This window comes from Dermacentor andersoni, chromosome 9, assembly GCF_023375885.2.
Source record: "Dermacentor andersoni chromosome 9, qqDerAnde1_hic_scaffold, whole genome shotgun sequence".
NCBI classification, from domain to species: Eukaryota; Metazoa; Arthropoda; class Arachnida; order Ixodida; family Ixodidae; genus Dermacentor; species Dermacentor andersoni.
Window position 1 is genome coordinate 111,195,992 of NC_092822.1, and position 72,089 is coordinate 111,268,080.

Here is a 72,089-nt window from a genome sequence, read left to right on the forward strand (position 1 = left end):
TATACTTTCGTCGAACCAAGTCCGTTGCTTTGTTTTCTTTCTTTTTCCCATTGGCCTTCTGCTTAGTTTTTCGTTTGACGTTTAAAAAAAACTTTCCACATGATGACACGAAAACCAGCCAGTTCCTTGATACCGTGCCGTTCTTGTGTGATAGAAATAGTTAAAAGGTCGGGCCCTGCGATTTAAATGAATGCAAAGAAAGAAATAGTTTTTCGTTCGTTTATGCGCTGCGACAAATCTGATTAGTTCGTTGCAATGATCAAAAAAAGTTAATATATGTCAAGTGCGACAAGTTTTTTTTTTTTTATATATGACACTGTTGAAAAGTTGTTGAAAAATTGTTGCAAAGAGTCCACTTGAAAAAAAAAAAAGAAAGACTAAAGGGACATGCACAAAAGTGTGCTAGGTATTTAAAAAAGCCGTATAACAGTCCTGTTAACTTCGCCATTTGTCACTCATAAGCCGAATTCATGTGCTACCCAGTGTTCTGAAGTAAACCACCGATTTGGGGGCAGAACATTTGGAAAGCGTTCGTAAATATTGTAGCAGCTTCCCGTAATCTCTAAACTAATACTTATCTACTTCGCATGCTCTTTATGAAGCCGTTAACAGAACCCCGAGTTCCTTTTGATACACAGTTACGGCAGGACTTTTGAATGTCTTTTTTCAACTTGGTTGAAGCTTTTGCATTTTCGACAATTTGTATAGAAACCAAGTGGCCAGATATAGATGTTCTGCGTCTTATAACAGGACGAATCCCCCGGCTTCCTTTAATGCAACGTTCATGATCCAAATGCGTTGAGCAGTTGTATTGAAATGGAAAATCGGACTTGGCCTGGAGTAGCAGTATGCATTTAAATTTGACGACGCACTTAAGCAACCTTTGGGATAAAAAAAAATATAAAAATTCAATGTATGTAGCGAAATATATCAATGAAATGCCCTAAATTCGCTGGAGTTGTCATGATTTACCGATTTGTTTTTCTATTGACTCAAAACGAACATCAACAAAAAAAAGAAGGAATAACTGGAACTAGAAATGCCTGTAAACCATTCTAGCTTGAAAAAACCTTTTTAATATAAAAATTCCGAGTACACCTGAGCATTTTTACGAGTTGTGAATGCGGTAGCATTAATGTCCACTTGAAAGGCGCTGAGCGGTTCGTCGTTATGTGGACTCCTCGCGGGCAAGCGATCGCGTTGAGAAACTTGGCCGACGCTTCCTGTACTCCGCTGCATTCATAGCTGTCAACGCTGTGGAAGCATCGCAAGAAGTTCGGTCATGAAATGTTATTCCTTTGCGCGTTCCATCCATGATTCGCTGCGCGCCAACAGCGTTTGCACGCGTGAGCATGCTCGTGAGGCTCCTCTCAACGCGTTGCAAATAAAAAAGCCGAAAACAATAACAAGTATAAAAAAGATATAAAACAGCGATGTAGCATTCGCATACCACAGTGTGTTTGCTTCTAAGGATTTCAACTTGTTTCGTTCACTACAGAGCCTACATGCAGAACAGTGGAGAACAATTGCGGTAAAAAAACAAGAAACATCGACCTATACCCAAGAGCGAACGAAAGCACTGCAAGAAGCCTCTCTAGCCTCCTCAGCGTTGACTGCTATGCGTGGGACAGAGTATAGATAGCCCAAGGTGGGATGCATACTAGCCGGCTATCTTGGAGGCGCTGGTTTAGCCCAGTGAGTAAGACACACGTCCTCTGAGTGTGGGGTAATAGGTTAGAAATTTACTTGCAACGACGCTTTTTCATTTGGTATTGTTCTGTTTCATTATGCATTAATTTCCTACCGAGGCGCGAAGTTAGAACGCAGGCGAAAGCGTGCACCAACAGGGAAAGCACGGATAGCTGATGCTTCCGAGAGGGAGAGAGAGAAGTTCTTCACGAAGGAGGGAGAGGTTAGCGCTGTCCTATGCAGCCCTGGAGGGAGCACAGTCCAGCGCCTGACGTGCCGTTCTCGGAGATGCCCTCTGGCCTCACGAAACACTTGGTGCGCTAGTGCGGCAGGGGGCGTGCCCTTTCACCCGCTATGCTCCGTCGTGGTGCGCACGTGACGCGGTGTCGCAGCCAATGGGAATTAAGGTGCTGTTTCACTGCTACAGGCGCTGGCTTTTTACTTTGCAGCTTTCGCATAAAAGAACTAAAAAAATAAAGCTTTTTCTACAGTACAGGATCAAGGTGCTGTAGATACGTGGCCTCATTTAAGCAACGGTGCTAATTGTTTTATTGAACGATACGGACTTCTAGCTGTCCTATGAAAAACAAAACAAAACAAAAACGGAACGGCAATATTTATTTATTTATTTGTGCAGTGGGACCTCTCTGGACCCATACAGGAATACATCCGTAGGAAAGTAAAAAGAAATCACGCAGAAACTCCTCTAGAAGTTGTCTAAGTATGCGTAAGCATTGTGCCACTTGCTCACCTCCACGCAGCCGCCCGGTGTCGTTACCAATGTTATGGAGCTTGTTCCTACCAGTAGAAACGACAGCACCGAGGCGATGGGAGCCAACGTGAGCCAACGCGAGTCAACGTGAGCGTAGCGTGAACTGATGAGGCAAGCAAACTACTACATGTGGCGGCGCCGGGTGCGCTGATGACGTTCGGATCTTTATAAACCGCTATCGCTCTATAACGCCTTGTCCGAGAGCGCCGAACAATTATCGACCGTGATAAACTGCACTTCGGCTGCGTCTCCCTCGGCCGCGAAGTCCCTATCTTGAAAGTGACCTGCGTGGTTGGCAGAGCGCTGCGAGTGCTGATAGCTTCGTGAGAGCTGTGTTCTCGCCGCGTATCTCGCGTTGAAGCGAGAGGCGGCACGAACGTGTGTCCAGCCACCGTGGCCGAGGTCATCTTGAAAGTGATCTTACGGGACAGACGGACAGTTTTATTGTTGCGTAAGCATACAAATGCTTACGCGTTCGAGAAACGAAAGACACACTTTAGACTGCGTACGTGTGGGTATGCAAAAAATTTACTCCAGTTGCCGCGAGACTGGCCGTTCGAGGCACTTTGCATGTATTCGCGGGCTCCTTTTTCGCTCGGAAAAAGATTAGTATTGTCACGTGGTGGTGACGTTGAAGAACACAGTAGCAATACTGTGAAGGACAAAACTAACTTTTAGTAGGCGAACCTGTGCCCACAAACACAGGCTACACTTATAGCACAATGATAGCGGCGAACACAGTCGGCCATCCTCGAAAATCAGATCAGCGGGTCCAGCGCGTCGGCTTTTATACAGTAGTCATCGAACGTTGCAGACTAATCGTTGGGACCCGCGTGCCTTCCACAAAGTTCTACACCATTCGCGTCACGCGATGAAATCAGATAACAAAAGGTTCGGCGACAACAGACAGCGGATAGAAGCATCGATTACTTTCCAGAAACTTCGGATACATGCAGGCGCGCCGCGCTCTGCGATGAGATTTGTTAGGCGGCGAAACGTGGTAGCCCGATAAATATAAGTACACGTGTCAGTATGTAGCGCGTATTGACAAACAAAAAGCGGTATCTGGAATTTGTCGTAGTCTACAATTTTCTCTTTCACAATTTTCGTGGAATTAGCGTGATTGAGGAGTTGATTGAATAATTAGAGCTAATAATATATTTACACAGAATTCAGAAAAATAATCCTAGCATCTCCCAAGTGACGGTAAACAAAATTACCTCGGTTCATTCCATCTACGTGGATTCCGAATATTTTGAAAGTTTGGCTCAAATTAAGTGAAACACGCTGCCATTGATAGCTCGTGCTAACACAAATGTTCAAGTCGACGCGCTGTGTGCTATACATTGATACTTGGACGAAGAAAGAACACTAACCCAATCACAAATAAACAAACCGTCCGTTGCATTGTCTGTCGGCTTAATGTGATTATTTGCGATTTGTTTCATACGAAACAGTGTTCGTAATTGGCGGTATTCTTCAGTTATTTTTGCACTTCAATATGTCACTGTCTCAGTCTAAACTCATCAATTTCTTCACTCAGTGGGGAGAAGCAGACCGAAATCTCGCTATTGCTACCACCTTTTCCGCGTTTCTGCTCATTAGGTATTCTTTTGTCTCTCTCTTTCCCTCTTGCGTGGTGCTCGAACAGTGAATGGCCTAATGAACAAACAATTATGAAATTAATAATGAATAAGTGATAATTTATTAGTAATCAACCGATATTATTATTAAATTTTGAATACTTAATCAGTCAATATGCGTAAATCCCCTGATGGTATCAGCCGTCACCTAGAATAGCGAACGTACGGGTGACGACTCAAGTAATTGAACGGCACCGACATGTTGATCACTTGCTTTGATAGCCAAACGGAAATTTAATCTGGTTAACCCCTGAGCCTTTCACTTCTTATTTTCCCTCCTCCTCCCCTTTTTATGAATGCATGCATAGGGCGGACGGGCTCAATATGCAGTGAGAGAATTTCCAATCAAAGTAATATTTATTGATATAAAAGCTAGGCAAGTTTGACGCGAAAAGAACAGCGAGACATGCGGCAGCACAAGAGAAGAGGCGCGCCTGCCCTTCGAGTAATTAACTAATTGGCTATTAACGCCCCTGCACTGCGGCGCAGCATCCCCTGAATGTAACATTATGCTACGGTATGTTTTCACGAAAACGCGGGGTTCACAATGCTTACTTTTGCTTCGGTAGATTTTCGTGAGATGCTTGCGGCTAGTGAAGTGTGCGACTTTGGAAACAAGAAACGCACGAACTGGTGTTATACTCCCACGAACACCGCAAACGCAACCTATGGTTCGTACGCTTAATTAACGTTTTCTGACGAGAAATTGCAACCCGTCTGCTCCGTTCTACGGATTCCCTTTCCTTCGCTTTCTCGCTGGATTATACAAGCTGGCTCACTACAGTTCGGTGAATCTCTGCGGGACTGCTGGCCCCTAAAGCGAAGCCGTTTGCTGTGTTTCGTTTAGGGTTGAAGCTAAGCGAGAGCTTTTGTTGGCATTGTCTTGTGCGCGGCGCTCTGGGCTATGCACCGTGTGTCCCTAGGGTGCGTTCACTGTGGTACTGAAAAAAAAAGGGGGGCGCGTTTAGGGGAAGATCCTTCATGTCTGGCACTTAAAGTGCAATCCATAATCAAGGTTCACTCGTTCTCTCATTTTCTTTTCCATAGCCTTAGTTTATTTTCCCTCACATTCTTCCTATACGCGGTAACCACCGCTTCACTCGTACATCATTAGTCGGTATGTGAGTCACTCAGCCCAACTCTATTAACCCTATGAATCGATCAAATCATCAGACAATAAGTTGACTGTTTCAGTCGTTGTAGTATAAGTCGATGGATGAACTGGCGATTAACTTTCGCCTTGTCCCGTGCCTAGTTGTTCATATCCGGTTTCGTTTTCGTGTGCTCCGTACATAAGGGACGCTATGTCATTGTTAAAGTCCAGACACGTTGAAAAAAACCCTAAGTGGCTGCAACCTCTGCACAGTGGCCGTCTTCCATGCCCTTCCTTAAGCGAAGCAGAAGTTTCCATATTCTGATAGAAGGGAACGAAGATACCGATTTTAATTCTCGATGTATCAGTTGTTGTTGAATATTTGATTACGGTGAAGCTGAATATGCAGGACCAAAGGAAAGCGAAATATTGACAGTCGGGTCACGACCCGCTTCCTCAAAAAATCATGAGTCATTCTACCCTGTGAAGGTGGTTGACCAGCGAAGGTGCTTCCCACACGAGACGGTGGTGACTCATGATTTTGAACAAAGGTACTAACTCCATTTTTGTCTTGATGGGTGGCCATCCTGATGAAACGAACGCCCACTTATTTATTGTATTCATCGGCGGTCATCGTTTCATTCTTAACGGAAATCACGTTCTTTGATAATATAAAAAAAATTATGGTGTTTTACGTGCCAAAACCACTTTCCGATTATGAGGCACGCCGTAGTGGAGGACTCCGGAAATTTCGACCACCTGGGGTTCTTTAACGTGCACCTAAATCTAAGTACATGGCTGTTTTCGCATTTCACCCCCATCGATATGCTGCCGCCGTGGCCGGGATTCAATCCCGCGACCTCGTGCTCAGCAGCCTAACACCATAGCCTCTGAGCAACCACGCGGGTTTGATAATATCAAATCGATGCACGTACACCGTTGGGGGGTCGGTTAGGGCCGATTGGTGGGGCTTCGCAAGGGATATCTCAGCAACGCTGAACGCGTAACCCGTCCCCTTTTCGGTACCGACACATGCACATTGAAATAACCGACAACGACAGCAGGGGTAGTGTGATGGGAGCGAATTCAGGCGAAGTCAGTAGCTGTGAACCTTACGGGACTATGAATCATTGCATTTTTTTTGCTTGCTTACGGGGGCACGAGCTATTGCTAACGGAGGTAAGACGGTCTCCATAAATGCGGTTTGAAAGCTCAGAAGTGCTGGAACTCGCCACTGCCATGGAGAAGTGACAAAGTAACGGCGCCCAATAGAGGTCGAGGGTCTTCACCGACGTCTGCTCTTCTCTTCTCCTTATTTAAGTCTTTCGTCACTCTGGTCGCAAGGTAAGGAAAGCGATAGTCTAAAAGAAAATGTTGGCCAAAGCCTAAAGGAAAACATATTAAGTGAAGAACGAAGAAATTAGAAAAACAACGTTTAGCCCCGAATAAAGAAAACTTAAAAGTTACAACCTTTGAACACATACAAACACTTATAGTGGCTGCGTTCGCAGTGGTCAAATAAAATCTATGCGCCGCATACGAAGTCCTTTCTCATACTTTGCTACATATAAATGTTGCGCAACCTCTTATTGTTATATAAATAAAATATAAGGTGTAATACCAGAAAAAACTAGGCGGAGTCCGTATGATGAGAGCTATGGAGCTGTTTGAAGAATCTGGCTCCATTGAGGGTACTGGTGTAGGCGCTTGGTGGCCATGAATTCGTTAAATTATTCTTGAGGAAAGAACCACGTTTGCTATCAAAAAGAGCGTTTCGTATGCTTTGAGAGGAGATTTGTGGCACTATGTTGCACTGTGCGTTGTGGGTGGCGCGTACGCGGGAGCCAAGTCGTACTTGGAGCACCACTTCCTCAATGGCCAGTTCGTAGCCACCCAGGAATTCATTTGCTAGAACCAAGTTTTGCAAGACCTGAAACATTCAAACGCGGTTTTATCACGCCGAACGTTTCCGAGTGCTTCTTTCAGTTACTGTTGTACTCCAATATATAGAAGAGCCTTTCATTAAAAAGTATGTGTAACCACCGTGTGTTATTGCGGCCAGCATGAGGACGCATGTCGCCGGACCGGAGCAATTCTGGAAATTCGTTCAATGTCGACGCGCCTTGCAAACTCGCCGGCTATAATTGGAAAATTGCCATACATACCGTAGGATAATTAAATACCAAATTAATTTGTGTTTTTCTTTAAGTTGTTGACTATGTCTTTCAATTTCTTTTCCAAGTAATGTACGCCTCTATTATTAACGCACCTCCAAGATTAAAATTTGGTTATCTGCAAGTAGGAAGTTTTAGAAAAATTCTGTAAAACTTTAAAATTATAACCCCTTCTAGGATGTCCTTACTAACGTTAGCCAAGCTATTCAACGAAAGAAAATTATTAAACAAGCACGGTGCAAAATATGATCTGAAGGCACGTCATTCGGGATTCAGATCTCTGACGACCGAGCAACGTACTGTGTATGATTGTGTCTTGCAGCGTGTTTTATAAATCTGTTCTTTTTCCTTGAACAGCTTCGCTAACATTAGCCGGTACTCACGGTATATGTCCAGAGGCTGTCGTGTTTCATATTGTATTCACCACTTATCCTATATATGCTCGTCAAAACGACGTTCAGGAATGTCGGGAGTTGGGCAAGTTGGTGACAAGTTCATTGTGGCAGCGGTTGTCCTGTGTGGTCTTCCCGCATTTTTGTGTCGTGTCTTTATGTTGTGCTTCATGCGTCAAGAAGAAAACGACACTGTCGAATGTGCAGAGCCATAGCAGTACCATTGCTAGACTGAGTTTAAATTTTTCTATCGGTATATGTCACTTCTGACGCAGCCTATCTATATTATTTTTAGACTCTTTCAACATAACAGTTACACTGGCACACGCTCCCCAGCACAACCACAAACACCAAAAAACAAAAAAAGAATATTTTCCGGAAATGAAAGCCACTTCCTTGGTGATATATATGCCTAAAGATTGAACTCTGTAGGCTTGTTATGTTTACTGAAATGTTTGCTGCACAGTGACAAGAGGACAAGCCTAGAAAGAACAAGGACGAGTGCTAACTCACAACTGATGCTTATGCCAAACACATGCACACATAGTATGTATTTCAACCAACTAGCAGAGCAGTTGGTTGGCTCTCCTAAGTTCCTTATGCAGTTCAAAAATGTTTACTAAATATCTCTTTTCCACCTTCTTTTACGTGTTATACAATTAATCTGGTAAGTTTTCCAAGTTCCCTCGGTAAACTATGCGAGGCACTGTGTTTACATTTCGTTGAAGTAGGAATCGTGTTTTGAGCCAGAAGCGATAAATGTTTAATCTAAGTGGATTCATTGCAGCCTTTGTGGAATGTTACTTATTCAAGCATTCCAAGGTGTTATATTGCCGTTATTCCAAATGTTTAGCAGACTCCTAAAAGACTGCACAAGGCACAAACTTCTTATTCCGTGAGAATATGGATAATTTTAGTAGAATTGCGCTGCGATAGTTTCTAGTACTTGCCTTAATCGTACCACTGTTAATGAGAAATGAGCCCTTCTTTACCGCCTGTAATTTTTGTCATTTGAAGCTCACAGTTTGTTTCTCCGCTGTCCTCGCTGAACAGAAGAAGGTACCTTGTTGATATATTGGGAACGTTAGGGTCAAGGTATTTGTAATGTGTAGGCAACGTTCGAAGTAGGTGGGTTAGATGTACCTTTTTAAAACGTATTACGTGTCCAAGTGGACCGGAGTGTTATTAGTGTGTTTTACGACCCCTGTAAAATTTATTCAGTGACCCTGGAATAATCACAAATAAAACCTGAGTCAAAGTTTGCGAAAAAATTGGAAACGCTGCGCCAAATTTGTGCTCTATGTTAAGGCGTGTTGAAAAAACACAGCTGTTCGACAAAAAAAAAAAAGAAAAATCAAGCATTAAAAGAAATCTTAAGCAAGGATTCGAAAGTGTCCCGCTGCCCTTACCAGCTCTGTTTCGCATATTTTCAAGAGAACTCTGTATTTCACAAGCTTTTTGTTAAGAAGGAAGGAGCGCAGCTGAAGTGGAATGTGTTGCGAATTTCTAAAGTTTCAAGTTTACTTGAGGAGTTAGGAATAACTATCGAACGTTCTTTTTTGGAGGCTTGCTTAAGGCATGATACGTACACCCGTGAGCCAAAGTATACGGAACAGGCATTGCGCGAAAAAATTCATTTTCTGCTTTGTCAGTTAATGGAACTTGAAAAAAAGACTGCAGTCCAAACTTGGCACTAAGAATTTTCGAGTGCACTCATCAGATTCCGTTTAAGCATGGTAATTACGAAGAACTTCTGTATTTTTGGGGACCCATTGGTCCGTATACTTTTTCTCACGGGTGTACGAATATTGTGTTGTCCTGGTGTCTTCAGTGAACTAACCGAGGCATCTTCTTGATGTTTGGTGACAGTAAGGACGAGGCAATGGTTGATGTGTGGGCAAAGTTCAAAGTGGAAGGAGTGGGTTATGTGACGCTATGATAATCAATTACGTATGTTCGTGCTTTAGAGCGTCATGAGTGTGTCTAACGAAGGGGGCAGAATTTAAACCGTAGCTCTGGCACAACTACAAGTGCCACCAATTACAGAATGCTTGTCTTTTCCCTATTTTCACGCTTCATAAGACACTGGAAGTTGCTTTCTGGGAAGTCCCCGGTGAACTGATCAAGGTACTTTGGTTATATTTGGCGAAAATGAGGGGCACGTTATGCGTAACGTATAGGCTATGTTAATGTAAGCGGACAAATGACGACGTTTACAACGCATGGAAGCGTTATGAGCTGTATCGATGTGTTTGCGAACAAAGCAGAATTTATTTCGCTGCTCTGGAACAACTGGGAACGAAAGCGAGTTCAAGTCCAGCAAAAATACGGGTTGATGCTTGGTTGATGTGCTGCGGGAGTTCTTAAAAAGAATGTTCATGAATTACTGGTTTTAAAAGATTCCCAACATTCAGTGCTCAAAAGCGTTGTCAGAGAGTAATTCATCTGTTGGGCAGTAATTGCCTATCGTATGTCTAGACATTATGTGTCTAGACGATACATAATAATTTCGAGGAATGTATTTGAATATTTTTTTGCTACTGCATGATTCACCATGTGTGATTCATAATCGCTATCTAGAGTGGTAATTTTCAAATTAACGGACATACGCGTTTGCAGGCTCCCTCTCGTAATGCAATAGTAGTCGTAATTAGCAACGCACACGCACACACACGCACACGTACACAAATATATATATATATATATATATATATATATATGAGACTGCTCTGCGCAGTCTCTAAGTGAGGTGAAAGATTGGTCCCGTTGGTTTTGCATCAATTTCATAGCAACGCGAAGTAAAACATATACACAAGGACAAGTCCACTTGTCGAAACCTTGGCTCCTGCTTTCACCTTGTTCTCGTTTTGCTCATCGAGACAAAGAGGCGCACGGGGACAAGTGGTAACTTCCATCTATTTGGCTTTTCTTTATTGGCTGGATTTATATGCACAGTGGAAAAGTCGGGTCTTGACAAGCAACAATAAGGCGAAAAAATCCGTCTGCCATGTTTTTCCTTAAGCGGCGTGCCAACTGAAATTTTTTGATACAAGGGGAACGAAGATAATGATTTTGGAAGAGTAGAATTTTCGGACAACTTGTAATGCATATTCGGTTACGGTGTAGCCCAGTAGACGGAACTGAAGGAAGGCGAGGTATTGACTGTGAGGTGCCCACCCGCCTTTTTGTTGACTACTTCGTCATTTTTTGGAGGCTGTCTTAGTCAAATGCGGTTTATTGACGGCAGCAAGTGGTGGAATTCGCCACTACCAATTGAGAAGTGAGTAAGTAGCGGTGCGAAATAGACGTCCAGGTTGTTTGCCCACGTTTACTGCATTCTTCTCCTTGTTTAAGTCGTTCGTTACTCTGGTATGCTTCTTGTGATGACGAATTGTAGAATCAAAGAGTGTCGGAGAAGCCAACGTTTTGTCTAGGGTACTCGTCTTTATCAGCGCAGCAACTGCGTTCCATTGCAACGCGTTTATGTACGCGTGGTTCCCTCTCCTTCACCTTCAATGAGGGTGGAGAAGGAGAATGTGCCGGTGCGCAGATGATGATGATGAAGCAACATCTACTGGGCCCGAAATAAATCGGTGGTGTACGCAGGCACCAGACGGGGTGGTTCCCTATTTACGGGACCCGTATGTTCCCAGCAGCTCCTGGCCCCTGTCCGTCAGTGCGAGCTGAATCGGTAGGACGGGGCTGGATAACAAGGTCTCCCATCGCTGAAGGGGTTGGGGATTGGGGAGGTTGGTGGGAAGGGGAGGAGGGGGGGTCTTGAGTTCTGTGGCCGGTGAAATCTCGAAAAAAGAAAGGATGGGTGAGGCAGAAATAAAAAAGTACATATGAAGTAAGGAATGAAGGAAATGCACTACTGTAAAAAAACGTCTAATCCAAAAACCCACTTACAAATTATACCTTACAACCTTTAAACATAAAGGTAACGTTACAGTGACTGCGTTGAAGAGAATAAAAAAGAAGGCGTATGCCTTCTACGGAGTTCCTCAGCATAGTTTCCTACGCATCATGTTTGCCGACGTCTTATTAATATAACAATGAAATTCTTGGGGCAACACCTGGAAAGGTAGGCGGAATGTGTATAATGACCACTATGAATTTCGTCGAAGCATATGACTCCGTGGACTGCACTGTGGAATACGTACCCACATTAGACGTTACATTATATATGACACAAACTTTGGTTCCTCCTTGCCAAGAATTCGTCAATTTGTGAAAAAGCAACCTCGCTTGTTATCCAACAAAGTGTTTTCTAAGCTTCGAGAGGCGACTTGGGGCACTATGGTGCGGGTGCCGCAACCTTTACCACCTAGCTTACGCGGGTTCCAACGGGTACTTCGAGCGCCACTTCCTCAAGAAGCAGATCGTAAGCCCGTGCAGTTTCCGCGACCGCCTGTGGTCACCAGCGTTGCAGTGTCTTATTATTAAGGTGCTTTAGAATAGCGTTCGCTATGCCAAACGCAAACGCAACTCGTACGTAAAGAACTCACGTTGTTTTCTATGCACGTTCTCCTTACGTTATGGGATTTCCTTGGTTTTCGAGCACTGTGCCAACATATGCTATTTGGCCAGCTTACCGTACGTAACCTTTACGTGCGCCAAAACATAGCGTTTTCAGATGTGGCGCCTCCCATGGCCCTTGCTTCAGCGTGAATTCTCGTGATGGCTACGCAAACTGCTCCTATACAGTACATGGCCGATGCATTTCGTACCCGCCGTACGAAATGCATCCGTACGAAATGCATCCCTCGTACGGCGTGTCGGGGTCCGAGTTGCTGCGTACGACGATTTGGGGCACGTGGCAAGAACGAACGCTTTAAAACTAGGCCAGAACTGAGCACCGGTAACTATGCGACAAAATGCTTATAATGTGACTATGGTGACATCTCGACAAGTGCGCGCACGGACGTCACTGGTGACGTTGCGCACCCAGAATTATCGAAGTGACGCTTTTATACCTCGTATCTCTTACAAATTTGCGATTTCTGTCACTCAGTTGCGTACGCCCAGCGCTATATCTATTACGCAATTAAATACGTAACACAAGTAAAACGTACGAAATTTATTATCACCAGCCTGATGTATCAGACTACATCGAACATTGCCTACACATCAATCATTACTTAATGTATGCGTGACTGCAAGGGCTTTGAGACCCGGCGTTATAGTGCGGTGTCTTCAAGAAGGGCCCACATTAACGCGAATGCATCATATGACCCATTAGGCAGCATAGCCAGCGTTGTCCGTAAAGGATAGTAACAAAAATTATCATGGAGCAACTTGTAAGTTAGAACAAGTCAGAGTAAGGTGAGGTAAGTTGGTCTGTAAAGGATTAGGGTGAATAAGGGGAATCAAAGTGGATTTAGGTGTATTACGGTAGATTAAGGTTGGCAGAAATTAGGGAAAGGACGATTAGGGTCGATTAAGTTAGATACAAATTAGGAGCGAGGTGAATTACGATGAATTAAAACGGATTAAGGTGGATTAGCGTTTGTATAAACTACATCAAGGGGAATTAAGATGCACAACAGTATAAATTCGAAGGACACATAGCAATTTATGACGTTGCATACCATGGTCGTGACAAATTATGTAAAGAAGTCATAATGCTTTGCCATTCGAATCAAGTAAGCATACTCAAGCGATCGTCAATGCTTTTCTCGCCCACCGCAGTAGCGTAGCAGAACTATGGCGCAGCCGTGCTGCGGTTCATATCGCTGGTTTAATTCAGGCCACGGCGGTCGCATTTCGATGCGATGGCAGCGAAACTTCAAAAAGCTCGTGCAGTTAGATTTAGGTGCACGGTAAAGAACACCTGCAGGCCAAAATTAATTCGGAGTCTGGTACTGCAGCGAAGGAGGAAGAAGAAGAGCACGGAGCAGACACGTCTCTCACATCGGCTCCGTCTTTTTCGATGTTCCGCTGGCCAATTTGTCGAGGTACGACGATTTCAAGCACATCATCAGATTCGTGAAGTTGCCCAGACTCGACTGATACGAAGTTTCGAGGTGGGAACCAATTTTTGACAATTTTCTTGGACTTTCTCTGTTCATCCCACTACGTGCGGAGCTAACCCTAGCGAGGAGCAGGGCCCATTAGGCCTTGCCGGCCTACGTGCCAGGGGGACATGGCAGAATCCCGTATGGAAGAGGAAGCGGACAACAACGAGGAAGATTTCGGTTGGCAAGTGGCTACCGGACGACGATCCCGTGCTGGAAAGAAGAGCAGCAACGCGGCGAACGCGACGCCAAGTACCTCGCAAGCGTCCGGCGGAGACGCCGCTACCGGCGGCAGCAAGGGACCCGTCACCGACACCGGCTCTATCAAGTATCGTATAGTCAAGGCCTCAAGGATGCCCCAACTGCCCGAGGAGCATCGGAAAATTATAATCAGGCCACGAGGAGGACTACATTTGAGCAAAGTAAGTACCACCGCTATTGGAACTGCAGTGCTCGAGGCTTCAGGCCTAACGGCAGAGCAAGCAAGTGAAGACATGGTGTGCCCCAACTTCACACAATATATCGTGGTGGTGAGCACGCCTGAACCAGACCATGCGGCAAGGTACGTGAGAATCAAGTCCTTCAAAATCGTGGAAACGGAGTAAGAGGTCAATGCGTACCAGACGGCCCCGCACGCCACGTGCAAAGGGGTTATTAGACAAGTCGACATCAGGGACTCCCAGTCTACTATCACAAGGAATATCGTGCATGAGCGCAACCCGCTCGCTTTGGCCGCCAAGCGCATCAAGACGTCGGGCTCAGTCATCGTCCTCTTTGATGGACTGAGAGTGCCAAACTTTGTGCGCTACGGGCCGACCTTGTTGAGATGTTATCTCTACAGGAAACAATTTGATGTGTGCTTTACTTGTGGTAGGGTAGGACACCGCTCGGACGTGTGCCCCACGCCGGACTCTGTTCAGTGTAGAGGGTGTGGAGCCCCCAACCCACGAGCGGACAACGTTTGCAAGCCCAAGTGCAAGTTCTGTGGAGGAGACCATCCCACCGGAGACAAGGCGTGCAAGCAGAGATTTCAAACACCCTATGTGGTACGAGCTCGCCGAAGGGAACGCGCCCGGTCACGATCGGCCACGAGGGAGAGAAGCCGCTCCAAGTCGGGAGGAGCGCAGGTGCAAAGGGAACGCGCCCGGTCGCGATCGGCCGCGAGGGAGAGAAGCCGCTCCAAGTCGGGAGGAGCGCAGGCGCGCTTAGAAGATGGCACACCTGGTGCCAAGCCGACAGTTGGGACCGCCTGGGCGGATAAAGTCAAAGGTACGGTGAGAATCGTTGGTGGCGCCACTACTCCGGCGGTGACTGAAAGCAGTGATGCCAGAATAGAACAGTTGATTAGGGAGGTAAACTCTTTGCGTAAAGCTAATGAAGAGCTGACCAAACAGGTAGCAGAACTGAAAAAGAAGGGACAGCCGAGCCCTGCCAACGTAGCAGTAGCCAGACCAGTAGGTCAAAGCAACGAACCAAGCGAGGGAGATAACTCCCCCGCCCCTATAATAAGAGCAGTAAGCCCCGAAACTGATTCGGTTTTCTCAGTCCTCAGCGAGCTGAAAGAGGTAATCAAAGAAATTAGAGAGACAGAAAGGACTAACTTTAAAGTGGATAAACTATGGAAAGGGAGGTTAACGGCCGAACAGCGATTCAAGAAACTCGAAACGAAATGCGACGACGACGAATTCTTGCCGTCAGAATCAGAAAGCGTAAAATCGCTCTCCGGAACGTCAGGGGGCGCTCCAAAGAGATCGATCGCGGGTAACAGCAAAATTAACCCATTCAATAATCATGGATAGCGCCCACAGTTTTAGTGTGTGGCAGTGGAATTGTCGCGGATTTCACAACAAAAAGGCATCGCTGCGCCAATTAATTAGATCGATGGGGGTCAAACCAAAAGTAATTATGCTGCAGGAAACTTTAGCGGACGAAGTAAAGCTAACCGGGTACAAATCAGTATGTAGAGAAAAAGATTCCGGGAGGGGATTGGCCACCCTCGTTGACAAAAAGCTACCCTTTATCGAACACGATATCCATCTCGGATTGAGTAAAATCGAGTATATCCTAGTAGAAGTCGTACTCAAAAGGCACAAGGGCAGGGCGCAGAGTATCTTCTGCCTAAACATTTATAGCAGTCCCACCTACAAGAAACAAAGCTTTAGGGCACTTTTCAACAAGGCACTCGCAGTCGCAAAGAGCTCCCCGCTCATCATCGGAGGGGACTTTAATGCCCCCTACCAAGCGTGGGGATACGCTTGGAATACAAAGAAAGGTGAGGGGCTATGGAACCTTGCCACGGACCTGGGACTGTGCCTGATCACCGATCCGGCTTTCCCCACCCGCTGTGGCACGTCCACGTGCAGGGACTCTACGCCCGACCTAACTTTTGTCAACAACTCGAAACAAGCTAGTTGGGAAAACTCGGGCACCGATCTAGGCAGCGACCACTATATCATACACATAGGTATAGGTATGCCGAAACAAGAGACTAGAACCTTTCGGTGCACGGACTGGGACCTTTTTAGGAAAGTTAGAGCGAAGAGACTAGAATCGGAACCGATAGAAGCGGGCAGACAGTCCTTCCAGACCTGGATCAACCAGCTCGAAGAGGACCTCAGAGAGGCCACTAAAGAAATTAAGACCGAAGAAAACATAGAGAGCATAGACAGTAGGCTCGCGCATCTGATCGAGGCCAAACAATCCATTCTGCAAAGATGGAAAACGCAAAGACTGAACCGAAAGCTCAGGAAAAAGATAGCGTTGCTAAACAGACAGATCGAGGAGCATTCGAGAACGCTCGTGAAACAGCAGTGGGACGAAGTTTGCCACTTGGCAGACGGCAGAATTAAACGTGGAGGCAGTTGGAACATCCTCAAACATCTATTGAACGAGAGCGACACTAAGTCAAACAAGAGAACGGCAATTACAAAACTGGTACATCAAGTCAGCCAGTACACGACTCAGGAGGTAGTCATGCGACAGCTCGCGGACAAATATCTCCCGCTCAAACAACCGGGCGATGGCGACGAACGCGTGGAGTACATGGGAGGACCGTGCGAGGAAATGGACCGCGATTTCACCGAGGGTGAGGTACGGGCCGCCCTCCATGGTCTCTCTAGTAGATCGGCAGCCGGACCCGACGGTATTACCAATAAACTCTTATTGAATCTAGACGATGAGTCGATCACTTTCCTGACGGATCATTTCACCGAGTTGTGGAGAAAGGGAGACTATCCGGAGGAATGGAAGATAGCTAACACCATCCTCATACCAAAACCGGGCAAACCACTCCATCTGGATAACCTACGTCCAATCTCGCTTACATCGTGCATAGGTAAAGCTATGGAACATGTTATTCTTAACAGACTCACTAGATACGTCGAGCAAAATGACATCCTCCCGTATAACGTGATCGGTTTCCGCCCCGGACTATCGACTCAGGACGCCATGCTCCTGATCAAACACCAGCTAATACACGTTAGCCCGGTGCACGCGAGAGCGATTCTGGGACTAGACGTCGAAAAACTTTTGATCGAATAGAGCACAAGGCCATCCTCGAGGTCCTGTCCGAGCTGGGGTTGGGCGAGAGGCTATACAGTGTAGTCAAGGCGTTTCTGGGCGGTAGGCAAGCGAGCCTCACGCTAGGAGAACTAAAATCGAAGGTGATGAACCTGGGAAACAGGGGCACCCCGCAAGGGGCCGTACTTTCGCCCATGCTATTTAATCTAGCAATGACCAGAGTCGCGAGAAAACTCGAGAGTATAGAAGGTGTACACTTTACAATATACGCCGATGACATAACCATATGGAGCGCCAACGGTAACGTAGGCCAAACGGAGACCAGACTGCAGGAGAGCATACACGCCGTGGAAAGCGCACTAGGCGAGATGGGACTCAACTGTTCGGCGGCAAAGTCGGAGCTTTTGGTCCTAAAACATCGGCGCAGGGGTCGAAGACCCAGGGGCTACGTCCCCGGGGAGGAACCCAAGATTATGTTACGCTGTCACGACGGATCCGCGATCAAGCAGGTGGAAAAGATTAAAGTTTTAGGCTTCCACATAGCAGCGGGAGGTACCAACCAGAATGCCATTCAACACATTTCAAACAAAACGGACCAAGTCATCAGGTTACTAAGGAGAATCAGCAACAGACACAGAGGCCTTGGTGAGGACAGCGCTCTAAGGCTAGTGCATGCCTTCGCTCTCTGTCACTTCACCTACGTGGCAGGTCTATTTAAATGGTCGCCGGCCGAGCTGAACAAGCTAAACACTATGATCAGAAAGTTAGTGAAGGCTACCCTAGGTATACCCATCAGCACCTCGAACGTGAAGCTCATGAACCTAGGCGTGCACAATACGATAGAAGAGATGGCGGAAGCGCAACAGATGGCGCAGCAGGAAAGACTGACGAAAACGCGAGCGGGCAGGCTTATACTCAAAGCGATAGGGACAGACCCAAATAGATCGATGAACCCGAAGGAATCCGAGGTAGAATTGAGCGCGAAACTTAGAGACGCGATCAGAACCACCCCTCTTCCGAGAAATATGCACCCGGAACACAATGTTAGCAGGAGAAAAGCGAGAGCGAAAGCTTTGTTGAAAGAAATTGAACAGCTAGGACAACAGGCGGCCCTTGTAGACGCTGCTTGGGTCAAAGGCAAAGAGGCCTACACCGCTGTGGTGGTCGACAGCCGGGGCGTGGTACGGGACGCCGTCACCATCTTCACTAAGGATTCCACGGTGGCGGAGCAAGCCGCAATTGCTCTAGCCATCAGGAACCGTAAATGGTCTTTCATCTATAGCGATTCCAAAGCAGCAATTAAGAGCTTTGACAAAGGTTATGTAGCTGGGACTGCGGCTAAAATTATCGACAAGGTCGAAACTATCAAAACTAAAATCCGATGGTTTCCTGCACATATGGGACAAGTGGACGAGACTCGGCCCAACCTCAACGAGGTGACGAACGACCTGGCACGAGGACTTGCTTGCCGTGCCGGTCAGAGCCGAACCGACGCCCACTACCATCCTGGGGAGCATAAAGATCACTTATTAACTTACAACGACATCACTAAATATTACTACTTGGGCCGTAGGCAATTCCCTCTGCCACACGTAAAATTGAACAGGGCTCAGGCAGTCACGCTACGTTTACTGCAAACCGGGACGTACCCCACTCCGTATTTCATAAATAAAATTCACCCCGAAAGAGAAATTAGGAAAGAATGTAACGTGTGCGATGGCATCATTGACATCAGACACATGCTGGCGGGCTGCCCCGCGACTCTCGCCGACCCCGAAGAAAAATGGCTTTACTGGCACAAGTTGTTAACAAGCTCTTCATATAAAGATCAGCTACGGGCTGTCCAGAGGGTCCACGGTGACGCCATAAGGCTCGGCCTGGCGGTGCCGACGTGGACGCGGCCCGCCTCGGTCTGAAAAGACCGGGCTTCAGGACTCTAATAAAGTTTTGTGAATGAATGAATGGTACTGCAGCGTGCACATCTTATCATCGGATCGTGTTTTCAGACTTACAGGCGAAGAATTTATTTCCTAATGCAATGTTTTTCGACAGACAGGTGTCTACAAATTGGGTGAGGCTCGCTTACAAGGCTGTCGCGCTTTTGCACTACCCCCTCTCCCTATATTCCACAAACCAAGGGGAGGGGGGGATTGGTTCAGCTTTAAAAGTCACAATATCCAGCCCCTAAACTAGGCTTGTATGACTTCACAGTGAGAAGCCCATTATCATAGAGCTAAAGAATTGCGTTTGCTATATCAGATGTAAACATAACATGTGACAGCATACGGCACGCGAGACAGCTGCTGTGGCGCAGCGGGTATTGTCTGTCCTCTGGTATAATCTAGGCACGTATAGAGGAAGGCTTGAGCAGTAAGGTAGTGTGGCAACCGGCGTCTCGCGATATAAGAAGAGACGGACAGAAAAAAATATTCGCTGAGGTTTAACTCTTGTAAGCCTAGTTATCACAAGCTATAGATCTGTTTTACATGCTTTTGCAAAGAGTATGCACAGAGCATTTCATTACACTCTCTCACACACGTTGCACACGCTGCCCAACGGGTTATCCGTGGAGTAGCGATGAAAGCTGGCCGTCGCAGTCGAGTTTCCCGTCAGCCGAAGGGTGTGGTTCGTCAAACGTTCGTTGTGGGTGCCGTCGCTTGCGTCCACGGCTTCGTCTCTTTCTCATTGTTGTTGTTGTTGGTGTTGCTGAACGACGGCGACGGTTGCAGCAGCTTCGATCTTGGCACGCTTTCGCGCTTGGCAAGCTTCTATATAGCGCGCTAATCTGACCTCCCTTTCCTGCGGTGTTTCGCCAAGCAACTTTGCTTTTGCTTGAGATTTCGCCTCTTGCCGTCTAACTTTATCTACTCGATGAGTGGATTCAGGCTGTCGCTTGTGGTTTGCCGCACGCACAGACGGTCCAGCCCGCGCGCCATCCATTGCGAGACGGAGCGACCAAGAGCTAGCGAAGCAACCGTTATAAAGGCGCGTTTGTAGTCCGACGTTATCGGCACGCGGACGAGCCTCGCTCGATGCCGGGCGCGTCGTGGCGCCCTGGCAGCGTCCGGTTATTTTGGCTGCGCCAGTGCGTGGAATGATCGGTTGAACTATAATTTCTTTCTCTATGCTATAGACGCTGTTGTTCTGGCCAACGTGACGTAACGTGTGCGCGCGCTCATGCTACGTCGGACTATGCTTAGCTCTTCAATTCTCGCCTAGTCACGAGGTACCGCAGTGGTGAGGCTCCGAGAGACCGCTGCTGCGAAACCTCTCCGCGGCGGATCACGGGGTGTGACGTCACATCTTCTGCAATTACGCTCCGCAGGTTGAAGGTAATTGCGACGCGATGAATAACCTTGAGAAACATGGCGTAGTAGAGGTTTCACGCTAAAACTATCCGCGATTGTCGGCGCCTATTGGAAAGGTTAGACAGGTTTAGCTTGACGCTAGCGGTTCGAGACGATATCGTGCACCAAGGTGTGGTGTGCGCACAGCTGCCCGTCAGTAACGCTAACGGTAGGTTCGCCCGCCATGGGCGCATCTGCCGGGGGGAGGGAGCGCAACGTACATAGAGTTTCCTACAATAATTACTAGAGGGAGCTCTGGCGCTGCAGTCGTTGTACCACCATGGGAATGATGGCAAGCGCATGGATTTGTCTGATATTTGTGCTTGTGGATTGAGACGTTCTTCTGGCTTTGTATACTACGCTATATAAATCTTATTGGCGTACGTTTCAGCGCAATCTGTACTCTTCGAAGTGCAAAAGACGCCGCGAACACGCAGAATTGCTACTAATTGCAACGATTGAGCTTGTCCACGTGGCCAAATCGAAACGCGCCAAGCGTCTGAGCACACTGGCATGCCCCGAAAAATTCATCAGAGCGTTTCATTCGCTTGTCGATACATGCGTCCTTGGCTTTATGGTTTCAATATCGGGCTTCTGTGCTAGAGTTTCTGTGTTCGAATCCTGCCGCCGGGCAATTTTAATGAAGTTCGTTTAATCATTTACTACGCAGTACATTGTTGAAAATGACGAGTTCACAAAGTCTCAAAGCCATTTGAAGCCATAAGGACGAAGTTTAGGCAAATCCATGTACTTCCCATGACGGTACCACCGCCAACATTGCAGCTCCCGTAGACGCTAGCGCCAGAGTTCCCTCTAGTAATTATTGTATGAAACTCTATGGCAACGGAGCGCTTGCCAATCCCTTCGCCCCACTGTCAGAAGTGTTGGGGCAAAGTGTGCCATTTGCCGCCCTCCCGCCAAGTTTTGAAAGAGGGCAGCTTTTTTCTGCCCGCAGGAAAATCCGGCAAGACGACAGCTGCGACCAAACTTTCTTTGTGAATGCAATAGCCACGTAAGTAATGCTTTTGGTTATTACGCACCCATTTCTTGGACAGTGAGGACTGTGTTTTGTACCTGGCCGTGAAGATGGGCAGCAGATGACGTACGGGGTGCGCCATACACGTTGGCGCTGTGAAGAAAGCTGGCAGTTCCCGCCACAACTGATTTCACGTTCTGCGTCGTGCCCAGTTTCTGGGGATCGCAAAATTATATTTTAAAGCAGATAGTTAGCTTGCTATATGCAACCTAATGGGGAGGGATATAAAAGAATTATAATCATCCACCCGCAGTTAAGCCGCGGCTTACGGCATTTGTTCGATGGATTAGCAAATACCCGTACTATTTAATATGCACATGGGGGGATGATTTTTCAATTTTACGGAATTTAAAGAAAAGATCACCTGTGCCAGATGGCACAAGGCTTTTGCTTTGGATGGACCATTCAAAGAGTTTGGCATTGCCAGGACGAGAATTCGAAAGACATATCTAATTAATTAGCGCAAAGAATTCAACAACCAAACACATCAAGGAGAGCATAGGGGATATTTCTTGCACTTATTAACTGAAATAAAAAATTATTATTTAGTGGAAAATGACAATGGGCAAAAAGAACAGCTGGCCGCAAGTTGGGCACGAGTCACGTCTTCTCATTACGCGTGCGATGCTCTTACCAATAAAGCAACCTGGGGTGCGATCTTGTACGCGTTCCAAAATAGGACGGAGGCGGTCCGTTCCACCGAGCCGCACACGGTTGGTCAGTTTGAACGGTGACGAACGCCATGACGTCAATTGTGAAGTGATACCTGCTGTCAATCATTCAGTGTCGTCTGCTATCAGGCGAACGCAACGGAACGGACCGCCAATTTCGCGACGGAAAGAACGGACCGCCTCCGTTCGATTTTGGAACGCGTACAAGATCGCACCCCTGGGGTGCGATCTTGTACGCGTTCCAAAATAGAACGGAGGTGGTTCGTTCCACCGAGCCAAATACGATTCGTCAATTTGAACCGTGCCGAACGCCATGACGTCAATTGTGACGCGATATCTGCTCTCAATCATTCCGTTGTCGTCTGCTTTTGGACGAACGGAATGGAACATACCGCCTATTTCGTGACGTAAAGAACGAACCGCCTCCGTTCTATATTGGAACGCGTACAAGATCGCACCCCTGGTTACCGTTTTCCTACGCACTTTCTTTTTATGTTTATGTTTACCTACTGGAACTAAACCTGGAAATGTTAGCCAGCGCCACACATCACGGCCTTGACAGCGTAGGTGGAAAATTTTTTTGTCGCAAGCGTCACGTCTACCTGATCTTTTGGGTGAAGGCAATTGGTTAATAAACACACAGCTGCTACCTGAAGGCATCAATGCTGCTGGATTCGAGGCTTCGCTATGTATTGAACGAGAAGACAGGAAACCCAGGCCCTGATTTTCATTAGTCATATCATAAGAAGCGGAACTTCCGAGCAGATGATACCCGACATCTAGGAAGTCTACCACCGCGATCAGGAAACAGGGCACAATACAATCTTTCACTGGATTACTGCGCACTGCGGCACCGTGGGCAACGACTTTGCTTTCAAGGCTGCCCGGTCTCCCGAAGAAGACACCCGGACGCGTCTAATACCTTTCGCGGGGACGGACACTGCCAGGGAACTTCGCCTGCTTGCATGCAAAAAGTCACAAGTTTTGTGTAGTTCAAGTGTCTTCAACTGCCGATGGCATAAGCATGGCCCCTTGCTACGGCCACAGATGCCATCTCGCCTTTCCCGCGGCGAAACAACCTCGCTTTGCTACTTGTGGCTGGGAGTGGCGTTCACGAACGCTTACTCCTATCTTATGGGAATGTCCGAGAGCGCCATGTACGACTTCTGTAAGCACGAGGAAACCATCGAGAACCTATTGTGCACCTTTCCTCGCTACGAAGTACAACGCCTCTCTCTCAGGATGACGCTAAACCGACTGGACGTGACACGGTTCTCTGAGTGAAAGACACTGAGCGGAACACCCATCACAATTATAATCAGCCAACATAGACACCAAGGAAAACATGGGGGAAATTACTTGTACTTGCTAATTGAAAAAAAGAAATAATAAATAAACGGAAATGAAGTGGATGAAAAAACAACTAGCCGGACGTGAGACATAAACGAACTCACATCATCGCATTATGCGTGCGCTGCTTTTACCAAGTCAGCTACGCCGGCGCTCATTCCCATCCACCTTCTCGGGTACTTAAGTTTTTACTACTATACCTCTTATATATATATACTGGTATATATATATATATAACACCAGGCAATAATGGCTGGTGTGCCACCGTCGGCGACTTGGACCACAGGCGACGGGGCAGGAGTAAGGACTTTCTTGAGACGATTCCGAAGCTGAGCATTCATCACAGATACGTGCGCGCCAGTGTCAATCAGGGCCGTAACAGGTACACCGTCCACGTTCATTTTAATGAGGTTCCGATGTGTGGGCAAGGTCAGAAGAGGATTTGTGCGTCGGGTCGGTTTGGCAGCATCACCTCCAGGTGCTGCACCCGTTAGTTTTCCGGAAGGGTGCGCCGGAAGGAGCTAGGGGACGGTGATCGGCGAGATGGGGGTGATCGGGAGAAGCGGCGACGTGGCGAATGAGAGCGGCTAGAGCGGGTAGGTAGAGAAGTGTCGCCAGAATGTACTGGCTGCGTTTGCAGGGGGAACCGAGGAGCAGCATGAGTGCCGTGGGATGGGAGGTAGGGCCAGGGGGTCGAAATCCACAAAGACCGGCAGTGACGTGAAATATGGCCGATAGGGCCACAAGTGCAGATACCATTGAGTCAGTTCAGAATAGGTCGGCACGTTTCATCCTTTCTAATTATTCCTGCACATCTAGCGTTTCTTTACTGAAGTCAAACCTTGGCCTTATTAATTTGCACATTCGAAGAAAAATTTCCCGTCTCTGCCTTTTTCAAAAGATCTTTTACCAATGCAGCTCGCTTAAACAAGACTTAATTTCAGACCCTTCGTACATGTCGTCGCGTCTTGATCATCGGTTTAAAGTGTTCATTCCTTTCTGTCGCACAAATGTTTTCTCTGACTCATTTCTGCCGAAAACCAGTGCCGAGTGGAACCGCCTTCCCCCCTCCATCGCCTGCATCGAGGAGGCATCATCTTTCAAGACTGCAATAACTGATTATATTTTGAATTTATCACCTTAATACTAATAATTGTTTGAGAATGTATTTATTATTGTTATTATTGGACCCACCCCCTCGGTAACGCCCTTCTGGGCCCTGAGGGTACTGTAAATAAATAAATAAATAAAAGTGAAGCATATAGGCTTGTCGTTTGGAGTGCGCCATTCGGCCGGATTGCGATACCGCGTTGGGGCATTCAGGCTGCGGGTGCGTATGACAGTGCTGGACGGAGTACAGTCAGGTCGATTAACTGAGCAGACGTTGGTCAAGACAATGTTGGCCAATTCCTGGCGCACGACGGACTGTATCAGTGAGGCGGTCGGTCGCCTGGCAATTGTCGGGACCATGGGTTGGGGTTGTGACAGGAGATGCGGCGTCTATTTCACGTCGGATGATATGTAGGACGTCATGAGAGCGATCGGGCGTGGGCGGACTGCGGAGGTCTTCGCAGGTGGACGTAGCAGCCGTGTTGGGAAGGCGGGGAAATGGCTGGGCAATGCGGCGACTCTTGGCTTCTTCAAACCGCCGCCATTCGGTAATAATGGCTTGCACAGTGGAAGAATTCTTGAAAACAAGGAAGTGGAAGGCATCATCTGCTATGCCCTTAATGACGTGCGCAACTTTATCAGGTTCGGACATTTTCGGATCCACTTTGCGGCACAGAGCGAGCACGTCCTGGACATACGTGAGCTAGGATTCAGTGCACGTCTGGACACGCGAAGCGAGGTCTTTTTGGGCGGCACGCTGACGTCCAACAGGCTTGCCAAACAAATCTTTCAGCTTCTGTTTACAAATGTCCCAGCTGGTAAGTTCCTCCTCGTGGGTCTGAAACCAGACGCGTGCCGTGCCCGCGAGGTAAAATATCAAATCAGCGAGCATGATGGTCTGGTCCCAGTGGTTGCTGGCGCTCACCCGCTCATACAGTTGAAGCCAGTCTTCAACATCAGTGCCGTCGGTGCCTGAAAAGGTTCCTGGGTCGCGGGGTTGTGCTAGAATGACGGCGGGCGTGGGTGCCGACGGACCCGAAGCATCGTCGTCTTGTGCGGGCATTGTAGATGCAGCGAAGGAGCGGCCCCTGCGTAAATCCGTCTTGATAATGATCCCGCAACCTCCAGAAAAATGTTACAGGGTTAAAAACAGTGAGACGTATATTTACAGGATATTTACAATAATCGTAGCGGCTGACAAGATGGTAGACAGCGCGCGAAGTCCACAGCGTCGTCTTTTTCCGAACAAGCTGACATCACCTACTTCGTGAGCGTGTCACAATATATATATATATATATATATGTATATATATATATATATATATATATATATATATATATATATATATATATATATATATATATTTATATAGGGAGAGAGAAAGACATAGCGATGTTCAGTTTGTAGTGCGCTCCGCACTCAAGAATTAGTTAGTGCGCAACTGGCCAAATGTAATATCTTGTCCAGAAACCGCTAGCTCTTATTTTTCATTTAGCCTACCGTTTTCAATAACTGACCAAGATGAAGTGGACTGTGAGCGGATTTCCAGCTCGCTTTCCGAGCAGAAGCGTAGGCCAACATTTTCTTGACCTGTGGTGGTAAGAAAATGCCAGCAGCTGCCACTCGAGGCCTCAAGTGAGAGCTCTTGTGGCATTGTCTCGTGCGCGATGCAGTGGGCTCTCCGCAGTCTCTTATCAAGGCGATAGATTGGGCCAGTTGGTTTTGCATCAAGGACAGCGCGAACAGAAACAAATCTACAAAGACGCAGATGTGTACAATCGCTAACTTCTATCTATGGGCTTTAGTTTATTGGCTGGATTTATATACAGCGTGGAAAAGTCTTGACGTGACACACAAGAAGAAAAACAAAACAAGAAGACAAACCCAGCAGATTTAGAAAAGGTTATGTAAAAAAAACAAAACACGAAACCATCTTTGTGCGAATGCCGGTGCTTTGCCTTGATCTTTCTTTATTAATTTATTTTTGCACGTCACGACTTCACGTCTGTGTCTGTAAATCCAGCTAATAAAGAAAATTAGATAGTTGGAAGTTAGCGCTTGTCCCTGTATGTGTCTTTCTTTGTTGACATGTTTTCGCTCGCGCTGCTATGACCTCGTCCGCACGGCGGGCCCAGTATCGTAGTCTCGCTATCGCACTCGACAAAAACTCGTTTAGCGGAACATCCTTCATAGCCCGGATTTCAACTTCAATCAATAAAGGTTCTCCTGCATGCTCTGTCGCCTTCTTTTCTACAGAAATAAATTCTGTTTCCACTCAAGCTAACCAACCAATAACGAATGAATGAAGTCGTGGTAAGTGGTGGTTACCGTCGCTTCACTCATTCATGTTTAGTTGGCCAGTCAGTCACGCAGTCGATATCTATTCAATCTACTAATCGATGAACTCATCAGACCATTAAAAAGTCGACTGTTCCGGTCGTTGTAGAAAGCCGTCCGATGAACAGGCAATGAGCTTTCGCCTTATTCAGTGCGTGGTTTATTATACCCCGTTTTGTTGTCATCATACCTTGTGTGGATAACGCTTAAATGCCAAGATCTTAAAGAAAAATCTAAGCGGTGACAACTTCTGCAGCGTGGCCGTGTGATATGTTTTTCCTTAAGCGGCGTACCGAACGTATTTTTGATGGAAGGGAAAGAAGATATTGACTTCGGAAGAGGGGAATATTAGGCTAGCTGGTGAAGTATATTCGACTACGGTGAAGGTTTAATAACGGGACCAAAGAAAGCAGAGTGTTGTGGGGTTGCAACCCAAATTTTCGTTCGCCGTTTCACCATTTCTGAAAGGCGCTGTTCAGCAAAGACGGTATATTGACGGGAGAGAATTGATGGGATTCATCACTTCCAATCGATAAGTTAGAAAATAGAGACGCATGACAGACGACCAAGGTCTTAATCCACGTTTACTGTCTTCTCCTTATTTAGGTCTCTCATCGCTCTGGCCTGCTCCTTGCGAAGACCAATTATGGAATCACATGATGTCGGCGAAGCCAACGTTTTGACAAGGGTACTTGCCTACGCCAGCGCAGTAGCTGCGCACGCGTTATCGGGAGAGTGAACTACGCGTTTGTGAACGCTTGGTTCACTCTCCCCCACGCTCAATGGGCGAGGAGGAGGAGAACATGCCGGAGCGCCGAGTAAAGTAAAGAAAGTGCTAGTCTCGAAAAAGAAAGGGGGGGGGGACATCGACAGGGAAAGAAAGAAACAGATCAACTAAAGAATGAAGAAATTACACATAAAAAACTAGTGTAACCCAAATAAACGATTACAGCTTATAACCTACACCCTTTAAACAAGTACAGGGTGGTCCTTTATGAAAGGGAACACACGAGCGCGTGGCCCGTGCTCTGCGGAGGCTGCTTAGAGCGCCACCAACAGGCAGCAAGGGGAAGCACGTCTGCTTGTGGCGTCATCTGTTGGCGTCTAGAATAACCAGGCATGGGCGCCAGGCAATCGCCTGCTAGATTTAGCAGGAACGCCCACCTCGCATGGCTATGGGCGTCTTGCGCTGGAGTTCGAGGTATAGTAGCGGCGCCTGGTGGCGGCGCACGAAACGTTATCTGGGTAGTACCAGCTTGGGTAGTACTGAGCCCTGGCTGTGGAGAAGCACGTTTCTAGCCCGAGCTTTGCGTCGATTAGCGCTTTTTACTGCCCTGTTGCGAGTGCGAAAAAGCTCGTCACTCCTCGCAGACCCCGCCGACCACGCTGCGAGCTCACCGCAGCCTATAGTTTAACGAAAACGGACTCTCCATGTGCCGTGGGACGTAATGCTGGAAGCAGAAGGAATTGGCGACCTAGCTCTGCCTCGAAAAAGCGTCACCGCTGTTACTTCTGCGTCGTGGGCTGCCATGAACAAGAAGGCCTGAATCGCAACATCAGATTCTGCCGTTTTCCTTCAAGGCCTCAAGAAGCGGGGCGTAGGACGCGCTGGTTAGCTGCATTTCGTCGCGCTGGGTAAGCGAAACTTCGCGCCATGCTGACTGCTTCGCCTGTGTTGAAGCTTCATTGATTATCTGCGTTCTAAAATTCGGTCTCTTGCACCTACAGTCCCGACGGCAGACCCACATAGCAGCAGGCATGGCTCGTGACTCACGATTCGAGACCCGGCCAAAGCGACAATTAACAATTCGTCCGGTGCGAAGTGGTGAAGTGACCAGGTGTGTGCAAATGAGCACAAATGGTCGGGCTGATTCGGTGACAATTCACTACCCCACTACGAGCAGCACAGGTTAGAGAGTTAGATGCGCTCATCCTTGACCTCAAACCAGCACGCTGAGGCAGCGCAGCAAGGTAGTATTGATTGCAGCACATCAACGTTTAGCGCTGTCATTAAAAGCTACATCAAGCGAGCAGCGCACGAGCTCGCGCTGCAGCGCGATTCGCATGTACGTTAATTAATGCGAGCTCATATGCATTGCATCAGTTATTTACCGGTTACTACAGTGCAGGCGAAACTACTTGTCTACCAGTATGCAGTCAACAAAGATTGCAGGAAGCCCGCCTTATCGTGGCATGTCGAAAGACCGCTGCAGTCGCGGCGCGTACCGTCGTGCGCTCGAGCAGTTCCGTACACATGAAGTCTGCTTATCGCTGCTGTGAATTCATTTATAGCAAGCATTTCCTCGCGTTTGTGCGCCTGAATCTGGTAGCGTGCAAAACTTACCTGAAGTTCAACTTCGTACGCAACTCGCTTCATTTGCGATTTACACCGCGCTAAAACTTCGCCGCTTATTTCTTGAATGGCGTACACGTATTTGGCGTCACATAATTTATTGCCTTTACGCAGCATGCCACCCCTGAAAAAATCCTCGGCGCCCGATATCAGCTGCAAGCCGTGGTACAACAAAACCGAAAGTGGCGGGTCCATATTGTAAACGTCCTTTCCGAAGCAGACGACTGAGGTTGGTACTACCCAGTTTAGCACAGAGGGCGCTTTTTAGCACCATTTTCGCAGCGCCCCCTGGGCGATGCAAGAGCCCCATTGCGCAAAGAGCGGGGCCTGCAGCGCAACGCCTGCTCCTAGCAAACCGCTTGGGCTTCCACGTGCGTGGACACGTGGAAGCGGCAACCAAGCCCGGTAGTTATTAGGTACTCCTGGCGTACCTATATCAATGCGTAAGCATTCTAGGGCTTCTTCCTTCGGAACTTTCTCAGTCCGTCCGTCCGTCCATCCGTCCGTTTTTCTGTCCGTAACGCGTCACACGATGTACTGCATGCATAGGTATACATGATGTCCTACCGAGGTGTATATGAGAATGCCTTATGACTACGTATGACTAATGAGACATGATTCTTATAATATATAGTGAGTACTGAGAGGTATAAGTGTAAGTAAGGTTAATAAAGACTTGTAGGATTAGTTACCATAAAAATAGTTGAATGCAACGGCAATTAATTGAGGGTCATTATGAATACCGACGCTAATTAAAATCAGTTTATGCTAAATTATTAGACTAATAAAACGTTACTGAGGCTAAATCAACGGAGCCGAATCAAGAATTAAGGGTTCCTTGAGATTAGTTAGACCTAATTAGGTAGTATTTATTATTACTTACAGATATAAACGCCTTCGCCATAACCCTAAGGTTAATTAATTAGACAAATATCATCATTATAGAAATAACTAAGCCTGAATAATAAATAAAATACGGTTATTTACCTAAGCTGAAGTTTCACTTCAGTCCACTTCTGTCCTAAACCGCTACAAATCTGGCGATGTTTATTTATTCATGCTATGGGGGGGGGGGGGGAGTGGGCGGCCAGGGCTCTATCCTAAATAAAAATTCCCAGAAACTCTATTGCAGTTGTCAAAGCGTGCATAAGCATAACCCCAAATTTCAAGTGGGCCCACTACCAAATTTAGCTTGGCCCACGCTCAAAATTTCAAGTTGGCCCACCTCCAGATTTCTCCAAAACTAAAGTTGTCCCACCCCCAAAATTTCAAGTTGGTCCACCGCCAAATTTTAAGCTGCCCCACCCCCAAATATACATTGGCCCACTCGCAAATTATATTGGCCTACACCCAAATTTCAATTTGGCCCACCCCCAAATTTCTCAAAATGTCAAGTTGGCACATCCCCAAATTTTAAGTTGGCGCATCCCAAAATTTATATTGGCCCACTCACAAATTTATGTGGGCCTACCCCCAAATTTCCATTGGCCTACCTCTACCTAAGTTCGCCTCCCCATGCATTTTCTGTGGACCCTATGTATCTCTAAGGTTATTCTCTCTAAATAACTTTTTTTCAATTGTTCCTAGCCGCTTATAAAGCTACCAATCATCTACATTTACATTATTGTAATAATTAAATGTGAGTTCGCACATTGCGCATTTTTGAGCAGATACAAGGCATTAGATTTTTCGCGTGGCGGACACATCTTGCTGCGGTACTCGCCAAAGAATGCTTACGCATTTAAATACACTGGGAGTGCCTGTTAACTAGCAGGCAAATGTTGGTGCTACCACGCTTCCAATGTGCTATCGTACCAATGCGGTTTGCTAGCAGCGTCTGCTTGCAGGTCCCGCCTGTTGCACATCTTCCTGGCGTGGGAGGCAGTCCAGAGCCGCTTGTCTATGAGCCGTGCCTGCTTATTCTGGCCGCCAAGAGATGGCGCTACAAGCCGACGTGCTTCCCCTTGCTGCCTGTTGCTGGCGCTCTAAGCAGCCTCCGCATAGTGTTCCTGTATAGACAAGAACGGCACCGAGAGCGGCGCTGCTGCGCCGGCGTTGAGAGCGCCGCATGCGAAGCAAAATTCTATTAGCGGGTGGTACCCCTCTCCCATCTCTCGTTCGTGCCGCCTTGATTGCCTCCTGCACTGCGCGTGTTTTGGCACGTTTCGCGCCGCGCGTGGTGTGTGCCTACGTGTGTGCGCGTGGAGATTTCGTTCGAAGGGCGGTGTACAGTCTGTTTCACATTTAGGGGAAAACTCGCAGCGCATTGCATCGTGATGCGGCGAGCGCTTGAGTCAGGCGGCGGCAGCAGCTCGCGCAGGTGCTCGAGGGGCGGGATCTTGAACGGCGTCGTCTGCTACGGCGGCGCGCGCTGGCCGCATTGTCGGGAAACGTTCTACTATCAGTTGCAGGGCGCCGATCTCATCGCTACGGCGTGAAATGAGCCAGTATTCTTTACTATGCGTTGTGCGACGCCAACTGATACGCCTCGAAGGTAAGTTCATCGCTGCAGGGCAGTCATAGACGACGTACTGATTCCATACATTATTGACGGGCCGTTTCTGGAAGGCGACTATATATTCTAACGCGATAGGTCGCGGATCCACACTGCTCGTGTGGTGCAACAACTGCTAGAAGAGTGCGCAGTCACTCTCTTGGAGTGACCGCCTCAATCCCCGGGCGCCAACATCATTTAAAATGTCTGGGGCTCGTTGAAAGTATCGCTGGCGCACCGTCCCCTCTATCAGTCGCCCGAGGATAGGCTTCGATCCACCATCGTCAGTGACTGAGACGTGCTGCGAATGAACACATCCCTGATCAAGTCATCCTGCACTTCACTGCCTTCCAGGATGAGCGCTGTCATCGCTGCCGCTGGGGACATGACGAGATACTAACTGAAGTTCCGAGCGTGACGTGTCCATTTCCCCGCCGGCGGGCAGAGTCTGTCTGGTGTAGCGAATGATTGTCGAGAAAAACCATTTCCAGCTCATTGTCTGAACCTAAAACATTCATTTAATCGTATCCGTTTGTTTCATCGTGTTCGACTCCCATAGTTATCATTGTTGAGTGCTTTGTTTTCCTTTCGAGTCAAACAAAGACTGAATACGTTGCGCGCAAATCTTGGTGCGTCTTGTCGCTGCTTATTACGGTAGCACACATAGTGAAGAAATATACGTACAGTACACTGCCCCAGCACGCTTCCCGACAATGCGGCCAGCGCGCGCCGCCGTAGCAGACGACGCAGATGACGACTCTGCCCCTCAAGCGTCTGCGCCTGCTCGAGCTGCTGCCACCGCACGACTGCATTGCTTGCCGCATCGCGATGCAATACGTTCCCAGTTTTCCCCTAAGTGTGAAACAGACTGTACACGCTTCTATTTGCCTTTAAGAAGATCGGTAGGCTTGTCGATTATTTTTATGGCTGCAATGCGGCGAAAGGGCAGCGTCTGCTTAACCATGTAAGTGACGCTGAGCAGGTGATTGGAAATGACATCGTATGTACCGCCGGAAAAATCGTCAGCACATACGATGCGGCACATACGAGCTAAAGTCATTTTTGCAGTTTCTCACAATATGTTTGCTACAAATCCGTGTTGTCTCTGATGGCGACAACGGTCTTCCATCGACACTGTGCGGAAATAAACAAAATATATCGCTGCATAGCACAAGTACGTCATGCGCACACAACTTTATCTAGTGCGTCCCCTACAATATGGAATAGAGGCAGCAATGTAGACAGCTTGGCCATTTTTTAACAGTGCTCAAGAGGCGGAAGTTGAAAGTATTAGTAATCATTCCCGCTTCAGCAATGCCGGCGCGACCAAGACGCGGGCGTGTATCGTCCAATAACTCGATCGATCGGTGCAGTGGTGAAGCGGGAATTAACTCCGGTCATGTTCAATGCATCGTGCACATATTCAATTCCTAGGCACCCGTGAACTTCGGCCACTGCTAGCGCATACAACAAAAGTGGTTTCCATTCTTGGGCAGCGCACACACAAACGAAACACGAGAAAGAAGACAGGACAAGCGCTCGTCGAACAACTGAAAGTTTTTATATGAAGAAAAGGATTATGTACCGAGTAATTCTTAAATTCATGTGGGTTACATATAAAAAGCGTCATACACTCAGGAGTGATCAATGAACGAGCTCGCTTCGTTTTCCAGTTGTTTACTTCGCTCGGCGCACCGCAGTAATCCATGTCTGTCGTCTGCTTTTTTCCTACCATTTTCTTGTGAATCGGCAGAATTTCACTGGTGGCATCAACCCTTTCATGTTTACAGTGCTGTCGTGACAGTTAACAACACAATAATAATTTCCGGTCATCCGAAGAGGCGCCGTCGCAAACAAGAGACGTTTCGCCCGCAGCGCGAACTGAACGCGGGCGCGATCGTGAAGGGAAGCGGCGGCGGAAACCTACCCCCGTTGGAGGTGAAATCGTTCCGCCAGGGGAGAAACGAGCGCTGGCGTCTAGGATGAAACTTGGCGTGCGGTCGTCTATACGCTCCCGCAGGGAGCAGAGTTGCGCATAGGTCCGCCGTCGCGCTCCAGCTCTGCAGCGAAGCCACTCCTCGCGCGCGCAGGAGCCAAATGCCACGCGGTGTTGCGCCTTTTTCTCTAGTGGTCGCGAGCTACAAGCGCCAATTGTTCGCAGGCGCTTAGCAAAGGGCACTTCTTAATACAGGCTACGCTCTAACGAGTCATTCGTGCAGCCGGAGGGGGTGGGCTTCCAACCAACCGAAACTTTGTATGTACCTATGTAAACACGCATATACAAATACACGCACGAACGTACAAATAGGGGGTAGGACTGCCATCGGTTCCCCAAAATAAAATACTCCCTTGGCTCGAACAGCTCCAAAGTTCGCTCGCAAACGCGCAGTACGTTGCCACAAAAAGCGGTGCAATGATTTTCAGCATGCATATGAAGTTGTCTTATCATGGTCAGAAGACAAGAAATGTTTTAAAGAGTGTTTAAAGAAAACTTCACACACGTAAGGTGGACACTTAGCGCATTTGGGCTGCCGAAACCAGCCGATTAATGATCGTCGCCAGAGAGCTATCGTGCCTGCAGTTATGTCAGTGACCGTTAACAGAGCGTCATTTATCACTAACCATCGTTCACAACAGCTGCACGTTTTCGATACATGCGGTGCAGACTCAGATTTAAGCGCATTTCAAATGTTCACATGCGCACATTTTAAGCAAAGCTCACTTTTACGATTCATTCATACCGCAGACGAATCATATATTTAGTAGCAGCAAATCTGCAAGTAGAAAAAGATTCAAGACGCAAGAGCTTCTTGATCAAATTTATTTCATACAAGGGAATGCATGAACGGCTGCTGGCAGCAGGCCAAGTGTGCTGTTCTTGGAACCTTGGGGGCAGAATTCAAAGAAACTGGAAAGGCAACAAGCTATTAAGAGTAACAACAGGTTATCTTTATTGCACTAATCACATCAAGATGGCAAACTTGCAGAGTAATTATTCACACAATGCAGATTGTAATATGACAACACATTTTGCTTGATCTCTTACCACTCAGAGAAGAGCCAGTAGTTGACACCGTATCAAGTCAATGAAATCACTGAAGCAGGCTTTGGCCAAAAAGCCAGGTTACAAAGCTTCGTGACCTATCGCATCAAAGGCAAGGAAATTTTACATCATTCAACAGTGCATTCACTCCACTCCTGCCTACAGGAAACAGCATTCATCAAAGCACAACGTAGATTTCCAGCATGTTTAATTGAACGACAAGTTTTGTTCCACTAGCACCGCGTAGAGCGCTTTACCGCCTTCCGTGCGGTTTGTGCAGTGTGGTGCGCTGCACCCCGTCATACTGGAATACAAGTGCCAGTACCATGTGTTTCGTATCACTTCACCAAGGTCCTTGACTTCACATCGTCGAATACCGTACCTGAAACCCGCAGCTGCTCCTCTGAACGCACGATCGACGGTCCGCTGATTGTAATGGCGATGGCACTGACGGAAACGACGAGTTCGCATGAGTCGGTGATGCGCCCGTAAAGTTGGCTTCGCTCGGCGCGGATCATTTGACGTCATTTTTCGCGCTCGGCCAATAGCGGTGCGAGCGGCGCCGGAAAAGTTATGCGCAACTCTGCTCCCTGCGGGAGCATATACAGGAACACTACCTCCGCAGAGCACAGGCCACGCGCTCGCGTGTTCCCTTTCATAAAGAACGACCCTGTACAAACACTTAGAATGACTGCGTTGAAGATAGTGATATAAAAGACATATGCCGCCCACGAAGTTCTTTGTCACAACTTCTTACACATGAAGGTTCCCAAAAGCTTTTTTAATATATTAATACAGGCTTAGTTAAGACGCCTGGAAAGCTAAGCGGAATGTGCATAATGACAGTTGTGGAACTGTTTGAAGCTTTTGGCTCCATTGAGGCCGCTTCTTCGCTGAACTCGAGCGCACATTATGTACCAAGAAAGAACCCCGATACATGCCTCTATGAATAAGTTGAAGTATTTCTTAACAGCTAACCCCGCTGACTATGGAAGAAAGCATTTCGTGTGTTTCGACAGGTGATCTGTAGCAATGTGTCGCACTATCCGTTGATGGTGGTGTTCGCCTGACCGCCAGGCTTACGAATTCGCGGGATACAAGCCATACTTTCAGCGCCACTTCCTCTAGGACCAGTTCGTAACCCTGTGCAGCCTTCACGACCGCCTCGGGTCAGCAGCGGAGCAGTGTCTCAAACGACAACTTCGCAAAATGCTAACTGTCGCGTGAGCAGAATGCAGACACGCTGTCCTTACGACAGGTATCACCGCCATGGTGTTACCGCACCAATGTCGGGATTATACCGCTTTGTTAGGCGCGAGACACGTGGTGCGATTTTGCATGCGATCCCTCGTAAACCGTGGCTGGGCCCGAATATCTGCAAGCAACGATTTGTTAGACACAGCACGAACGGTTTGAAAGTAGAGCCGAACTTCGCACCGCTAACTATACGACCGCAAACTTCTAAGGTGATGATTGTGACATTTTGATAACTGCTTGCACACCTGTGATGGTTCACCTCAAACGACCAGAGATATCAACGTGACGTTTCTATACCATCGTATATCTAGCTAACCTGTGATTTCGTGGATGCCGAATTTGTGCACGCACTTGGGGACGTCCAATGCTGTAAGCGTGCGATCACGACCACACGTATGCTTATTTCCCGCAAATTCACTCTTGTAAACATCTGGCTCGTCTGTGACGTGCCAGCTTCTCCCGTTCTTAATTACCTCGAGACAGCTAGCCCTTTGAGACACAGCACATGTCTTCAACATCGGCCCACATTAATGCGAAGGCATCACATGTCACATGATGCAAATGAGCCCGCGTTGTTGTCCGCAACGAGTGGCAACAAATGTCTTCATCAGCGTCTTGTAATTTCTAACAAGTAGGAGTAAGGTGACTTAAGGGGGAGTAAAGTGAATTAAGGTGAAGTAAAGAGAATGAGGGTGAAATAAATTGACTTTAGGTGGATTAAGGTGAATTAAAGTGGATTAAGATTGTTATAAATTAGGGCACGGTCGATTAGGGTTAGTACAAACTAGAGCAAGATTGAATAAGGTGGATTAAGGTGGCTTAAGGCGAATGAGGGTGGTTCAAATTAGATCAAGGTATCTTACTACCTTTAATCAGGAACAACACCTTAAAATGAGTGCGTTCAAGAGAATCAAATAAAAGGCATACGCCGTCTGAGTTCTTTATCACAGCTTCCTACATATTAAGGTTGGGCGATTTTTTCCAAATATAACAATTACATTTTAGCGGCAACACTTGGAAAGCTGGGCGGAATGTGTATGAATGGTACGGAGCTGTTTGAAGGATTTGCGGTATGGAGAACGCGAGCCTGAATTTAGGGTCTGCACGGTACATTATTAAGGCGAAAGCCTTAAATCTCTGTTTCAAGGTCGCTTTGTGAAGTACAGAAAAGATCACGTGACCCAAGGAAGACCAGAAGCGAACCAAAGCTTGTTTAGCCGTGTATAAGGTATGATGAATGATTCGAAAACGTAATAATTGAATAGTGATTGGATTACGGTAGATTAGGGTGGATGAAGGTTGATTAAGGGAGATTAGAAAAGGTAATAATTGATTAGTGAATAGATTAAGGTAGATAGGGGTGGATGGAGGTTGATTAAGGGGGATTATGATGGATTACGATCGATTAAAGTGGAATAAGATGTATGAAGAAAGCTTAGGGTAGATTAAGGAAGACCAAGGCGAATTAATGAGTGTTCAGGTGGATTAGATTGGATAACTATCGAAGAAGGCAGATCAAGGAGGCTTAAGGTGCATTAGGGTGGATAAGGCGGATTAGGGTGGATTAAGATGTAATTAGGCGGCCTAGAGTGAAAAACAGAACGCTTTACAAAGCTTTCGCGTTCACCTCTCTTAGGCGATAGCTCGATCAGTTTAAATCAGCTCAAATCTGTTTAAACACCTCGGTGTCATCATGTCAACAAACTTAATATGGAATCAGCACATAGAATACATCTCCAGCAAGGCGAGTAAAACACTAGGACTAATACGTAAAACAGTCTACATGGCTACGCCTTACACGAAGCTTCTGGTGCTAACATGCCAACCGTTGCTGACACCCTGGGAAATTTTGTTTTTCTGATACAACACGATAGGTTACCAAAAAATAAACGTCGCGTAAGTTTTTCCATGCGGACAAATGAATGAGAAAGGTTCACCCTTCACTGTTAGAGTGTTTTTGGTGCATTTCACAACGCGACAGGAAGAGCAGGCTTATCAGAAGGAAGAGCGCTAACTTTCAGATGTGATACATCAGCTTATGGAATGATGCGTTCAATCACGCTATGTCGTACTATATATTTTAAGACTAACACTGGCGAGCATATGGCGATTTGGGAACAAGCGGCACACCATGTGGGCGCAACGTGCTCATCATCTTCTCTCTTTGAGCCGATACAGCGAAAAGAAGTCGACGCTGCAGGGCCATCCCCTCGTGAGGAAGGAGCGGTGCTGCTGAGCGGTGTGGAAGGAAATAAATTAGGGCCGAATCTGTAGCAATACGCACTCTAGAACGGCGATATGTAGGTTCGAAAGAGTTTGCGGTGGTGTATGTGCTTATCGATTCATTGTCTAAATGAGCCAGTTTAAGACGGCCAATAGATACGGTGCCTTCGCGCCCGCTGATCACCACTGTAAAGTGTTTGCGCGTTCGGTTGAGCACCCTGAAGGGGCAGTCGTATGGTGGTTGTAGCGGAGCACAGACTTGCGTCTCGGAATATGGAGACGTGTGTGCAGTCGCTGAGGTGCGGGCTGACAAATGTGTTCTGACGAGTGGGACGAACAGGCCGCCAATCAACGGTATCGATCATTGCTCGGAGTCGGCTTGCGTAATTGGTGATTTCGAAGGGTACAGCACTATAGGTGCCGTTAGTTTGCTGGACAACAAATTACGCATTCACGTAAAGGATGACGTATCCCTATATGTGAGAGGATAAATAAATACGATACGATTTTACCGTATCCGTGTACACGCGACTGACGGCACAGTGGCTGTGACCGTAACTGGAGGGCACTAGGTTGTGGGCTCGATTCCCGACCACGACAGCCGCGTGCATATCCTTTCCCCATGCTGGGTGTACAACAATATGTCGTCGAGGATGACGTCACTGGAAACTCCCCCTACGTCGTCTGTTTTCTTTATCTGACCAGATTTGATCATCGCGGCATCCCAGCTGTTGTGCAGATTTTGTCATCATACTTGCACTATGCCGCGGATCACGAATTTCTGCACCCTTTTTTACGCTGCTCAATAAACGTATGACTCAAGATTATTGAGACCCAACAAAAACTCCATGACCTTTAAGCCTAGTTTTTCGGTTGGCTTTTCTATTTATCATGTGTGTTCTTTTCGATATGGCTTGGAAAGTTTAGTTTGTTCCGGAATTTTTGACGAATTCTAAAAATTGATTTGTTCACTGTGTTTTTAAATTCGTGGCACCTCCTTCGTTGAGATATCCTTTCGTCCAAGCTTTTTTTTGTTTGATTTTCCCACTGGGCTTCTCCTTAGTTTTTCATTTGATATTTAAAAAAACTTTTTCACATGGTTAGACGAACGTCAATCAGTTGCTTGATACTGTACCGTTGTTCTAGAGGGGCCGTGTGATAGGAATAGTTAAAAGCTCGGGCGCTGCGATTTAAATGCATGAAAACAAAGAAATAGTTTTTCTTTCGTTTATGTGCTGCGCAAAGTTGATTAGTTTGTTGCAATTATCAAAAAAAGCTCATATCTGCGAAGTACAACTTTTTTTTTTATATATGACACTGTTGAAACGTATTTGAAAAATTGTTGCAAAGAGACCACTTGAAAAAAAAAAAAGAAAGGCTAATGGGAAAACCTCAAAAGTGTGTTAGACATTTCAAAAAGCCGTATAACAGTCCTGTTAACTTCGCCATTTGTCACCCATAAACCGATTTCATCTGCTACACCGTGTTCTCAAATAAACCACCAATTTGGGGGCAGAACTTTTGGAAAGCCATCGTAAATACTGTAGCAACTCCCGTAATCTATAAACTGATATTTATCTACTTCGCATGCTCTTTATGAAGGCGTTAACAGAACCCCGATTTCTTTTTGATGCATAGTTACAGCAGGACTTTTGAATTGCTTTCTTCGACTTGCTTGAAGCTTTTGAATTTTCGACAATTTGCATAGAAACCACGTGGACAAATATAGAAGTTCTTCGTCTTTTAGCCGGTAGATTCCCCCTGCTTCCTTTAGTGCAACATATCTCATCCAAATGCGTTGAGCAGTTGTAGTGAGAGTACATCTTTGTGCATTTAACGCATGTAAGAAATGGAAAATCGGACTTGGCCTAGAGAAACAGCCTGATTTCAGATTTGACGACGCACTTAAGCAACGTTTGATATGTAAGATATAAAAAAGCAGCGTATGTAACGAAATATGTCAATCAAATCCACTAAACTCGCAGGAGTTGTCTTGACTTACCGATTTGTTTTTCTATTGAACCGAAACGAACATCAACATACATGAAAAAGAAGGAATAATTGGAACTAGAAATGCTTCTAAAGCATTCTAGCTTAAAGATATATTTTAAATACAAAAACTCCGAGGACACCTAAGCATTTTTACGAGTTGTGAATGCGGTAGCATTAATGTCCTCTTGATAGCCGCTGAACGGTTCTCGGTTACGTGAAGTCCTCGCTGGCAAGCGAGCGCGTTGAGACGCTTGGTCGACGCCTCGTGTATTTCGTTCCATGCATAGCAGTGAACGCTGTGGAAGCTACGCGAGAAGTTCAGTCAAGAAGAGTTACTACGTCGCGCTTTCCGTCGATGCTTCGCTGCGCGCCAAAAGCGTTTGCTCGCGTGAGCATGCTCGTGAGGCTCCTCGCACCGCGTTGCATACAAAAAACCCGGAAAGAACAACACAGAGAGGATCAAAAACAACGAATTAGGAGTCGTTTACTCAAGTGTGTTTGTTCCTAAGGATTAGAACTTGTTTCATTCGCTACTGAGCCAATATAAAGAACAGTGGCGCACAATTTTGGTCAACAAACATTGAACTATATCTAAGTGCGAACGAGGTCACTGCAAGAAGTCTTTCTAACCTCCACAGCGTTGATTGCTATGCGTGTAACAATGTATAGATATCCCAAGGCGGATGCACACTAGCCGGCAGTCTTGGAGGCGCTGGTTTACCCCAGCGGGTAAGACGCGCATCTTCTGAGTGTGGGGTCACAGGTTACTTGCACCGACGCTTTTTCATTCGGTATTCTTTTGTTTCATTATGCATTAATTTCTTACCGAGGCGCGAAATTAGAACGCAGGCGAAAGCTTGCAGCATCAAGGAAAGCGCGGATAGCTCAGGCTTCTGAGAGCGAGAGAGAGAGAAAGAAGTGGTTTTTCATGAAGAAGGGTAAATGCTACAATTGTCGTGTGCAGCCCTTGAGAGAGCACGGTCCAGCGCCTGACATGCAGTTTTCGGCGATGTCCTCTCCCCTCACGAGTCACATGGTGCGCGAGCGCGGCAGGGGGCGTGCCCTTTCGCCCGCTCTGCTCCGTCGTAGTGCGCACGTGACGTTGTGTCGCAGCGAATGGGAATTTAGGTGCTGTTTCGCGGCTACAGACGCTGGCTTTTGCACTTTGAAGCGTTCGCGTAAAAGAACTAAAAAAATTAAGCTTTTTGCACAGTACAGGGTCAAGCCGCTGGAGATACGTGGTCTCATTTAAGCAAGGATGCTAACTGTTTTATTGAACGATGCAGACTCCTAGCTGTCCTATAAAGAGCAAAACAATACAATAACGAGAAGGCGATCTTTTATTTATTTATTTTTTTATTTGTCCGGCGGGAACTCTTTGGACCCAATAGAGGAATACATCCACGGAAAAGTAAAGGAAATCATGGAGAAACTCCTCTGGAATTTCTCTAAGTATGCGTAAGCTCTGTGCCACTTGCTCATCTCCACGCAGCCGCCCGGTGTCATTATCAATGTTATGGAACTTGTTTCGCCCAGTAAAAAACGACAGCACCTAGGCGACACAAACTGCTGCCAACGCGAGCGTAGCGTGAACTGATTACGCAAGCAAACTACTGCAGGTGGCGGTGCCCGGTGCGCTGACGACGTTCCGATCGCTATAAGCGGCAATCGCTCTTTAGCGCCTTATCTATGAGCGTTGAAATATCATCAGCCGTGATCAAACGCTCTTCGGCTGCGTCCCTCTCGGTCGCGAAAGCCGCATCTCGAAAGCGACCATCGATGTTGACAGACCACAGCGAGTGCTGATAGCTTTGTGCGTGCTGTGTTCTCGCAGCGTAGCCCGCGTTGAAGTGAGAGGCAGCACTAACGTGTATTTGCCAGCCGCGGCGGACGCCGTCTTGAAAGCGATCGTCTTACGGGACGGACGGACACTTTTCTTGTTGTGAAAGCATGGAAATGCTAGCGCATTAAAAAAATTATAGAGCCCCTTTGGACTGCTTACCTGGAGCAATGCAAAAATTGGAGTGCAACTGCTGCGCGACTTGCCGCTTGGAGCACTTTGCATGTATTTCCGGGCGCCTTTCACGCTCGGAAAAACACTCTTTTGTAGCACGTATTGACCAGCAGAAATCTGTATCGGGAATTTCTGAAGTTAGTCTACAATTTCCTATTTGACACATTTTTTCAAATTATCATGATTAAGAAGTTAATCATTTATTTGTACTAATGATATAATCACGCGGAATTCAAAATATAATCTGAGTACTTGCAAGTGACGGCAAACATCACCTTGATTCTCTCCAGCTACGTGGAATTTGCATATTTTAAACGTTTGGCTAAAGTTAACCGAAACACCCTTCTATAGATAATTTGTGTTAACACAAATGTTCAAGTCCGCCCGCTGTGTGTTATGTATAAATACTTGGACCAAGAAAGAACCCTAACCCAGACACAAATAAACAAATCGTTCGTTGCATTTTCTGTAGGCTTCATGTGATTAGTTGCGATTACCTTCATACGAACAAGAGTTCGTAATTTGCGGTATTCTTCTCTTATTTTTGCCCTTCAATCTCTCGCGTCTCAGTCTATACTCCTCAATTCCTTCAGTCAGTGTGAAGAAGCAGATCAATATGTCTCTATTCCTATCGTCCTTCCAGCTTTTCTGTTCATTAAGTATTTATTTCTCTCTCTTACTTCGTACTCCAACAGTGAATGACCTAATTATTAGGTAATTATCAAATTAATAATAAATGATTGAATATTTATTCATTATTAACCATATTATTATTAAATTTGCAATACTAAATCAGACTATACACATAAATCCCTTATGGTAAACCGCCACCTAGAGAAAAGGAAACGTATGGGGGACGGCTCAAGCAATTCAACCGCACCAAGATATTGATCACTTCTTTTGAGTAGGCAAACGGACATTTACTCTGGTTAACCTCCCAGCGATTCACCTCTTATTCTGGCTCTTCTTCCTCCTATTTTTAAGCATGCATGCTTAGGGCGGATGGGCTCATTATGCGGTGACAGAATTTCCAATCAATGTAATCTTTATTGATATAAAACCGAAACAAGTTTTACGTGCAGAGAAAGGAGAGACATGTGGCAGCACTGAGGAAAGACGCAGTTGCCCTTCTAGCTATTAACTAATTGGCTGTTAACTTTCCTGCGCTGCGGCGCAGCTTCCCTTGAGTCTTTCATGCTACGCTATGTTTCCACGAAAACGCGGTGTTCGAATGCTTGCTCTCGCTTCGGTAGAGTTTCATGAGATGCTTGCGGCTAGTGGAGTGTGCGACTTTGGGGGAAAAAAGAAGCACGCGTACTGGTGTTATATTCCCACGAATACCGCAAACGCAGCCTTAACGTTCGCACCCTTAACGTTTTCTGACGAGTCATTGCTCCCCGTCTGCTCCGTTCTACGGATTCCTTTTCCTTCGCTTTCTCGCTCGATTATACAAGCTGGCTCACTGCAGCTCGCTGAATCTATGCGGGACGACTGGCCCTTAAAGCGAAGCCATTTCCTGTGTTCCGTTTAGGGTATAAACTAACTGAGAGCTCTTGTTGGCATTGTCTTGTGCGCTGCACTCTGGGCTCTGCACCCTGTGTCCGGTATGGTAGGTTCATTGTGGTACCAAAAAAGGGGCGTTTAAGGGAGCATCGTTCATGTTTGGCACATACCTTTAATCGATAATGGAGCTCCACTCGGTCTCTCACCTTCCTTTCCCTAGCTCATTTTTTTTTCTCACAATCTTTCTATACGTGGTAAACACCGCTTAGCTCATTCATCATTATTCGGTAAGTCAGTCACTCAGTCGATCTGTATTCACTCTATGAACCGATCAAATTATCAGGCAATTAATAAGTCGACTCTACCGGTTGTTGTACTAAAATCCGTCGGATGAACAAGAGATCAACTTTCGCCTTATCCAGTGGCCAGTTCATTATAACCAGCCTTGAATTTTTCATGCCTTGCGAGTATAACGAACAATAGGTCAGTTTTAAAGTCCCAGAGTCGCTTAAAAGAAACCTAAGTGGCGACAACCTATGCACAGTGGCCGTCTGTCATGCTCTTCTTTGAGCGAATCACGACTTTTCAATTTCTGATAGCAGGGAACGAAGACATTGACTTTATTTGGCGATGTATCAGTTGGTGTTGCATATTTGACTACGGTGAAGCTCAATAGACCGGACCAAGGGAAGGCGAGGCCCTGGCAGTGGGAGCACCACCCGCCTCTTCAAAAAGTTCTTGCTTCGCGCCTTTTTTATAGACCGTGTCCGTTCTGAAGCTCAGAAATGGTGGAACTCTTCTCTGTGAATTGAGAAGTGAGAAAGTAGCGGCCCATCATAGAAGTCCAGGACTTTCACCCATGACTACGCTCTCCTTCTCCTTATTTAAGCCTTTCGTCGCTCTGGTCAGCTTCTTGTGATTGCCAGTAGGACTGCAAAGAATGCAGCTGAAGCCAAAGTTTTGATAGGGGTAGTCGCCTTCACCCCCGCAGCAACTGCGTCCCTAAGCAACGCGTTTTTGTACGCGTTGCTCACTCTTTCCCTCCCTCAAGGGGGAGGAGGAGAATAAGCTGGTGCCCACAATAAAGCAAATAAAGTGATAGTCTAAAAAAAGTGGTGTCCAAGGGGAAAAAGATAAACGTACGAAGTCGGGAATGAAACAGTCACACTTATAAAAAGAAGTGTAACCAAGTTAAAGACTTACAACTTATATGTTACAACCTTTAAACACATATAAACCTTTACAGTGACTGCGTTGGAGGTATTCGAATAAAAGGCATGCACCGCCTGCAAAGCTCTTTATTAAATTTTTCCAATTATATAGGTTGCGTGACGCCTCATAAATATATAAATGAAAATTTTTCTGTAACACCTGGTAACCTAGGCGCAATGCGTGTGATGACACCTATGGAGCTGTTTTAAGCACGCGGCTCCATCGCGAATGAACGTCACCAGTACAGTGTAGGTACGAATTCGTTGAATTATGTGTGAAGAAAGGACCCTCTTTGCTATACACCGCTTTTTCTCAGGCGCCGCCATATTGCGAACGCAGTGGCGCCGCCTATGAGCAGCGCCATACTGACCTGGGTGAAAGCGGTGTTTTGCTTGGCAGGTATACGCTCGCCGGTAGCTCCTGGCGATTGTTGTCGCGCTCGCGCAGTCTATTTAGTATGACGCTGCGCCTTCTATGTGGCGAACGTTTCTGCGAGAAGTACAGAAGTGGTTTAAGGCGTCATGGCCGGAGTTTCTGCTGGCGTCGAGGTGGACGGAACACGCAGCGCGATGTGCGCGCGCATCTTTGAGCCTACAATCAGCCTCGGAGATCAACTGTGTATTTCCGAATGTTCCATCCACTAATGTGACCTTATTCCAGTATTATCCTCCATTTCTAAGCAGCGGTTTAGGAGCCATGAAATATACGCGATGATCGTAGCACCGTGGGTACCGTTCTGCTATGATAGGAGCTGTGCTGTTATACTTTGACAATCGTTCAAACTGTCCGCTGCAGGTTACTTTGCGTGACTACTTGGTTCGATGGATGAGGTTTCCGCCCCTGAATAAAAGAGTTTTGCAAGTAATAGCAGCATACTTTACAGTCTGAATTAAGCTTGTCCAGCAAAGGGACTGTTTGGGAACTGCGCAAGCGTCCTAAACAGTGGTAGGGGCTGGATTACAGATATCTTTGTTCTATATACCGCATGGTCAAAGCATATGGCATAGGCTGTTATATATCTATAAAGGTTGTGCGGCGAGACTATGCGAGGTCGTATTGCAAAGTTAGCCGTTTTTCTCTTGCGTTTTTCGAGAAAGAGGATGATAACCGAAACCTTTTGCGGTTGTGTTTGTTGCGTTCTCTACGACGCACTCACGTATTATGGAAATTTTGTCCTCGAAAATAGTCATCGCATTCATTTTATGCAATCCATCTCATATATTATGGCTGTACACAGGCCAGAAAGGCAATGGCGAAGCGAACAGCTTACATATGTATCGTGCTGGGTCACCAACCGCAGTGATCGCTGTGTTGAGCAGCGCCATCGGGCTCATTCAGGAAGGCTAGCGTAGACATAGTAATTTCAAGCCTACTAGACTTGAGATGCGCGAGAACGATGCCGGTGCATCACAAATGTTTGATAGCGCCTGCCGCGTAGATGATTCGTGGTTGCTTTAAGGTTGGCCGTGCACGAGCATGCGCTCTTATGTTTTATGTTTTACTCCCTATGCCAAGCGATCAGACGTTGAGCTGATTTGCCATTTATAGCTGGTAATACATGGACACCGGTATTATTTGTTGAATTAAAACCGATATAAGCAATATAGTTCACAACAAATACACACACCGCGACTGGTAATGTGCGCACACCGCGGATGATAAAGCGCGTCACATTCTTGCGCCCCCAAGACATATTTCCGTCTACTGTATAGTTACCAATGCACCGAAAGGCTTCCCAGACGACCTTATATGAACGGACATGGCGTAAAATTCTCAAAGTACGGTATATAACATCTCCAAATCGTTCCGCAGCATGCGACAGCAATACTTTCAAGCAGCGCCGCGCCGGATCGCCTAAGCCAGAGAGGAGGAAAGGGTCGCCGCAAGCCTTATCCTCCCCGACCGATGAAACGGTCTCTAATACGCTTGAGAGGTGATTTGTGGCACTATAGCCGCATTTACATGAATGCGACAGTAGCGCATCACTTTTCCAAGCGCATTCAAGACAGGCGAATATGTAGCGCAATGCGTTGTGTGTGGCGCTTCCCTTAGCACTCAGCTGACGTAGAAGCGAGGGACAACCGGTACTTTGAGCGCCACTTCCTCAAGGGCCAGTTCGTAGTCCCATAAAAATTCTGTTTGAAGCATCTAGCTCCATTGAGATTGGATGGCTCGGGTCTCGTCTTGCTACGAATTCGTTGAATTATTTGTGAAGAACGGACTCTGTTTGCTGTCCAAGAAAACGTTTCGTATGCTTTGAGAGGGGATCTGTGGTATTATGTTGTACTACGCGTTGTGGGTGGCGCTCCCCTTACTACTCAGCTTACGCGTAAGGAGGAGGCAACCAGTACTTGGCGCACCACTTCCTAAAGTGCCAGTTCGTATCCCCAAAGGAATTTATTTATTTGCTACATCCAATTTTTGCAAGATCTGAAACACTCAAACGCAGTCTTTTTCCCGCGCGACTTTTCCGTCAGCTTCCAGTTACTTTTGTGCTCATATATTTAAAAGAGTTTTTCACTAAAAAGTAAGTGGAACCACAATGTGTTATTACGGCCAGCTTGAGGACGCATATCTCCAGACCGAAGCCATCCTGGAAATTCAGTCCGGGTAGACACGCCTTGTAATTTCGCCGGCTAAAATTCGCCAATCGCTTTATGTGCCGTAAAATAACCAAATAAAAAGTTCATTTGTGGTTATTTTGTAAATAGTTGTATGTGGGTTTTGATTTCTTTTGCAAGTAATGTACGCCTCTGTCATTAAGGTTAGAATTTGGTTATCCGCATCTAGGGATTTTTAATAAGGCCGTAAAACTTAAAAATGATGGCCTCTTCTAGGATGTGCCAACTAACGTGCCAAGCTATTCAACAAAAAAAATTATTAGAGAAGCACGGAGCGGGATACAATCTTAAGACTTGCGTTATTCGGGCTTCAGATCTCTGATGACCGAGCAACGTACTGTGTATAATTGTTTCATGCACCGTGTTTTATAAATCAGTTTTTGTTTTCCTTGAGCAGCTTGGCTAACGTTAGCCGGTACACACGGTATATGTCTAGAGGCTGTTGAATTTCAGCGTATATTCGTCCCTTGTCCTATATATGTTAGTCATAACGACGTTCAGGATTTCCGAGAGTTGGGCCAGTTGGTGACAAGTCATTGTGGCAGCGGTTCTCCTGTGTGGTCTTTCCGCAATTTTGTGTCGTGTCTTTATTTTGTGCTTCATGCGTCAAGAAGAAAACGACACTGTCGATTGTGCAGAGCCACAAGGTTACCATTGCATGACTGAGTTCCTTTTTTTCTGTTGGCATTTGTCACTTCTGACAGTGTCTGCCCATATTATAATAGGCTCTTTCTGCATAACAGTGACACTGGCACACCTTCCCTAGCGCAACCACTGAAAAAGGATATTTTCCGGAAATGAAAGCCACTTATTTGGCGATATATATACAGAAGATTGAACACTGTAGGTTACGTTTGTATACTGCAAAGTTTGCACGGTGACAAGAGGACAAGCTCGGAAAAGGCAAGGACGAGCGCGAACTCACAACTGAAGTTAACTGCAAACGTATACACAACTAGTATGCATTTCAGCCAACTAGCCCAACTACCTGCTCTCCTGCGTTAATTATGCAGTTCGAAAACGTTTACTAAATATCTGCTTTCCGCCTTCTTTTACATGGTATACAATTATTCTGGTTACTTTTCCAAGTTCCTTCGGTAAACTATGCGAGGCACGGCGTTTACATTTCGTTGAAGTAGGAACCGTGTTTTGAAGCACGAGCGATAAATGTGTAATGTATGTGGCTTCATTGCAATCATTGTGGAAAGTTACTTATTCAAACGTTCCAATGTGTCATACTGCCGTTATTCCAAATGTTTCGTAGACTCCGAAAAAATTGAAGGAGGCACGAACTTCATATTCCGTGAAAATACGAATAATATTTTAGTACAATGGCGCTGCAAAAGTTTCAAGTACTTAAGTGCTTGCTTTAAATGTAACACTGTTAATAAATACTGAACCTTCCTTCTTCCCCTATATTTTTTGTCATTCGAGGCTCACAGTTTGTTTCTACACTGTTTTGGTGAATTAAACAAGGGACGTTGTTCATATATGCGAAATGTTAGAATCGGGGTATTTGTAATATTTAGGGAACGTTCCAAGTAGGTGGGTTAAATGTGCCTCTTTAATATAGATTACGTGTGCAAGTGGACCGGAGTGTTATTAGTGTGTTTTACCAGCGCTGTCAAACTTATTCCGCTGCCCTTGCGTAATCACAAATACAACCTGAGTCAAAGTTTGCGAGCATAATGGACACGCTGCGCCAAGTTTGTGTTCTATGTCAAAGGCGTGTAGACCAAACACAGCTGTTCGAAAAAAATAAAATAAAATAAAACATTTGAAGAGATGTTCAGTAAGCATTCGAAACTGTCCCGCTGCCCTTATCAGCTCTGTTTCCCATATTTTCAAGAGAACTCTGCATTTCACAAGTTTTTATTGGGAAGGAAGGGGCACAGCTGAAGTGGAACGTGTTGCGAATTTCTTAACTTTGAAATTTACTAGAACCGTTAGGAAGAACTATCGAGCGCTCGTTTTTGGAGGCACGCTTAAGGCGTGATACGTACACCCGTGAGTAAAAGTATACGGACCAGATATAGTGCGATAAAACTGAATTACTGCTTTGTCAGTTAATGCAACTTTAAATTAAAGACTGCAGTCCAAACTTGGCATTACGAATTTTCTAGTGCACTCATCAGATTCCATTTATGCATGTTATTTACGACGAAATTCTGTTTTGGGGGGGACCCGTTGGTCCGTATACTTTTTCTCACGGGTGTACGTATATTGCGTGTGCCTGGTGTCTTCAGTGAACTAAACGATGCATCTTTTTGATGTTTGCTGACAGTAAGGACGAGGCAATGGTTGATGTGTGGGCAAAGTTCAAAGTGTGTGTGGGGGGGGAGGATGGGGGGGTATGTGACGCTGTGATAATCAATGACGTATGTTTGTGCTTTAGAGCGTCATGAGTGTGTCTAACGCACTGGGCAGAATTTATCCTGTCATCCTGGCAGAACTACAGATGCCACCAATTACCTTACCCTGGTTATTTCTCTATTTTCATGCGTTATGAGACACTGGTAGTTGCTTTCTGCGAGGTTCTAGGTGAACTAATCAAAGCACCTTGGTTATTTTTCGAGAAAATAAACGGTGGGTTATGCGTATCGTGTAAGCTAAGTTAAAGTGAGGAGACTAATTACGACGTTTGAAGTAAATTAGGCATGGAAGCAATCTGAGCTTTATCAATGCGTTTTGCGAACAAAGCAGAATTTATCTCGCTGCTCTGGGAGAAGTGGGAACGAAACCGAGATCAAGTCCAGCCAAAATAGGGGTTGATGCTGGACTTGAGGCAGTTTCTGAGGTAGTTCTGAGGCAGTTTTTAAAGAGAGCGTTCATAAATTACTGGCTTTCAGAAATTCCCAACTTTCTGTGCTCAAAAGCGTCATCAGGCAGTAATTCATCTGTCTTGCAGTAATGGGCTATCGTTTCGTCTGGAATTTATGTAACTTCGAGGAATATATTTGAATAATTTTTTTTGCTCCACCATGGTTCACCATGTGGGATTCACTATCGCTATCTGGGTGGTAATTATCAAATGAAGCGTACAGATGTGTTTGCTGGCTCTTTCTCGTAATGCAATAGCACAGTCGCAATTATCAACACACACACACACACACACACACACACACACACACACACACACACACACATATATATATATATATATATATATATATATATATATATATAAAGAGACAGAGATAGAGAGAGAGAGTTCTATAGTTCGTGGTGTGCCCCCTGCCCCCCTCGAGTAACAGTTGGAACACCGCTTGTCAAAAGTAACCTTTTTACCAGAAACCACCAGCTTTTATTTCCCAATTAGTGTAGCATTTACAATAAATGACCAAAAAGAAGTAAACTGTGAGCAGATTTCAGCGGTCACGACTCTGTTCCAGAGCAGATACATGCGCATACTCTGGCTTCACCTGTGCTGGCAAGAAATAACAGGGACAGCCACCCCGGGCTAAGCGAGAGCTCTTCTAGCATTATCTTGTGTACTATGCACTTGGCATTGCGCAGTCTCTAAGCGAGGTGAAAGATTGGGCCAAAAGGTTTTCGATCAATGTCATAGCAATGCAAACTAAAACATATACACAAAGAAGAAGACAAGTCCGTTGTCGAAACGTTGGCTCCTGCTCTCGCCTTCTTCTCGTTTTGCTCATCGACACGAAGAAAGAGGCGCACGGGGACAAGCGGTAACTTCCATATTAGGCTTTTATTTATTGGCTGGATTTTTATGCACAGCGGAAAAATGGTGTCGTGACAAGCAACAGAAAGGTTAAACAATCCGTCTGCCATGTTCTTCCTTAAGCGACGTGCCAAGTGCAATTTTTTGATACAAGGGAAAGAAATATAATAATTTTGGAAGAGTGAAATTTCCGGACAGGTGGTGATGCATATTTGGTTACGGTGACGCTCAGTAGACGGGACTGAAAGAAGACGAGGTATTGACTGTGAGGTCGCCAGCCGCCTTTTTGTTCACTGCTTCGTCATTTTTTGCAGACTCTCTTCGTCAAATGCGGTTTATTGGCGGCTGACAAGCGCTGGAATACGTCACTGCCAATTGAGAATTGAGTAAGTAGCGGCGCAAAAAAGAAGCCCAGGTTTTTTGCCCACGTTTACTGTTTTCTTCTCCTTGTTTAATTCGTTCGTTACTCTGGTATGCTTCTTGTGATGACCAGTTGTAGAATAAAAGAACGTCGGCGAAGCCAACATTTTGTGTACGGTACTCGTCTTCATCGGTGCAGCCACGGCGTCCCATTGTGACCCGTTTCTGTACGCGTGGTTCTCTCTCCTTCACCTTCAGTGAATGAGGAGGAGAACGTGTCGGTGCGCAGAGTAAACCAAGCAAATTGAATGTCGAAAAAAAAAGAGATGGCTGGTTGAGGCAGAAAGAAAAAAAGTACATATGAAGTAAGGAATGAAGGAATTACACTACCGTAAAAAAACGTGTAATCCCCCCCAAAAAAAGAAAACACTTACAAATTATACTTTACAACTTTTAACCATAAAGAAAACGTTACAATGACTGCTTTGAAGATAGTCAAATAGAAGGCGTATGTCCTCTGCGAAGTTCCTTAGCATAGTTTTCTATTAATCATGTTTGCGCGACGCCTTTTTATTATAATAATGAAATTCTTGGGGCAACACTTGGTAAGGTAGGCGGAATGTGCATAATGACCATTATCAATTTCTTAGACACATTTGGCTCCATGGACGATCTCATGGAACAGGTGGCCGCATTCGACTTTACATTATTTATGACACACGAACTTCGGTTCGTGCTAGCCAAGAATTCGTCAATTCGTGAAGAAGCAACGTCGCTTGCTATCCAACAAAGTGTTTTCTATGCTTCGAGAGGCGACGTGCGGCACTATGATGTGGGTGCCGCTCCCCTTAAAACGACGGCATCGGTGACTTTCACTAGAGGCCTAAACGACAGCGTCCCAAAACGCTAACTGCCACGAGACAAGAATGCGGAGGCGCTGTCCTTGCGACCGGTAACATCGCACGGTGGTTCCGCACCAGTGTGCGGTTTTTACCAATGTGGTAAGAGTGAGACACGTGGTGCGATTTTGCCGGCGTTCCCTTGTACGGCGTGTCAGGGTCCGACTTGTTGCATACAGCGATTTGTGGAAACCTCAGTGAAAGAGTGTTTTAAAACTTGCATGCGACGAGTTACGTATGAGTAAGTAAGCGACAACATACTTTACTGTGATGATTGTGACATAACGACGACTGCGCCCACGGTTGCCGCAGGTGACATTGCACACACACAGTTATCAAAGTGACGTTTCTACACCTCGTATCTCTGAACAAACTTGCGATTGCGTGCACACAATTGCCTACCCCAAAGGCTGTAACCATCAGCTCACGACCGCACGCGTGCTTCTTTCACGCCAAAGTCTCGATTTGAAACGTCTGGCGTTTGCGTAAGGTGCCAGCTTCTCACATTCTTAATTTATTCGTGACAGACATCGCTTTGAGAAGCGGCGTTATACTGTACTGTCTTCAAGATCGGCAAGTATATGTTTTGTTGCCCACCGCTGGAGCGTAGTAGTGCCATGGAGTTGCGGTGCTTAGCTTCAGGTCGCAGGTTCATTCCAGGCCACGGCGGTCGCATTTCTATGGCGGCGAAATGGAAGAACGCTCGTGCACTTAGATTTGGGTGCAAGGTAAAGAACACCAGGAGGTGAACATTAATTCGGAGTATCCCACTGCGTCGTACACGGCTGGTAATGGGGTTTTGGTTTTAGGACCTATAGGCCCACAATTTAATTTTAATCTAATGTCTATGACAAACACCCGACTACAAAGTGGTTGAGGCCCGCCTCTAAGGCTATTACACTATTAACATAAAATGGGAGGGGGAGGGTGAGCATAATCTATAGAAGTCACAAGATCCTGCTCCTCATCCACACCAGAGTCACTGCGCTGCGACAAGACCATTATTAGGGTGCTTTTGAATGGCGGTCGTTATGCCAAATGCAAACGCGTCTCGTACATAGAGAACTGACGTCGTTCTGTATGCGCGTTCTCCGTACGCTATGGGATTTCCTTGGTTTATGTGCGCTATGCGAACGTACGCTATTTGGCCAGTTTTATCATCATCATCATCATCATCATCATCATCATCAGCCTGGTTGCGCCCACTGCAGGGCAAAGGCCTCTCCCATACTTCTACAACAACCCCGGTGATGTACTAATTGTGGCCATGTCGTCCCTGCAAACTTCTTAATACCATCCGCCCAGCTAACTTTCTGCCGCCCCCTACTACGCTTCCCTTCCCTTGGAATCCAGTCCGTAACCCTTAATGACCATCGGTTATCTTCTCTCCTCAATACATGCCCTGCCGATGCCCATTTCTTTTTCTTGATTTCAAATAAGATGTCATTAACTCGCGTTTGTTCCCCCACCCAATCTGCTCTTTTCTTATCCCTTAACGTTACATCCATCATTCTTCTTTCCATAGCTCGTTGCGTCGTCCTCAATTTAAGTAGAACCCTTTTCGTAAGCCTCCAGGTTTCTGCCCGGTAGGTGAGTACTCGTAAGACACAGCTATTATACACTTTTTCCTTGAGGGATAATGGCAACCTGCTGTTCATGATCTGAGAAGGCCTGCCAAACGCACCCCAGCCCAGTCTTATTCTTCTGATTATTTCCGTCTCGTGATCCGGATCCGCCGTCACTGCCTGTCCTAAGTAGATGTATTCCCTTACCACATCCAGTGCCTCGCTACCGATCGTAAACTGCTGTTCTCTTCCGAGGCAGTTAAACATTTCTTTAGTTTTCTGTAGATTAATTTTCAGACCCACCCTTCTGCTTTGCCTCTCCAGGTCAGTGAGCATGCATTGCAATTGGTCTCCTGAGTTACTAATCAAGGCAATATCATCAGCGAATCGCAAGTTGCTAAGGAATTCTCCATCAACTTTTATCCCCAATTCTTCCCACTCCAGGTCTCTGAATACTTCCTGTAAACATGCTGTGAATAGCATTGGAGATATCGTATCTCCCTGTCTGACGCCTTTCCTTATTAGGATTTTGTTGCTTTCTTTGTGGAGGATTACGGTGGCTGTGGAGCAGCTATAGATATCTTTCAGTATTTTTACATACGGCTCGTCAACACCCTGATTCCATAATGCCTCCATGACTGCTGAGGTTTCGACAGAATCAAACTCTTTCTCGTAATCAATGAAAGCTATATATAAGGGTTGGTTATGTTCCCCACATTTCGCTATCACCTGGTTGATAGTGTGAATATGGTCTATTGTTGAGTAGCCTTTACGGAATCCTGCCTGGTCCTTTGCTTGACAGAAGTCTAAGGTGTTCCTGATTCTATTTCCGATTACCTTAGTAAATACTTTGTAGGCAACTGACAGTAAGCTGATCGGTCTATAATTTTGCAAGTCTTTGGCGTCCCCTTTCTTATGGATTAGGATTATGTTAGCGTTCTTCCAAGATTCCGGTACGCTCGAGGTCATGAGGCATTGCGTATACAGGGTGGCCAGTTTCTCTAGAGCAATCTGCCCACCATCCTTCAACAAATCTGCTGTTACCTGGTCCTCCCCAGCTGCCTTCCCCCTTTGCATAGCTCCCAAGGCTTTCTTTACTTCTTCCGGCGTTACCTGTGCTATTTGGAGTTCCTCTGGAGCATTCTCTCTTTCATTATCGTCATGGGTGCCACTGGTACTGTGTAAATCTCTATAGAATTCCTCAGCCACTTCAACTATCTCATCCATGTTAGTAATGATATTGCCGGCTTTGTCTCTTAACGCATACATCTGATCCTTGCCAATTCCTAGTTTCTTCTTCACTGCTTTTAGGCTTCCTCCGTTCCTGAGAGCTTGTTCAATTCTATCCGTATTATACTTTCTTATGTCAGCTGTCTTACGCTTGTTGATTAACTTCGAAAGTTCTGCCAGTTCTATTCTAGATGTAGGGTTAGAGGCTTCCATACATTGGCGTTTCTTGATCAGATCTTTCGTCTCCTGCGATAACTTACTGGTATCCTGTCTAACGGAGTTACCACCGTCTTCTATTGCACACTCCTTAATGATGCTCATAAGATTGTCGTTCATTGCTTCAACACTAAGGTCCTCTTCCTGAGTTAAAGCCGAATACCTGTTCTGTAGCTTTATCTGGAATTCCTCTATTTTTCCTCTTACTGCTAACTCATTGATCAGCTTCTTATGCACCAGTTTTTTTCCGTTCCCTCCTCAGATCTAGGCTAATTCGAGTTCTTACCATCCTATGGTCACTGCAGCGCACCTTGCTGAGCATGTCCACATCTTGTATGATGCCAGGGTTAGCGCAGAGTATGAAGTCTATTTCATTTCTAGTCTCGCCGTTCGGGCTCCTCCACGTCCACTTTCGGCTATCCCGCTTGCGGAAGAAGGTATTCATTATCTGGATATTATTCTGTTCCGCAAACTCTACTAATAACTCTCCCCTGCTATTCCTAATGCCTATGTCATATTCCCCCCCTGCCTTGTCTCCAGCCTGCTTCTTGCCTACCTTGGCATTGAAGTCGCCCATCAGTATAGTGTATCTTGTTTTCAGTCTACCCATCGCCGATTCCACGTATTCATAGAAGCTTTCCACTTCCTGGTCATCATGACTGGATGTAGGGGCGTAGACCTGTACAACCTTCATTTTGTGCCTCTCATTAAGTGTCACAACAAGTCCTGCCACCCTTTCGTTAATGCTATAGAATACCTGTATGTTACCCGCTATAATCTTATTAATCAGGAATCCGACTCCTAGTTCTCGTATCTCCACTAAGCTGCGGTAGCACAGGATGTTCCCGCTTTTTAGCACTGTATATGCTTCTTTTGTCCTCCTAACTTCACTGAGCCCTATTATATCCCCTTTACTGCCCTCTAATTCCTCCAATAGCACTGCTAGACTCGCCTCACTAGATAACGTTGGCCAGTTTACCGTACGTAATATTTGCGTACGTTGTCGAATGAGGCGGCTCCCATGGGCCCTGCTTCAGCGTGAATTCTCGCGATGGCTACGCAAAATGCTCCTATACAGCACAAGGCTGATGCCTTTAGATGCAAGACGCCTTGCTACCTTGCCCCGCTGGCATATAATCTAATGGGGATGCTCCCAAACAAGCCGCGGTGACTTGGACGTCACCGCTTTGTGGCTACGCTCGGTAGCAGTTGTTGCCAGTAACCGTTGAAATGAGCTTTCGCTTCCTGTATGCTCACCTGAAATGTTAGATCTGATCTCAAAGCGCGTTCCCTATCTAAGATCTTTGGGTGATTGAGGCATCCATAAATCCCTAGCGAGACGCGTCGGCATAGAAATCATAGGACAGTTGCTAACACCTTGTCTTGGCTTGCATATGTTTGGCGCGATGTACCAGATGGCTTCCGGTCTTCTCACCTCTTCTTACGTTCGCGTTTTCTTACGTCAAACTAAAGGTCTCAAAGGGCCGAGCGCCGTAACGTTCTGCAAGTGGCGTTTGCGTTTAACGCACTGAAGGCGACAGATGCTATGTTAAAGGCCGCACGCAGCACCCATGGTCACGGAACCTGGCGAGGTTCGCAAAGGAAACCTTCGCTTCAGAATTTGTCTTTTATTCCCCCACTACTTACTCCGTATCATGTCAAAGACGTGAAGTTGTGAAGTTGTGCGAATGCACCCGCGTATGCAAAACAGTTAAGAGCCCTCTTCGTCACATGGGCCTGCTGCTTCCTGCTCTATTTATTTATTTATTTATTGACTGGATGACTAGGGTGAAATTGCACGTATTGACACTTGTTTCCTTACCGATCCCCGCACAAACAAGCAAAAACTGACAGTAGCGAAGGAAGGCGAAGCATTGAAACCGATAGCAAGGTTTAGCCTTGCTCTCGAGCTGCCCGCACGGTGTCATAGCAATACGCGTGCGCGACACGACACAATGCGGCACGCGAGACAGCTGCGTCTGCGCACCGGGACACGCCCCCTCGCTGAATCTAGCTGTGTATGCACCAATGCTGTCGCGACCAGGAGCGCCGGCCAGTGGCGTTGCCGCGGCGCCTCGCGAGATGAGATGAGGAGGACAGAAAAAATTTGGTGGACACTCAAGCTTCGCCTTTGAGAATGGAACGCGATGGCGTTCCCGGCAACTGCAGCTTATGCATCCGTAATGTTTACCGGCAAACGCTGGCGGCGAACACTAAGCACGAAGGCGATTGGTCTTTTTGTGCGAAGCATATTACTAGAGCTCAACCCAGCTCCTCAGGCGCGGCGGTGTCGCCTTCAATACCACGTGACACCGTGACGTCATGACAGAGGAGAACCGGGGCTCCAACTCGCGCCGTCGCTCGCGGCGTCGGTATATAAGCAGCTGCGCTTGTTTCTAGGTGGCTTTGGCTCAACTCTTGCAAGATGGACTGGGTGGGAATCGAACCAGGGTCTCCGGAGTGTGAGACGGAGACGCTACCACTGAGCCACGAGTACGATGCTTCAAAGCGGTACAAAAGCGCCTCTAGTGAATGCGGTGTTGCCTTAGAAACTAGCTGTTTCTAAGGCTCAGGCGTGCGTCGCTTGCTCAGGCGCACATTTCGTTGCCGCGCCGAACGCTGCGTTGCTCGACGCTCACCGCGTGCAATGCGGGGCGTGTAGTCGCTGCGCCGTAGCCTATTGTCTTACACCCCTTGGCGGGTCGACGGGAACGCTGTCGCGTTCCACTCTTGAAGGCGAAGCAGAGTAACGCATGAGTTGTTTCTTCGTCTAGCCGAACCAAATATAACCAAGCAACAGCAGTTCACCAGGCTAAACAGTGGTTCAACAACTAAAATAAAGGCTAGTATGCTTCGCATCCTGGGCTTAACCTTAGCTAAGCCAAGCCATTTTTTTTATGGTGCGCAAAGAACCGAGGCGGCAGAATCGCTCCGAATAAGGCCGACATCAAACAGCAACTCGAAAACACTATCGCGTTAAAGGGGTTTCGGTGTGAGTTTCCGCGTAACAGAATTATGTTTTCTCCTCAGATTGTCTTATACTGCATACTTATTTTATACCGTCTGTGTACCTTATATGCTGTAGTTAACATACGATGTAGTAACAATAATAAACTGATTTGATTTGATTCGTATATTCAAGTTACATTCTGACGTTGTCTTTTCGGTAGGTTGTGTGTGAGTCGTAATTTACGATTTTTCTGACACATTTTACGTTGAGAAATTTAATTAGTTCAGAAACTTTTTTGCGCTACACGCAGGACCTGCGTGGTTGGGTATGAGTAGTTCACAATGATTGTGATTATTCCCGATATCACGGTCGATGTCGGACGCCAAGGTGAATTTTCCTGCCATTTGTGTTGATGGACACCTACGACGGTTTCTGGTGACGTACCTGCGTTTTTCACCTCAGGGACGTCCACCTCTCACGCCATGGCGCCTACAGTATCGTGGACTCCCTCGAAGGCCAAGTAATCGGCGTTGTTGTCCCTACGGGTAATGGTTCCGAGAGCGTCGTCTACGCGACGGCATCAGTAGTTCCCCTCTCTGAGGTCTACTGCGATCAGCACATGGCAGGCCTCAATTTCCAAGTCACCGTCAAGTTCATGGCTTACATGACTCTAATCGTCGATGCTGGCTCCCTTGTCATTGGCGGCGAGCGTTCTCCTGTCGTCACCGTCGGCCCGCAAATCACCGGGAAACGTAGGGCATATGGAGGAAAACCTGCAAGCAGCCGCCAACGTAGTGGAACGCTACGCAGAGCGCTGAGGACTCCAGTGTGCACCACACAAATCATAATTTGTGCACCTTAGACCAACACAGAAGGACACTACACAAATACGTCTCTCTTTGGCTACTGGTCCCATACATGATGCCAAGGGGCTCCGAATTCTCGGGCTCTTTATCCACAATCAAAGACGAGTAGACACAACAGTAGAAAAGCTCTGCAAGGTTGGGGACCAAGTGAGCCGAATGGTCCGGCGTGTCTCGAACAAGAGAGTCGGATTACTAAGCAGGAACGCTGTGCGGCTAGCTCATGCTTTCGTAACCAGCCGAATTCTTTGTTCGGTCCCATATCTCCATCTGCGGAAACATGATGAAGCCAAACTCGAGGTCATCCTCCCCAAAGTCATAAAGAGGGCCCTTGACCTCCCTGCTCCAACTTCGAACTCGTGACTTTTTGCTTTGGGAGTAGTGAACACCTTTTCAGAGCTCAAGGAAGCCCACCTTACCCGCCAATACACACGTCTAGCTCGGACAAAGTCAGGACGGCATTTGCTGGACCGGCTCCACTCTAAACACAGCTTTCAAACTCAGGAGCGGGTCCGAGTGCCCGAAGTCTGGAGGCGCGCCATCACAATTCGACCCCTCCCCACGAAACTGGATAGGGAAGACCACAGTGGTTGTCGCCAGGTGAAGGCGGATGCCTTGCAACGCCACTATGGCAACAAACGCGGAGTCTTCTACGTGCATGAGGCCGGTCTATGCCTCTGGGGGTGGTCTACGGCAGTGGTCATCCACGAGGAAAAGCAAGTAGATGAGCTCACTTTCAAAGCCTCGGGCTCAACACATGCAGAAGAAGTAGCTATTGCCCTAGCTGCCTCTGACCCCCGGTCTCAATATATGATAACCGTCTCGCGCGGGGCTTGTCGAAATTATGAAGCTGGTTGGGTCACCCCACTAGCGGAATGAACACTGGAGAACGATAGCAACGAGAGAATCGATCCTACCCCTCATTGCCTTGTCTGGACTCCGAGCCACCAGGGCCTAGCAGGGAATGAAGCCGCGAATACGGCGGCCCGAGCACTCATCTACCGGGCGTCCCTGTTAGACCATGAGTACCTGGAATCCAAACTCAGCTATCTTGTTACATTCAAAGATATCACGACCTTTTAAAAAGATAGGCATCGCCAATACCCAACTCCTGCAAAAGGGTTTGGCAAGGCTAATGAACGAATCTTGATCCGACTTTTCACTAACACTTTATTGTGCCCCAGACGCATTCAAAAGAAAATTCAGCGTCGCCTTGCTGTACTGCACAATCAACGCTGGAAGTCGTTTTGTGAGTCTCTCGACCCACGTAAACCTCTGTTGGTTGTCTGGAGAACAATCCGTGGTCTTCGAACAGCTCCTCAACAGCGTCGTCCATTTAAGACTCTAGCCCTACATCAAGGACGCCGAGAAGTCGAGGTAGCCGAAGATTACTGCACAAGGATCGCGGGTCCGGCGCTCACGTATTCACCTTGCGCACCTACTCCCATTGTGCCCCCTTGCTCCCGGGATCCTCGTATGGACGCTGCTTTCTCCATCGAAGAACTGGAGGCCGCAATTGCTGGTTGCAGGCGATCTTCGTCACCAGGACAAGATGGCATCACATACTCTGCGCTTGTAAACCTTGGTCAAGAGGCCAGAGATGCCCTTCTTGGCCTATACAACGCATCATGGCGTGACGGCTTGGTCCCTACAACGTGGAAATCCAGCCGGCTTGTTCCACTCCTCAAGGCTGGCAAATCCCCGTTGGAATTGTCATCTTACCGTCCAATAGCACTGGCCAGCTGTGTCGGCAAGGTAATGGAAAGAATGATACTTGCACGGTTAGAATGGTACTTAGAATTCTACAACGTCTATCCAGAGGTAATGGCTGGTTTTCGACGTGGCCGCTCGTCAATTGATAGCGTTATCGACCTGGTAACATACGTACAACACCAGAAACATCTGAAACGAATCACTGCGGCCCTATTCCTTGATGTTAAAGGTGCGTACGACAATGTAGATCATCAGGCAATTCTGGACGCCTTAGAAGCTGTAGGGATTGGTGGACGCACCTTTCGCTGGATATGCAACTATTTGCATGGAAGATCTTTGTTTATTTTGACTGAAGACGGACCAACGCCATCTAGCTATACCAGTCGTGGTGTACCGCAAGGCGGAGTACTCAGCCCTACCCTTTTCCACCTGGTGCTCGTTGGTCTCGCTGATTCGTTACCGCAAACTGTACAGCTCTCCGTATATGCAGACGACATTTGCATATGGGCTTCAGGCGTGACACGTGTACAAGTCCGCGCACGACTTCAGAAAGCCTCAACGGCTGTGTCAAGATACCTAAGAAGACAAGGCCTGGAGCTTTCTGCTGAGAAATGTGCAGTCGTTGCTTTTACTCGTAAATCGATGTCCCCGTATGCTTTGCGGATTAATGACCAAATCATACGATACAGACGAACGCACCGATTTCTTGGCGTCATCATTGATAGAGACTTGTCTTGGAGCCCTCACATCTCGTACATGACAAAGCGTTTGGCCGCCATTGTGGACCTTCTTGCGTTTCTCGGCGGGAAGTCCTGGGGCGCAACAGTACCGTCAATGTTGCAACTATATCAAGCACTGTTTTTGGGCTTCCTGCGGTACAGCTTACCTGTAATAGGTAATATTTGTACTACGAATATTCGCAAACTCCAGAGCGTGCAAGCCCAAGCACTCAGGACTTGTCTCGGTCTTCCCAAAACAACGTCATCGATTGCGACAGTGGCCATAGCCAGAGACGCGCCTTTGACAGTCTACATTGATACAGATGTCCTGAGAGCGCACATCCGACACCTGACTCGGATTCCCTCACACCATCTTGCTTGCTTGCCAGCAAAAAGGCCACTTTCAAGTTTTGCTAAAACTATTGTAAGACATCAGTCGTACTTGCCATCAGAATTTACGCCCGCTTCACGATTGCCAGATCCATTGTGGTGTCTGCACCGGCCGCAAGTGCAACTGACAATTCCAGGAGTCAGAAAGAAAGCTGGAGCGCCATTGCAAGCTTTGAAGCAAGCAACTTTGGAGCACATTCACAACGTGCACAGATTCCGGAAACATGTATACACAGATGGCTCAGTAAAACTCAACAGCGCTGCTGCTGCAGTCATCATCCCGGCACAATCTGAGAAAATCAAATTAAGAACTTCATGTGTGACCACATCGGCGGGTGCAGAACTCGCGGCGCTCCGTGCTGCACTTGATTTCATTAAGCAGAAACCACCGCAACAATGGACAGTCTTCAGTGACTCCAAGGCAGCCCTTCAGTGCATACGAAGCCCAATGCGCCACGGACCCAATGAACAACTGGCCTCAGAAATTCGGCACATATATCATCAAAGCTATGATAAGGGACACAACATAATCTTTCAGTGGCTTCCAGGACATTGTAACATCAGCGGGAATGACCAAGCCGACGAAGCCGCCCGATCGGCACATGAAAGTGGTCAACGAGTCTTCATTCCGCTTTCGCGAACAGACGCTGCGGCTGGGCTGCGATTGATGTCCCGTGAGTGCACTTTGCCCCTGTGGGACTCAAATGTTTTCACCATGTATCGGTTGCGTTCGTTGTCTCCGGACATACGGATGCACCTCCCTCCTGGATTACCACGACGTGAACAGACCATGCTTTACCGTCTGTGGCTAGGCGTTGCCTTTACAAACGCCTATGCTTTCCTCATAGGAATGGCCAGCAGCCCCACGTGCGACACATGTAACATCGACGAGACGCTCGCACACATTGTCTGTGTCTGCCCGCGATACAGTGCTGAGAGACAAGTGATGTGCAGTGTATTGGACCAGCTGGACAATCGTCCACTTTCAGAACTAAAAGCTTTAGGCCAATGCTCCGAAAGAACATCCGCGTTGAAGGCCTTACTCGCGCTATTAACGTTCTTGCGGTCTACGGGGCTTCACGACAGACTCTAAGAATGCCGCCCCCTACCGTTCTGTAGTGTACGCGCTTTGTTCGTGCTTGTCTCCCTTCCTTTCTATCTCCCCCTTCCACTCTGTTTCTCTTTTTATCCCTCTTAACCCTTCCCCCTGCGCAGGGTAGCCAACCGGAACTACCTCTGGTTAACCTCCCTGCCTTTCTCTGCATTATTTTCTCTCTTCTCTTATTGTGCCCGGCACTCTTGAAACATTTCGATTGTTCCTTCACTGGCAAGTGCCAATACTGTGGGGTTGGGCTTGTCACATGGTTTGGGCTTGTCAGCTAAATTCAGCTCTTTCCCTCAACCCCGTAAACCAACCCGAGAGGAGTGGGAGGCGAGGCTGCTTGGTTGCTCGGACCTTCACGCCCAGAAGGCCTTGGTCCAGAGGGCTAAGCTGGCGGCTCGTACCAATGGGGTCCCGGAATAGGGACTCCACGCATTTCGAAGTCCCATAAGGGCTCCACCTCTCTTTTTGTTTTCAATAAAGGCTTTCAAGCAAGCAAGTCACCAACGTAACCTGCCTCTTCCTGCCGTATTTAGCTCCGAACGAAGTCCTCGTCCAGGCACTATCACCATACGGCAAGGTTCTATCTATCAACACTGGTCTTACGAGGGGACGACGTGGCATCCTCACGGTCACCCGCTTCTTTTGGATGAAAATGAGCACCACAATACCTGTCCCCAGTTACCTGTGAGTCTCTGGTCATCGTTTGACGTTTGACTACCGTGACTTGCTACGCGTGTGTCATCGGTGCGGCTCGAGCGACCACTACTGGGCACAGTGCACCGCAGCGTTTTGTGACCGTTGTGGTATATATGGCCACGAAAGCGACGGATGGGACCGTCCTTGTCTGCATTGCGGGGACGGTCACCCTGCGGTCGTGTTCCCTGTGCGGCGTTCATACTCGGACGCTGCCACTGTAGCCTTCCCCCGTTACCACCGGCTTCAGCTGCGGTCGGGACTACACGTGACACCGTAACCAAAGAGATTGCCTTGACACTGCATCAACCAGCGTCAGCGAATGACAAAGAAGAAGCATGCAGCTCCGGCACTCGCAACACGCCGTGTTCGCCGGCCTCCTCGACCGAAAAATAGGACTGTGCTATTGATGAAGTGGCCGATCGCAACACGCCATGTTCGCTGTCCTCCCAAGCAGCGAAGGACTCGCATGCTGTGACCGATAGCGCATCCACTTCGGCTGTTACCATCAGTCCTCTTGATCACACCAAGGTTTTAAACATGACTAAAACGTTTTACCTTGCGATTTCCACGCTTGATACTCGCGCCGAATCTGCTGCAGCTTCACCCGCATCAATTACGTCACTTTCGACGGCGCATCCGATTTCTGGCTCTTCCGCAAAAGCCACGGCGCCGTTGCGTCTGGATGAGCCCCCGGCTGCCGAAGAGTTCGGTGGCGATGACACCGATCCCGCAGCTCGACCGCTACCGGCATTGTGATCAGAAAACAGCTTCAGCTTCGGAGATGACAGCAGCCTTGGACTCTCGCCAAGGCTGGATGGACTCGGCATACAGATGGTGGTCCCACGACACGTAAAGCGTGCCCACGCGTCGACAACTAGCTTAGACGGCACCACGGATCGCCGCGCCGAGTTACAGCGACTAACGAAACCTCGGCGTTCTTCGGAATGGTCGAAGTGTGCTCTGGGACGTGTATAGTGCATGTCCCCTGGTTGTGTTTCTGGGGTGCCCAGTTGAACGACATCACGAGGTCAGTTCAGTGGCAATTTTATATCTAAATGTGTCTGACACGCTGAATAATAATTCAGTAAACGCACAAGTGTTCCAAAGTCATATAAAATAAGCCTAAATTATCAGTGTGGCCCGCGCTAAAGATTGTCACATTCTGTGTTTCCTGGAAACAAATTTTTCGCCGTTGGAGATGTTCTTGCTTTCAAACGCTCTTTCAACCTAGATATTTTTTTTCTTTCGTGACATCAAGCTCTAGTGGAGTCGGTATTATTATATTCGATGGAGCTTTCCTAAGAGATCATTGCGTATTTTTATAATGGGGCATGGTGGATATTGGCATTTGGTTATGTCCTGTCTTGGAACGACTATGCAATGATGCCACAACCAAGAAGGTATCAAGACCACGTGCGCATTCTTATTGGCGCTGCTGGTAGGCAACTGGGGCCACTGGTTCGACGTAAGAGGATGGATGGATGGATGGATGGATGGATGGATGGATGGATGGATGGATGGATGGATGGATGGATGGATGGATGGATGGATGGATGGATGGGAGGAGGGATGGATGGATGGATGGAGGGATGGATGGACGGACGGACGGACGGAGGGACGGATAGGTGGAGGAATAGAGGGATGTGCCTCGAGCGACTGGCCGCTCGAGACATTGAGACCCTGAGTGTAGACACGAAAAGCACGCATTGCGCAACAAAAACCTGTATCGGGAACTTTTCATGTTGCTCTACAATTTTCTCATTAGAACTTTCCTTCCAATCATCATATTCGAGAAGTTAGTTATTTAAGACTAATGCGTAATTACGAGGAATGCAAAAAGTACTCTGAGTATCTCCAAGCGACGGTAAACAACATTTCCTTGATTCTGTCCAGCTACGTGGCATTTGCGTAATATTAAACCTTTTTGCATGATAGTTCGGGCACCCCGTATACATAGAACGTGTTCACACATATGTGCAAGGTCCTTGCGCTGTTCGTTAATTGCACCAAGAAAGGGCACTAACCCACACATAAGCAAACCATCCGTCGCATTGTCTATAAGCTTCATGCGACTAGATGCGCAAGAAAAAATGTTTGAAATTTGCGGTATGCTTCCGTATTGGTGCACTTCTTTGTCTCGCGTCCCATTAGTAACTCCGGAACTTCTTCACCCAGCGTGGAGAAGCAGGACAGAAACACCCTCATATATATGTATGTATATATATATATATATATATATATATATTGTAACCAACCGTTATGGCAGTCGTTTCTACGAAAACTAATTTATTCTGGGCGGACCTGTGCCCGTCAAAAGAAACCGACTGAACACTCAATAACCGAAAACGTCGGTCGAGCGTCGCTTCTTCGAACGTCGTTCTCCTCTTTTTGTCGCCTCCTGTCGCGTGCCAATCGTCTGATTCTCGCGCACGAGCCGCCGGTCTGTCAGCACCGGCCCAGCGTTGCCTTGCGGTGCTTTGCTTGACGCTCGCGGTGTGGCGCCTCTCTGAAACGCAGTTGGGATGTGTCGAGGAAGAAGAAGCAGCTCGAAGTGTGCAGACGTGCTTTGCATCGGCTCCGTGATTTCAAATTTTCCAACCGCCCAAAATCTCCTGGTACCACCGGTATCAGCGGAATATTTGTAAACATCAAGAGAATTCAACGGAGCCGAACTTCGGTGAGCCGCAGTTTTAAGACCAACGAGAGCCCTATTCGTTCGGCCACGTCGATGGTAGGGTTAGACCTAACGCCGAACGCTGGCGCGCGGGAGCTCGGAGACCCGCAAGCAGCCACCGTGTCTACGGTGAGCTGTGGGGGCGACCCAGCCCGGAACGCTACGATCGTGGGAAACCCAGGCACCATTGCCCACCACAGCTCCACAATCAAGAATCCCAGTGGCAAACGGTCGTTTCCCTCCATCGGAAACGCCGTCTGCAAAAACAACAATCCACTGGGGACCAAGACCCAGTCGGGCAAACCCCGCCATCGAAAACCACACCGTTAGGGCTAGCTCTAACCCAGGCGCCAGCTGCCGCCTCGAAAGCCACGTCGCAAGCTACCTGCGAAGAGCGCGGAGCTGGAACACCTATTTCTGAAGACGCGGCTGCAAGGAGCAAGCCTCGCCGACGCGCGCCTCCACTACCGCGCACTGACATGAAACTCCTTATCCGACCGACCCCGGGCCTCATCGTTCGAAAACTACAGACCCACCAAGTGGCCAAGGCGATCGTACAAGCCACCGGAGGTGCGCCGACCTGCAAGGGGGATGACTTCATCGTCCGCCTGCGACACGGCTCGAACATCATCGTGAGCACCCCTCACGAGGCCACGGCGGCCACCCTCCTGAAAATTATAAGCCTCACCTTTCACGGACGATCACATCCTGTGAAGGTGTATCTATCAACACCCGAGGGCCTGCTTAATGTTGTCGTACACGGCATCGACGCAGGCACCGGCGAAGAAGAGCTTATGGCGAATCTTCGGGTCCGCACACATGGAGTCCGCATCGTGCGGGCCCGTATGCTCGGACAATCCCAGGCAGCCCTACTCCACTTCGAGGGACCCCAGATGCCTAGATTTGTATACTATTACGGAGGGGAGATGCCTTGCCGAGACTACCAGCCGACAAGGCAGTTCTGCTCCATCTGTAGAATCACCGGACACCGACCAGACGTCTGCCCCAACCCAACGGTTCGTGCGTGCAACGTTTGCAACAACATTAACCCAGACGCCGGACACACTTGTGTTCCGAAGTGCGCCCTGTGCGGAGGGGCCCATCTCACGGCCGCAACAGGGTACATCAACAAGCTCAAGCGTATTCCACCCAGATGGAAGCCTGCCTCCACCACCACACCCAAAACCCAACGACAGTCCCGCCCGGTCACTCAGTCGACCAAGGCGGCTGACCTTCGCCCGCGATGGTTCAGCTCCGAGCGGGAAGACTCCGACTTCGACTACTCGGAGTCTCCGAGCATCTACGGATCCCGGTCCGGTTCCAACCCGAGGTCCAGGTCCCGCTCCTGCTCTCGCCCCCGGTCTCACTTTCGGTCGCCCAGACGGCGATCGCGGTCGACGCCCAAACAAGGACAGCAGGCAGCACCAGCGACCGCGGCACTCGAAGGCAAGGGGCCCCAGCAACACAACCGAAAGACCAAGGAGGCCTCGCTCAAGAGGACTACCACCAAAGAACACGAGGTAAGCTGGGCATCAGTAGCCTCCCCTTCGTAAAAAAAACCACGGACGCCACCATCTGTAAACTTGGAGCAGGAACTCGCGGCCATGCGCGCAGAGATACAAACACTCACACAAGAAAACAGACAACTGAAACAACAAGTGTTACAGCTCACACAAATACCACAAGAGATGGCTCCACACAAGGACATCATTGACCTACAAACCCATGTCGATGCCATCCGCACCCAGATGCAAGCCTTCATGGACGCTACACGCACCCAATTGGAACAAATCACACAGACTGCAATACAACGCACAGATGCAGCAATAAAACACATGGAAGCCACTGTAGACAGCAAGCTTAAGAACCAGCTTCACTCCATAAAACTACGTAAGACGCTACGACAGAACCTTTACAAGGCCACACCTGTAGCAGCACCGAACCAAATTGTAACATCACCGACCACAACGTCCAACAATGCCTAGACCATACAGGCAAGTCAAAGAAAACTTAGAAATTTGGCAATGGAACTGCCGAGGGTAACGGAGGAAGAAAAGGCTGCTGACACAATTTATCGCTCATTCCTCGAAGCCACCTGGGGTCATAGCCTTACAAGAGCCCGGTACCCGACCAACACTACATGGCTACGAAGAATACCACACAAGTCAAGACGACAAGTGGAAGGTAGCCACACTAGTAGACAGAAACATCACAACCATACAAGACAAGCCCATAGACGACGTGGACGTACTACATGTACTTCTCGAAATAATATACAAAGGCAACCAGAAACAGAGCGCCTTCGTTTTCAACATTTATTGCCCCCCCCCCCCCCCCCCCAGCCAAAGGCGGGCAAACATAGGTAAACTCTTTGGGGACACCCTCCGCCTCGCTAAAGACACTGCCCTGGTAATCATAGGCGACTTCAACGCTCAGAACACGCTGTGGGGATACCAGAGGCAGGATTGCAAAGGGCTCCAGCTACAAACACTAATTGAACAGTGTCACCTCACACTCATCACAGACCCGAACATACCGACGAGGGAAGGGAACAGCGTAACACGCGACACCACTCCCGACCTCGCCTTCATCACTCAAACCACGTGAGCCGAATGGCTCAACACACTCGAAAACCTAGGCAGCGATCACTACATATTAAACATAACACTACATACTGGACGCCTACGCAGGCAGATCGGCACAGCTAAACTCACTGACTGGCGAAAAATCAGGGAAGCCCAAGAACAGGACGCCGACACAATCACGAACCTGGAAGACTGGTGCGACAACCTCCGTCGACATAAACAACGCCACACAAAGGAAATCGCCAGAACGGAAGAGACCCCAGAGGTGGATCCCCACTTACTACACCTGTGGGATGCCAAACGGGGCCTTACCCGCCGCTGGAAAAAACAGAAATATAACAGGAAACTGAAGACGCGCATAGCACAAATAACAGCGGAAGCAGAAGAATATGCCATGCAACTCGCCTTCGCGAACTGGTATAGATTCTGTGACTCCTTCGGTGGCAAGCTGGACACGGCCAAGACGTGGCATATCCTCAAAGCCATCCTGGACCCCACCAAAACCAAAGGAGAAGGGCACAGGGCTCTGGAACGGTTACTACACACCTACCCAGGTAGCCAACAAGACCTCATCGATGCCATCAAGACCAAGTGCTATGGAGATCCCACTCCCACACAAGCATGTAGAACACCCTACACAGGACAACCCAACCCGCTAATGGACGAACCTATCACCGAAAACGAAATCAGAGCGCTCATCGCAGCCACCACCCGTAACACAGCGGCGGGCACGGACCAGATCACGAATTCGATGATCAGAAACCTGAGTGACAAGTCTATCTTTGCGCTCACGGCCTTTGTCAACCAACATTGGGAACAAGGTACGGTGCCGGCGATGTGGAAACACGCACGAATAATCATGATCCCCAAACCGGGCAAGAAATTGGCAATTGAAAACCTTAGGCCCATATCGCTCACGTCCTGCCTTGGCAAGGTGTACGAAAAAGCTATAAACGCGAGACTACAGAGACACTTGGAAGATAACAAACACCTGCCGGACACCATGTTCGGTTTCCGCGCAGGCCTGTCCACACAAGATGTGCTACTCCAAATCAAGGAAGAAGTCCTCAGTGACGTTTCCCGCAGCGGCGAACACGTCCTCCTAGCAATCGACATCAAAGGGGCTTTCGACAACGTCAGCCACCAAGGAATCCTAGAAGGGCTCGCCAACACCAACTGCGGCGAGCGAACGTACAAGTATGTTCAGAGCTTCCTGAACCACCGCACGGTGGAGCTGAAGATGGGAGAGATCCAGACTCCAGTGTACCACCCTCCCAACAAGGGCACTCCACAAGGTGCTGTCATCTCTCCCACGCTGTTCAACGTCGCCATGATCGGTCTCGCAAGCAAACTGCAGGACGTAGCAGGTCTTCAGCACGCAATCTACTCAGATGATATAACATTCTGGACCAGAACAGGGTCCCTCGTTGAAAAAGAAGAACGGCTGCAAACTGCAGCAAATATCATCCAGGAATACGTCAGCCAACGGGGACTACAATGCTCCCCCGAGAAATCTGAGCTCCTACGAGTCTGGCGAGGCCGGGGTAACCACACAGTCCTCACAGACCCAACAAGAAGACTCGAGGTGCGCCTCAACGGGGGCCTCATACCAGAGAAGCCATTGCTGAGGGTGCTGGGCATGTGGCTGCAGTCCAACCAGCGGGCCACACACACCCTTACACTCCTCAAAACCAGTGTCAAGGCGATATCACGCATGATCTCCCGCGTAACATCCAAGAACAGAGGCATGAAGGAAAGCGACACCCTGCGACTGGTCAGTAGCCTGGTGGTGAGCAGAATCACATACAGCCTGCCTTACTACCACCTCACACAGTCCGAGACGAAGCAGGCCGACACACTTTTAAGGATGGCTTTGAAGACCGCTCTCCGCCTGCCAATGAGTACATCGAGTGAAAAATTATTGGCGCTAGGGTTGCACAACACCCTTAGCGAACTGGCAGAAGCCCATTACGTCTCCCAACAACAGAGACTTGCGCGGACTCGCACGGGTCGGCAGGTCCTACAAACCTTGGGGTTCCCAGCAATAACAACACGAACCCAAGAAACCTGTTCCATACCTCGTCACGTCCAGGACAGGTTTCACGTTGCCCCGATACCACGCAACATGGACCCTAACCTACACTCCGGCAGGAGGAGAGCAAGGGCCCAGTACATGGAGAAAGCGTTCAGATTCAATACCACGGCCCGTTTTACGGACGCTGCCATGTATGGCACGAACAACAAGGGCGCAGTTGCAGTGGCATGCGACTACCGAGGCCACGTTACCTCCGCTGCATCGACCCGCCCCTGCACGATTACGGAAGCCGAGGAGCTGGCCATCGCGTTAGCCATCCGCGAGGGCTTACACACAAACCAACCATTGACGATCCTCACGGATTCCCAGCAGGCCTGTCGCAACTTCCTACAGGGAAGAATTGGAAGACCTGCTGCACAAGTCCTAGCCGGAATACTCAAGGAGGACCCTAAGGACTTCACCACCCAAACCATCATCTGGATACCGGGCCACACTGGCATCACGGGCAACCTGCAGGCCGGCAGAGCAGCTCGAAGATTCG

At 47.6% G+C, this 72,089-nt stretch overlaps 1 long non-coding RNA gene across 1 annotated transcript; it reads left to right on the forward strand.

Moving 5' to 3' along the window:
- Nucleotides 1-27,763: 27,763 nt before the first annotated feature.
- Nucleotides 27,764-52,316, forward strand: LOC140213254 (uncharacterized). The gene is made up of 2 exons (XR_011890204.1): nucleotides 27,764-27,839; nucleotides 51,863-52,316. It is a non-coding gene; the product is annotated as an uncharacterized lncRNA (long non-coding RNA).
- Nucleotides 52,317-72,089: the final 19,773 nt, after the last annotated feature.